We start from the raw sequence: 72,089 nt of genomic DNA, 5'->3' as shown, positions 1-72,089 counted from the left end.
CCTGAAATAGCCTGTGTTTCAGCCAATTAACATTTTATTTTTTAACCAAATTCCAGAAAACCTTTTTCTCTTTCATGTGTGTTATCCTTTCTGGCTTAGCTATATTTCCCCCTTCTTTGACCTGGAAAAGCTCCTATTCATTCTCCAAGATCAGGCTCAAGTTTCACTTGTTCTACAGTCTTCTCTGACTGTCCAGACATAGTTCCTTGCTCCCTTCACTGTCCTCCATAGCACTGTTCCCATCTCTGTGATAAACCATATTTTAGTTTTATAGCCTCTCCTCACATGTTTTACTGCAGCATGAGCTGGATATGTTTTCCTGGTGTCCAGGTGTTTGGTCCATGTCAGGGTGATGAATGATTAGAGTGTGGATGGAAAACACATGGCATGTATGCCACAGTTTTCTGTTCCCTGCTCATGACAGACATCACTAATCAATAGGCTCAAGCTCAGGGTTTGTCTCAGTTGAGTGCTTCAGCAGACATTCTCAATCAATTATGTTAAAATGTGAATGGAAACATATTTGCCAGACCTGAATCAGAGGATCTTTCTAATTAATGTTTTCCAAAAACGATTCCTTTGATCACTTCCACTTCCATCAGGGACTTGAAACTTTGGAGATGGTGCCCAATAATCTGTTTGGTATTTTTTTTTACCCCTGCTTCTTTTTACTTTCTTTTTCTTTTTTTTTTTTAATTGACTTATTTATAATGTTATGTTAGTTTCAGGCATACAGCAAAGTGATTTAGTTACATATCTATATATTCTTTTTCAGATGCTTTTCTATTATAGGTTATTACAAGATATTCATTATAGTTCCCTGTGCTATACCGTAGGTCCTTGTCATTTATCTATTTTATATATAGTAGTGCATATCTAATAACCTGTTTTTGAAAATAAAAGGTCAAGGTGATTGTCTTAGACACGCTCAATTCTGAGACCCACAGATCTAGGTCACCGCCTTGAGTTATTTAATTGAGGTAAAGCTGCATAATTGGTTTTCTGTACACTCCTTTGAAAAATACCAAAAAAAGAGAAGGAGGAGGATGGCTCAGGCAGCATCTCTGCTCCTAACTCCACAGACCCCTCAGCTTGACACAGGTCATACTCCAGACTTCTGATTTTCACTGATCCCACACCCCCAAAAACTCTGTCCTGAGAATTCCTTCATTTTCTCCTTCTTCTTTATTTTGTAAAGTCACATCAAATTGCAGCAATCTCTGTCTACAAAGATACTTTTAAAATCTTGAAATTTCTCTCACTCCCCTCTTTGTTTCCCCAGAGTCATTGTGGATGTTTATTCTAATTGAGCCAAGAAAAAGTTGGCTTTGGATGGCAGCCAAACACAAAAACATTCTGTGGCAAATCTACACCTATTTGCAAAGTTGGGAAGCTGCTTTTCTGAAAGAGTGAGTCCACAAAGGATTCCACCCACTTAGCTTTCCTATCCTTCAAGGAATTCAGGGTCCTTTGCACAGAAAGTCAGAGCTTCAGTCTCAGCCCCTTACACTTGACCGGTCCTCTCTCCATTCCCCTCAAGCTCACAACAGCCTTGGCTCCTACTCCGCCTCTGCTTCTCCTCTCTCCCATACTCTAACTTTTAATCATCTCTTTGTCCAATTATCCCAAACAGGTGACAGCAAGGGGATTCCAGATGGGATTTGGGAAAAGGATTGGGAATAATGATAGGTTGGGAAGAATTTCAGGTAGGCAGTGGCATGATTAAGGGAAAATAGAAGAGGAAAGTAGATTCCTTGATATTATTCATCTTGATTTTTTTTCCTGAGTGCAATAGGCCAACTGGTCTACCTGACAAACAGAAAGGGAACTGACATTTGTTAAGCAGTGATTGTGTGATTTGGAGCATTTACCTATATCACTTCATCATTTCATTTACTCCTTTGATGAGATCAGTTACTATCCGATTTTTACAGTTGAGGAAACTGGGAATTGGAAGAGTTTATTTCTCACTCCTTCATTTCTTCAAAAAAAAAAAAAATAGAACTTCTTGAAGGTCTGCAGGGAGCTAGTCTCCAGGATGAACTTCAAAAGACACTTCCTGTGGCTTCATGGTACTTACAATCCAGCAGTGGAAGAGATATTAATCAAATAACCACAGGGATACTTGTAAAGGGACAGCTGCGACACGTCCCACGAAGGGAAGGCACATGTTAGCCGTGTGAAGTGTAATCTGCCATGTCTGGGGGAACTTCTTGGGGAATGTGAAGTCCGAGCTGAGTAGGAGGTAACCAGAGAAAGGTGGGGAAAATTTTTACAGGTGGGGGATCTCCGTATACGTAAGCCTTCTGAAGGGAGGAAACTCGGTAGGTTAAGAAGACCTAAAGGAGGCTACTTAGCAAGAGTATGGTGACACCAGAGATAGTTGCAGGACTCAGGCCATGCAAAGCCTTTTAGATCACTGTTTTAGTCATTTTTACAGTGTAAAAATGTTCTCCAGGCAAAAACATCATTGCCTAAAGCTTGGGCGTGGGGCAGAAAGCTGTCTCAGCCTCTCCAAGCAGAGTTCCAAGACTGTCAAGTCTGACCCTTAGGAGGATGGGCCCAGCCTTGGGATGGTCCTGCAGATTCAGAGAACTGGTGCTTGGTGCTGGTAGCCTACTCCCTCCCCAGCTGCTTCTGAAGTCTAGCCCTTTCCCTCTCTCCACCTTGCCCCTTTCCATTACAACTTTGCTTGGAGGGCGAGTGGCTGCAGGAAGTAGATATCTGGAAAACATAAGCGTCCTGAGCCATAGTAAGATTTTGGTCATTATCTTAAGATTACTGGGACATCGTAGAAAGGTTTTAACACGCAAGGCCATGAGTTTTGGTAAGAACATTCCACCGCAGGAGAAGGGATTGAAGACAGAGCAAGAGCGACAGCGGATCACCAGGGAGGAGGACTTTACACTTACCCAGGTGATGGGGGTGGCGACCTGGTGGTACAGGGATGGAGAAAAGTGTACTTATTTCAGATATTTTACGAGCTAAAGCTGTAAGGACTTTATGGTGAATTGGATACAGGAGCAGAGTGAGAGAGGTACCAAGGGAAACTTTCCTCAAAATCACAGTTGTGTGTGATCTTGGCCAAGGGAGGAGAAGAAGATCAAGGATGGAGTTTTGTAGAAAAGGGAGAGAAGTCTTTTGGGAAAGAAGAGCATGAAGAAGAGTCACCAGAGACATTGGGAGGTAAGGAAGGTACAGGGTCATGGAAACCATGTGCTGTAGGTAATAAGAAGTGATCTATGTAAATTGCCACAGGCGATCAACTACATGAAGTGTTCATCGTATCTGGCAACCAGGACATCCCTGATGACACCAGACTGATCTTCTTTCTACCCCTATATAAACTGAGAAAGCTCCAAATTCTCTCCAAATAGACAGTAGCTTTTTATTATGTATGTTTGGAACTATTCAAGGCCTGTATGAAACTGTTTTTCCCTCTTGAGTGGAGTAAAACCCAGACACTGTTAGTAAAAACACCCCCACCAGTCACAGATACTCTAAACCCCGCCTCTTTTCTCCAAATCATTGCTCTTCAACTCTAACTGCACCCGTAACTTACCCGAGGGACTCTAAAAAATTGCCAAAGCCAGGGCCCAGTCCCCTTACTAATGGAGTCAGAGTTTCTGGCGACACAGCCTAAGTCATTATTATTCAAAGTTAACTGATTATGGGCCTTAAATGTATTTGCAAAATCCCTTCACCTTTGTTATAGGATATAGCCTAATCATAGGAATGACATTTGCAATGAATTTAATGTATCTCCCTCAAATTCAGATGTTGAGACCCTAGTCCCAACCTGATGGCATTTGGGGATGGAGCCTTTGGGAAGTAATCAGGTCATGAGGGTGGAGCCTTAAGAGGCCAGAGAGCTGGCTAGGTGTATTTCCACCACGTGAGGACACAATAAGACAACGGCTGTCTGCAAACCAGAGAGTGGGCTCTCAGCAGACCCTGAATTTGCCAGTACCTTGATCTTGGACTTCTCAGTCTCCAGAACTCTGAGAAATAAATTTTTGTTGTTTAAGCCACCCAGTCTATGGTAATTTGCCATAGCAGCCCAAACTGACTAAGATAATATCCTATCATATTTATAGGTCCCACTCACATTTAAGGCAAAGGGATTATATAGGGTGCCTACAGCAGCATAGAGTCTTGGGGTCATCTTAAAATTCTGCCTACCACAAGTTGGTATAGTGGTTCTAAATCTTGGGCAATTTTTCTCCCCAGGGAGCATCTGACAATGGGTCTTTGGAATAGGGGTGTGTGCCACTGGTATCTAGTGAGTAGAGAACCGGGACACTGCTAAACATCCCAGCATGCACGGGACGTTCCCCCCTAGATAAAGAGTTATTTGGGTCCAAACGCTAATAGTACCAAGTTACACTGAACTAGAAGAAGAAGGATGAATTTTGAGAAGAGGCCTACGAGATTATTGGAGGATGGTCAGCTGTGTGGACTCCATTCCTTATCTGGCTCTATAAACACCTTTCGTTAGAGGAGAGATAGTCAGAAGCTAAGGGAACACTTCTTTAGAGCATTTTCAGACTGCACAGAGCTGGGTATGGCCCCAGAATTGGAGAAATGTGATTTTCTGCCTTCCAGTGGAATGGAGCAGCACTCTGTCCCCCTTCTCCTGGACCCAGAAGGATTGCAAGCCACGGGGGCTGCTGGAGAGGGAATTCTCAGCATAGACATTGAGTAGTAGCTGCAGTGAAGTCTTTCCACGTGGGTTTGTGGGCAGTGGGTGCGGACCAGTGAAATCTGCAAAAGGAGAGAAGGACTAGACGTGTTCGGCTTGGTAACTGCAGCTGATAGGCTGGTTTGTGGGCTCAGGTGGCACTACAAGAAATTCACAACTAGAAATCACTTTAAGAGGGGGTTAGTTTCCAAAAATCAGGCTGGAGGGGACACACACACCATAACTTGGTCATTAAACAAAAATGTGTTAGTTACCAGGGAAAGCCAAATTGAAACCACAGTGAGACACCGTTCCACACTCACTAGGATGGCCGTAATAAAAACGACAGACAATAATAAGTGTTGGCGAAGATGTGGAGAAATTGGAACCCTCATATGTTGCTGGTGGAAATGCGAACTGGTGCAGTTGCTCTGGAAAACTGTCTGGCAGTTCCTCAAAAGGTTAAACATAGAGCTCCCATATGATCCAACAATTCCACTCCTATGAATACACCCAAGAAAACTGAAAATGTATATTCACAAAAAAGCTTGTAGTTGAACATTCACAGCAGCATTATTCACAACAGCTAAAAGGTGGGAACAATGCAAATGTCCGTTAAGTGGAGTGGATGAACGAAATGTGGTCTGTAAACAGGATCAAGTATTATTCAGTCATAAAAAGGGATGAAGTACTGATACGTGCCACAACAGGGAGGAAGGTTGAATATACTGTGATAGATTAAAGAAGTCAAAGGAGTCAACATATTTCCTGATTCCATCTGTAGTCGCCAAATCCATAGACATAGAAAGCGTATTAGAGGCTGCCAGGGGTTGGAAGAAGGCAGGAATGGGGAATGACTATTGAAGGGTACAGGGTTTCTTTTTGAGGTGATGCAAAATGTTCTGGAATTAGATAAAGAGGACGGCAGCACAACTTTGTGAACGTACTAAAATCCACTGAATTGCAAACTTTGAAACTGTCAATTTTATGGTATGTGAATTATACCTTAATAAAAAATTATGAAAAAAGTAAATGTGATCTAATTTTGTGGTCCAAGAGAGGCTGAGATCCGAGATGGCTCCACTACATATGGATAAATCACAATTTCTAGGAGGATTCTTGACCCTTCCCATGACAGCCTGGCTGTAAGTGTGGTCATACTCCAGTGAGTGTTCCTGGATCCCACTGTTCTTTCCTCTGAGTGTCTTTCCTCCTGATCCACTCTTCCCTATCCAAATCCTTCTGTTCTATCAAGGCAGAGTGCAAACTACCTCTACTGGGGAGTCGAATATTCTCTCCATCTTCTCTTGAACTTGCATATTTATACACTGCGCGTGTGTGTCTGTGTGCATTTACCTTGGCATTGGTTGTACAATATTTTGCATTATGAACAAATGACCTCGTTGGACTGTGAGAAGCTCAAGGGCAGGGTATTCATTAAGATTCCTTTTGTTGCAAGTGGTACAAAGCCAATTTCACTCTCATGACAGAAAAAGCAAAACTAAACCAAACCAAACCAAACCAAACCAAACCAAAACGCAAAAACAAACCACCACCGCCAACAAAAAACCATCTAGAGACTGCGCAACTTTCAGATGTGGCTCCACCTAGGGTTCCGTTCTCTCTTTCCATACTTTGGATCTACTTTCTCAGTCCTTACTGCAGATTTATCCTGCATCCTTTCAGGTCAACTCCAGTGGTGAACGAGTGCATGGTCTGCTCTCCTGTTAGAACCAGCTCAGCTTCAAAGTTTAGCTCTGAAACCATCTCATGGGTGAGAGGAATGGGATGCACTGAATGGCTGGGATTAGACCTCATATCTGTCTCTTGTGCTGAGGGGATTCAGATGGATCCCACGGTTTAGGAATAGGCAAGTGGCTGGTTTTCAGAAAGAAACTGCAATGGTGTTTTGAATAGAACAGGGGATCGATATTGAATGGCAAAAATTAACAGGTGTCCACTGTGGTTCATTTCTGTATGGCCAGAACTCAGAACAGGACAGGCATTTAGCAAACATTTATTGAATTAAATAGAACCCTGAAATGCTAGCTTCCAAATCACAATCTGTAGGGAAGAATTGGCTGAACAGGGAAGACATGTGATATTAAACCCTCGGTACCTTGGGGGTTTATATCTAAAAAGCACATGCTCTGATTGCTATTTTGGATATTTCTTTTAAACCAGTGAAGGTGTTCCAGATATTCTAAAAGTCCAAATCAGTGGGTCCGAGTCTTTTTGTTTAGTGACATAGCTATGGTTACTCTTTTAAATTCAATGGGAGCCATAGAAATTTTAGAAAATTTTACAGTATGCAGTAATTCACCTGAGATTTTGGGAGTTCCTGAACCCCTAGGAGTCCGGGAATAATGAATGGCATTGGATTTTGTGTATTTCATGATTCCCCATTGTTTTCAAATTCTTTCCTCTTGGAACTACCCCGACTCAGGACTAGAGGGCAGTGTGTGCTTAGAAACCACATCAGACACAGTGTGAAAGCGCCTTAGATTTTCACACAAAAAGGCTTGTTCACTGCTCAGTTAACAAGTAAGTCCTTCCCCGCTCCCAGGAGGGAATACAGTCAGCCCCCTGTGAAGAAAGGGATGGGGAGAAAGGGAGAAGCGCTGCCTAAATGTTTCCCTCATTTGTATGTTGATGAAATGTCGGCAATCTCCCCAGAGTTCAAGTGCCTGGTTTGGATTGATTTCCCAGCAAGGATCCTGGTGTGTTGGGATGTGCAGCATATTGGGAGCATCTGAGGTTCAAAGTGCCAGCCTTGCCTCTGGCTTCCTGTGGGATCTCAAGGAGGCCATTCCCTTCTCTGTGCCTCTGTGCTCTTACTTGCAAAATGAGGGGATTAGATTAGCTGCTCCCAGATAATTACAGTATGTGATGCCTCTCAGGTTCAAATATTTCAGGAGCGGTGGAGAGATGTGAGAAGGAAGAAAATGCGGCCAAGGAAGAGTGTGGCTGCACTCAGAAATGAACATAGAAGGAGATCCCATGAGGACGCGGCGAAACAACAAATCCAGCAAGCGAGTCTGGACAGTTGAAGGAGAAGACCCCTCTACAGTACTAAATGGTTTGTATATGAAAGCAGCCTGCTTATCCAAAAGGACATCCAGTACTGCACGAGGCAGCCCCTGAGACAGCCCCAGTGAGCTCTCCCTCCTTGTGGAATCCACTCCCCTCGAGTCTGCTCACCCTAGTGACTTACTTCTAACCAATACAATAAGGAAAACGTATAGGATGCCACTTTGGAGATGAGGTAACAAGAAGATAGTCTTGAGCACTCTCTTTGCCCTCTAGCTTTCTGCTTTGACTAAGCCGGCTGCTGTGTTGAGAGCTGTCCCACGGAGAGCACTCTGTGGCAAGGAACTAAGGAAGGCTTCTGGCCAATCATCAGTGAGAAACTGAGGCTCTCAGCCCAGCAGCTCACATGAAACTGAGTCCTGCCAATAACCACACAGATGAGCATGGAAGTGGGTTCTCTCTGAGTTTAGCCTTCAGATCAGACTGCAGCCCTGGCTCACAGCTTGAGAGAACTAAAGCAGAGGCACCCAGCTGAGCCATGCCTGGATTCCTGACCTACAGAAACTGAGATAATAAATGTTTGTTGTCTTAAGATGCTAACATTTGGGGTAATTTGCTATCTAGCAATAGATAACTAATGCAAGTATTAAAGAAATGCTTTTCAAACTGTTCTTCTCCCTGGCAGTGTGACTTGGGTCTTTTCACTTCTCTAAGTCTTGGTGTTTTCACCTGTAAGTGGTACTTACATCAGAAGATTGGTGTGGGGTCTAAATTAGATCACGCATGAAAAGTGCTTGCACAGTGTTTGGCACAAGAGCAATAAATGGCAGCTCTCATCATTATCATCAAGGTAATCAAAGGAATCCAATAGTAGAGGGGTGGGAACTATGGGTATTTCCTATTCTTTGTCTACTAGCACACAGTACCATTGTGTGCAAGTGACTGGTCAATCACAGAGCCTCATCCTCTGGCAACAATGACTGGCCCAAAGGGCAGGCGTTGAAGTAGAAGGACCAATGAGAGTCATTTCCCAAGATTTACATAGGAGAGAATTGTTGGTAGAGAGGCTGGGAGAAAGTTCCTGGCGTGGGGCAGAATTTTGAGCAGCTCACATCTTAGAAATCCTCTAAACTTTCTCCAAAACAGAGGCCATCAGTAATTTCCAGCAAAGCTCTTTGATATTTATTTTATTTCCATTAGAGTTAAATTCGAGTGATTAATGAAGCCTAAAAAAAAAAAAATCCCGAAAGAAATAAATACAACAACAGAAATGGAACCGACTAACGCCCTCCTCCAAAGTCTATCTGCAAATAATCTCTCATGGTTTAATTGGCCCTTTTAGGTAAAACCTCTCACTGTTGCAAAAGAAATTGGTTCTTTTTACTTCAGAGAGTGCTCAGGGCTGATTGAGGAACGAGACCTGAGGGCAGATCGTACAGTGAGCCCTTTTATCTCTCCCTGTCCAGGAAAGCAGAAGCTTCGCCAGGGATGGGTAGGTGGGAAAATACTCGTCTCCCAGATGCCCTGGGAGTCTCCTGGAAACCTCAGTGATACTCCCAGAAGTCAGGCTCTGATGTCTTCCTCCTGGGTGGCCAGGCTGGGTAATGGCGGGTTGCCAGGAAACACACTGATTTATAGAATAATCCAACTATAAATTACCTCCTTGGAAATTAGAAAAGACTTATTTGTGAGCAGTTTTTTTTGGTCTTTTGAAGGGATAGATCAGGAGTTTGATTTAGGGCATGTTGAGCTTAAGACAGCCAAGTGGTAGTATCGAGGCAATTGACAGGATGAGTCCGTAGGTCAAGGGAGATTCTGGCTGGATGTACACATGTGGGAGTGGCCAGTGTGTGGAGGGCACATGGAGCCATGGCCCTGGATGAAATCATGGAGGGAAGGAAAATTCTGCTCCTCTTGACTTTGACATAGGCGTCTCTTTCCTTCGGCAGGTGAGCTGAGCAGAATCCCAGGATGCCCCATGGGGATTGATCAGCTTCTTTTCTTGGGTTTCCTGGGAAACAGCTTCAGTCTCCCAACCATCATTGTGCTTCTGACTCTTGTAAGGGCGTGTGTCCCATTGTCAGGGGCTAGAGAGGAAGGCAATGAGGAAGGGCTCCTCACTGGCTGTGATGGTCAAATTTATGTGTCATCTTGCTTGGCTAGGGTATACCCAGAGAGACGGTAAAACATTGTTCCTGGGTGTGTCTGTGGGGGTGTTTCTGGAAGAGATTAGCATTTGACTCAGTAGACTGAGTACACAAGATATGCCCTTACCAATACAGGTAGGCATCGTCCAATCCACTGAAGGGCTGAATAGAACAAAAAGGTGGAAAAAGGTGGAATTATCTTCTCTCTTCTTGAGTTCAACACTCATCTCTTCCTGCCCTCAGACATTGGAGCTCCTGGTTCTTGGGCCCTCAGCCTCTGAGACTTAACACTAGTGGCCTCCCCACTCTCCTGGGTCTCAGGCTTTGCCTTTGGACTAGCTGTTCAACCCACAGGTTCTCCTGGTTCTCAGGGATTGAGACTTGGACTGAATTATACCACTGGCTCTTCTGGTTCTCCAGCTTGCAGATGACTCCATAACTGTGTGAGCCAATTCCCAAAACAAATTTCCTCTTACATCTCACTCTCTATTTCTCTCCTATTGGTTGCTTCTCTGGAGAACCTTGATAAATCAGATTCTGGTACCAAAGTGGTCCTAGAGGAACAGAATTTTAAGGATGAGTTTTCTGAATTGATTCTGGGTTTTCTGGAATGGACTCTCTAATCTGATTAGATTGGAAGATGCTAATGACTCTTTTTTCCTGTAGTGAAGAGAGCAGGGATAGTCCATGGTGTGGATTGCTTATAGAGACACATGATATCTGCACTGGCTAATGCCTAATCAACCACTTAGAAGAAGTAAAGGAGGTAAGTAACTGTTCGTGATACTTTTGAACGTATTTAGAAAACTAAGGAATATAATGATGTTGGTTCGTTTCTCCTAATGTTGCTGGACAAAGTGGTGAGAGAAAAGGATGAGCTCGGGGATTCTAATTCCCAGCTCAAGCCCACATAAAATGACCTGGAGCTTCTAGGTGTGCCCTGAGGGAGAGCCTTATCTCCTGCAGCTGCAGGGCTGAAACTGCTGAAAATCAAATACAGGACCTCATCCTGTAATTGGCTGAATTATAAAGCCAGTTGAATTCCCAGCCTCCCAGGGTGTCTACTGTTAAAGTGAGGGCATTGATTGGAAAAGAATGGGATTTTATAAATTGGGACAGGGACATGTGTGAAGACTCTGATGAAGCTGGGGACATTGAGCTCTAAATTCTGGGGAAGTCCTTTTTGCCAGTGGAAGAGGTCTCCTCACCCGCATTGACAGCAGCCTCCCCACTTATGGGGATGAGCCTTTTCACCTCCAGTTGAGGGGATTAACCCTGTGTTTCCTGAGAAAATGATAATGGCCTTCCCTGAGGCAGCTGCCATTCAAGATAATGCCGATTCTCTTTAGGACCCACCTCCAGCGGCCCTTTCTGCTTCTAGACCTATAACTAGATGCATACACCAACATGGTTCCTAAAGGTGAGGTTTGAAGTGTGACCCACGAGGAGGTGCGTTACACTCCAAAGGAACAACTTGACCTTTCTCAATTCTACAAGTAGAGATATGGGGGAGTGTGTAGGAATGGGTGCTAAGGGTGAGGGAGAATGGTGAAGGGAAGATGAAATTGGATTAGGTCAAAATTACTGATATGAGCCAGGAAGCAGAGTCTGCACTTAAATGTTGTAGCTCCGAGATTTAGAAAACACTTTAACACGTTGGTTGGTTGGTTGGTTGAAATGTGGATCAAAGGATGGTCCACGACGAGAGAACTGGAAATGCCCCATCTCTTTTGGATCCAGAGGCTTAGGGAGCCTGGAATGTTGGGTGGATTTGTCATGTAATACCTGCTCACCCACACTGAGAGGGCTGGAGGATAGACCTTTTACCAGTACTTTAAGGACTACATTTGTGAGGGGAGTCCCAGCAATCTTGAAGAGCCACTCAATTGAAAAAGCTTGATGCAATGGCACTAGTTGGATCTTGGCGTGGCCGGAGCCAGATGGCAGCACTCAATCACCAAAGACAACGTGGGCACGGTCAACTGAATGGACAGCAGAGTCGAAGTAGAAAACAGGAGAGTCTGACTGACACAGACCTGTGGTGTCGGCTGCTTAATCGTGGTGTTCCTGGAAGTCATACGGATAGGAAGCCAACTAAATTCTTACTTGATCTGTATAAGCAGAAAAGTTCCAGGTCAAGTGAACAAAAATTCAATTCAAATCATAAAAACAGAGTCACATTCATGTTCCCTCAGTCAATTAATTCCTAGACTTGAGCCAGTTTACAGACCCAGAGCCCCTCAAATGAAGGGAAGCTCAGGTCCTCTTGAGGGAGGACCCAGCATACTCCTGAAAATTGACACTGTGAATCATTCACCCAGCCTGCCTCCCAAAGACCTGTGGCCTTTCCCCAAGTCACTGTGCATTGGGGGAAAGGAAAAATTAGACCTTTTGGGGACTACTGGACAATGGCTCTGAAATGACACTATTCTAGGAGAGCTCAAATGCCACTGTGGCCCTCCAGTCACAGTAGGAGACTATAGATGTCAGATGATTGAGGAGTTTTAGCTCAGGTCTGTCTCACAGTGGGCCCAGTGGGTCCCCAGGCCCACCCTGAGGTTATTTCCCCGCTCCTGAATGTGTAGTTAGGACAGACGTACTTAGCAGCTGGAAGAAACCCCGTGTAGGTTCTCTGACCCATGCAGAGAGGGCTACTACGGTGGGAAAGGCCCTCTGGGGTAAGTCACTTCATCCCTGTGAGCTTCAGTTTCCTATCTATACAATGATAAGCTGGACCAAGTGATTCTCATGGACCCACATCACTGTGCTTTTTGTTCTCTATCAATTCCAGCAGGTTAAAACCCAGCAAGTTGCTGCATGTGCTTGAGCTCTGGCCAAGTCCTAAAAAATTATGGCAGATACCATCTGGCTCCAATCTTTAGGAAGTCTACAGAGGCTTCTAGAGCAACCTCCCCCCCATCCCCGCCCCGCTTTTGCTCTGTACCCCGGAGGCAAGGGAGGCACTGAATTCTGTCATCTCCACTCACAAACCCTTTATGGTGGATCATTAGGATGAATTTGTCATGAATAAGAAAGAGAAGGGATACATTCAGATGTTAATGGAATCCTGCATTAGGAATCTTGTAAATTCCGCTGGAATATTTCATGTCAGGCGATATAGTATAATACGAGGGCTGCTGAGAGTGGGGGTTGGTTGAGAAAAGACTGATCCCTTTGGGGACACCAGATCCAACCCTCTATACAGCTGTCCTGGGTAATAGAAGAAAGGAAGGCTTATTCAACAAATATTTAATGAGCACCTACTACGTCCCACACTCTATCTTCACGATGCCAGATGTCTCAAGCAAGAAAATCACTTTGGAGAAGAACTAGGTCCCCAGACCCAGTTCTGCTACTCAGCAGGGACAATGTGGAGCAAATTTCTTATTTTATTATTTTTTGGGGGTGGGAGGGAGGTAAATTAGGTTTACTTATTCATTTATTTTTAGAGGAGGTAGTGGGGATTGAACCCAGGACCTCATGCATGCTAAGCATGCGCTCTACCACTTGAGCTGTACCCTCCTCCTGGAGCACGTTCCTTAAACTTGACAATCCTGTTTGCACATCTGTAAAGTGGGCATAACAGTATTATCTCCCTCTTAGGGTCATAATGGGGTCTAGAGAAGACAGTGTTTGCCAAGCAGTTGGCCCAGCTCTCAGTGCATAGAAAGCGCTCCAAAACTGGCTGTTACTATTACTTATCGCCACATGCCAGGCAGAATGTTTTATGCTTTGCTTACGCAGCTGCGTTATGTTTTCTTATGTCATCTTGAGGCCAGAGGATTCAGCTCCACAGTTTGATAGTAGAGAAAGTGGTCTTGCTGAGTGGTAGGCGCTGCTAGTCTCTCCACCCTAGGATAAGGAAACCGAGGCATTCAAAAGTCGTGTGATCTCGCCTTTGTTTCTATCATTTTGAATTCTCTCAACAGCCCCGTTGTAGCTGATTTTCATTTTCCATACTGAGAAGCTGAGGCTTGGAGAGATTATGGTACCCCAAAAGTCAAGGTAGAGTTGGGAATGAAAGCACAGCTCTGATTCTCAAACCCACGGTCTTCCCCCTAAACAATGTAGCAGAGTGATTAAGAGTTCCAGCTTTGGAGACAGATGCCCTGCGTTCTAATGTATAAAAAATGACAACCTCTAAAACTGAAGCATCCCTGCTCACCTCCACCCCTGCTTCCCATTCTCGGCTTTATTTTTCTCCTAAACACTCGTCACCTTCCTACAGGTTGCACATGGCACTACTTATTTTGTTTATTGTCTTTGTCCCCTCTACTAGAATATAAGCTCTGTGAGTACAGGAATTTTTCCCCCTGTTTTATCCATTGCTGTATCTCCACTCCTGGAATTTGCCTGGACCAAGGTAGGCCTATCCGTAATAATTTCGTCCACGAGTAATCTCAGCTCCACCACTCTACCGTTTAGTAGCTGATGACTCGCTTTGGTAGGTTCCTCATTCTCTCCACAGTTCATTTTCCTCAGTAGCAAAATGAAGAAAATGCTAACACCCACCTCACACAGTGGATGCGAGGATTAATGGGGTTAATGCATATAAAGGGCTTAAAACAGGTCAGGAACACAGTAGGTGCTCAATGTACTACTGTATACCCATTGCAAGCCAGTACTGTAATGACACGAAGTATCTCTTGGTGACATCTACGGTGTCAGTGTTTGTTTTACATATATTATCTAATTGACTACTTTAAATCATTATTATGCTCATTTTACAGATGAGGACATGGAGGGATTAAAATGTGATGCCTTTTGCCATCATGTCCTTAATCAGCTTCCAGGGAAGGCATCTTTATGGTACCCCAAAGTCAACCATTCCAATTTTTCTTCTATGGAAGCTAGCTAGCTGCACTGCCACCCTGGCATTTCAAGTTTCCATTCATTAAACTTAAAAGCTTTACAGAATCCGTGTTGGTTTGGAAAATGCCTCAGCGACATCCTCCCTTAATTAATGCCAGTCTTAATGTAAAGCCACATTAATAGGACCATTGTATCTTGAGGTCCTGGGTGATGCAATGCCCAGGAAAATCTATTTATATCCAAAGTATTTTAAATAGTTTTCCTACTCCCACCCTAAAAAAAAATCAATTTATACTAAATGCTGTTGTAAAATCAGATTTATCACCTAGGGGATTAAGAAAAACGAAGGGCCAATTTAATGACAGGATTTAGTTCATTATTTATCTTCTAGCATGTAAATTATAGATTGTTATAAATTTTTCATTCTTTGGGTGCCCACTACCTAATTCCAGAAAAAAAAAATGCAGAAGCCTGCATTACAAAGAGCAAGTGTCTCCTCTCTGGGCACAGGAGCCATCTCCTCTGCCTTCTGACAGACGATAATCTGTCAAAATGAAAAATTAATGGCCGCTCCCTTAATTCATCATCGCCTGCCTCTGTTCTATTAATGCCTCCCCCCCTCTTCCTTCCCTCCTTCCTCCCTCTGCCTCCCACTCTCCCCTCCGCCTCCACCCACCCCCATGGCATGACTCTGTTCACCAGCAGTGAACTGGAGGGAGAGAACTGGACCAGCAGTGGGAACAGAAAAAAGAAAATCAAATCCATTGACTTCTGGACCCAAGGTGCATCTGTGACAAGGGGAAAGGAACAGTTCTACTTTACTCATTAAATACAGCAGGGCCCCATGATGCAAATACTGATACAGCATGTGGGTACCACCAGGGGCATCTTGGACACTCTAGCCCTCAAGAAGACCTGTTGTGGCCATTGGGTGGGGCAGTTATACCGTGTAGAATTTGAATATCAGCAGCTTCACTGTGCAAACGATGAACCTTGGAATTTGGCAGGGAAGCTTAAAAGCCATTTGATCCAACTCTCCTGTTTTACAGATCAAAAGACAGAGATTCAGAGAGGAGATGGGTTTTGCTAAAGGTCATGCAACTAGTGAGATTGGCACCACTACAAATTATAGACGTCAAACTCAGCTGGGCTATCAAGGTAAGCTATCGATCTGTTCATTTGTTGTAAATCATCTCTCGTCTAATTCCCTTAAAGACTCTTCCAAATCTCATTCAACTTCCCTAGCTCTTTGTAGAAATCACACCTCATCGTAATAACTGCGCCATTTACCAAATATTTCTAGCTCTCCACTTTGTGGACAGATGCTAGGGTTGTGCGTCTCTGTTCACCTTGAGGTTAGGTTTGCTCATGTGGCTCGCTTTTGGCCAATGAAATGTGAGTAGCAGCTTTAAGAACAGGTGCAGAATGAACACATTCCCTTCTCACTGCAGTGGCAATCATTTCGGTATGGTAGATTTGAGACATTATCAGCCTGTGGTCCTCAAGTGACTATGATGAGAATATCCCACTGACCCAATCACCATATGCAGTAGGAGTGAGAGAGAAGTTTGGTTGTGTTAAGCCACTGAGATACTGGGGTCATTTATTTTTCCTACAGCAAAATTTAGCTTATTCTGGCTCTGGAATTCATGGGAAAAGATTGAGGTCACCAGGCTTTCCCTTCCCCAGCTTCCTGCAAGTGCATTTACATCTGAACCCTTCCTGCAGGCGCATTTACATCGGAACCGTCTTCCTCTCATTTCCTCCAGGCTGAGTAAATGAGGGATCTCTTTCATAAGACACATCACCTTCTCCTAGATCCTCAGCATCTCCCTTCCTTTTGTTAGTGCCTCGTCAGTGTCTCCTTTCATTGGCTTCTCCCTGCTTACGTTTTCATCCAATCTCCTTTCCATTTCTCATTTAATATCTTTGAAGGTTGTCTACTCATCCCAACCCCCCCCACCCCCCCGTTTCTCTCCTCTGTTCCCTCTCACTCCACTGTAACCAGGCTTCTCCTCTCAGGGCTCCAGTGACGCTCTTGGTGATGCTCAATGACAGCTTTGTAGGTGCAGTTTATTTACCATGCTTGACCTTGTCAATGGGTCTGATGCTGTTGATTCTATTTCTCTTTGAAATACCATGACCCTTGGCCTCTATGACATCTAATTCTCTTGGATCTTTGCATGTCTCTTGGCTTTTTCCTTTCTGACTCCTTGGGTATTTTTTTTCCTTCAGCCTCTACATGTATTGTTAGTGTTTCTCAGAGTTCTAGCCTCCTCATGGGTCCTCTCTTACTGCATACTTTATCCTTCTCAAAGTTTCAACTTTTTAGGACACTTATATCGTATGTCCAGTGTGTATGTCTTCCGCAAGACTTATATAACATAGCTAACTACCTACTGGCCATTTCCAGCTGATGCCTATAGATTTGTCAACTTTAACATGTCCAAAACAGCATGCATCCTTTTTCCCCCCAAACTTGGTTTTCCTTTCTTTTTCTTCATTCTAGTTGGTGACATGATTATCTTTCTAAAAAATCCATCCATTCCCTCCTTGTTTTCAGAATCTCAAAGCATAAATCAGGTTATTTCTCTTATAGTCCTTTTTCCCCAAGAGGATGAACTAGAGAGAGGGGTCAAGTTGAACTTCAGCTATCTGGAATGTCAAGTTGCTTTTACTTCCTTTTCCAAAGAGGGGAAAAGAGATATTGATCAAGGGAAGAGAATCTACCTTGAGAAAGGAGAGGTGGTGTGTGTTTAGTTGTTACTCTCTGGGGTGACTCTGGGAAAATCCATTCACCCATCCAGGCCTCTCCCCCTTGATAATTGATGGAATTGGATCCAGGGATCTCTGTGGGATGTTTTCCTGTTCTGGTATCATATATCAGATGGTGTTTAAACAGGCTCTGAATCCTAGACTCCTTCACCCTCTCAAAGATGCAGATACTGTTTTTGGGTTCAAGGTGGAAGTTATAAGGTGGCATTTTCATGGGACTGGAGTGGATAATGGGATTCAAAAGGCCTAAGGCCCATGGAGCATAACTTAGCCACCCTTCCCAGAAGATAAGAGAAGAGGCAGAGAGAATGTGCTGGGACAGCTGAATGAGGGATTAATCAGTCTCAACAGCCTAGTGGCTATAGGATAATCATAAAAAATCACAGCCAGGATTGAAATTGTCTACAAAATCTCTCGTGTCCTTTAACATGCGGTCTCTGGGCAGCCAGCTATTCCTCACCTTAATGAGCTGACCACACTGGCTGGCTGCACTTATTGGTGATTTTCAGGATCACCTTGGAAGGCAGTTTTTAAGCTCTTCGATGATAACCTTTCAATCATGCTCCGTCAACCTACCAGTCCTACGTCAGTCTGGCATTTCAAGCTCCTCATGACTGGTCCCCGGCCTTGCCTTCTGCTACTCCCCCTGCTGTATCCAGTGTATCAGTCTCCATGGGGAAGAGCCCTGTGACCAGATGAGGAGACAGAGAATTGATGGGGTAGATGGTGGGGTTTGCTGTGAGTACAGCCACAGGCATGCCCCCCTCTAAACCTCTCTTTCCTATAATATCCCTATCTCCTTCCTGCTTTCCACCTTAGTACATAGAACCTCAGGCAGCCAACTGAGAGACAATGTACCATAATACTCAAGAATAAAGGTTTTGGAGGTATGCGTGGTCTGGATTTATATTGCTGTCCCATCACATACTAGCTGTGTGACTCTGGGAGAGTTGCTTTACCTCTCTGAGTCACACTGTCTTCATCACAGCTCTTCAGCTCAACATAAGTTCTAGTCTCCATCATCTACGAAATCATCTGTCCTCCAGAACGAATTTTCATATCTTCCTTTAAGGCCACTCAACCTTTCCGGCAGCCTGTGTATCAACCGCTCCTTCCCCAATTGTATCTGTTATCTGTGACACTCCTTTCTGAATGCTGCTCCAATAGCAGTGCCCTTCTTTTATACTTTAAAAGACAACATGGACATATGAAGGTAGAAAAATGGGAATAGAATGTGGAATTGAGACTTGCCTCTGTTATTAGCGAAATGATGCTGGACAGATCATGGAACCTAGCTGAAACTGAATCTGAACCTCCCTTACTTTAAATTAAAATTAAAATTTAAATTAGAAATCAATGATACTTTTTTCTCAGGTTTTTCTAAGTATTAAGTGGGATAATTTTGGGCTTCATCCATCTGTGGGTACTGAATGAAATCACATTAAAATTAAAATTTGAGTTCTTGACTATGGCAGACCTGCCCTCCCAAAATAAATTCACGAATCCTCATGGTATCCATATGTGTCCCCAAATCTGGTCTGTTTTTTCCCTATGCCTATCCATGTCGGGTGTGACAGGATGCTGCTTCAAATGGCCCATGTTCTCAGTGATAACTTTCCAATGTCTAGGCTTCAGAAGGGTTGGCACTCTCACTCCTCAAAGCTACTGGAACCGGAAATGCTGCTTCTGAATCCGGATGCCAAAGACCCAAGACGTAAATCCTGAAAAGCGGGAGGGGGATGATCCTTCTGTGCCGGGCTAAGACAGGCAGCCCTACCACTTGCTTGCTTGAGCTCCAGGTGTCACAAGATTTGGTCAGAAAACTTTTCCACTCTCTTCCATGCCTCACTAGGCTAGGAATCCACCCATTGTTTCTGGCAAGAGTTCACAGCAGTGCCAGCCTGAGGCTGGGGTGCTGTTTCCCCCCCCCCCCCATCACTGGTGCTCAGGTCCAGTGACACTAGAGCCCAGACACACCCGATGCTGGTGGATTGGAAGTGCCAGTGCTGTGCCTCATTCCTGCCTCAGGGAGTGTGACAAAGGCTTCTCTTGTGTAACGCTCGGTTGGGGTGTCACACTGTTAAGTGCTTAAGACTCAACGTATTACAGCAGTGAGTGATGCCCACGTTATAAGTCACTTTCCTGAAGCCACAGAAAGCGCGTATCTTCTTCTCCTCAGCAGCTAGAATGCTCCTTCCTTTTGATGCTCATGCCATGCTGTTGAATCTGACTTGCAGAGCTAGCCTCTGTCTTCTCTTCAGCGTATCTTCTCAGGACTCCCTGTTCCTGATACAGCCTCTGGTGGGACACCCTCCCCCATCAGATAAGTCTGAAACATTCCGGAATGCCTCTGTTGACTGGGACCCTCTTCCAACTTGCTCCTGAGCATCTGTGGAGTCCCAAATGGGTAGGACTGTCTTCTCCTTCCACCCACCAGAAGCACTCTGAAGCCCAGCTTCTGCCCAGCTAAGTCCCCTCTTTCAAAGCTCAGAGCACCATGTGGGCACTCAGAGGTTAATTCCTTTTCTTCCTACCCCGTTCTATCATGACCTTGAAGACAGAACTTCTGGACTTGAGAACATCACATTCTTTCCCATTTCCATCCATCTCACCAGTAATTTCCCCCCTCACTTGAATAAAACAGCATCAAAAAATAGATTGGCTTGATTTCCCAATAAATTGCCGTTGCATAAGTGTCTGTTATTTTGCATTGCTGGAATATTCAGGGGGAATTAATGATATTGTTGAGTGGCTACTATGAAGATTTATGCGTGGATCCAGGGAGATTTGCTTTCTTGCTTTCTATTTTTCCCTCCTCTTAAAGTAATAATAAAGATTACAAAAGAGAAATAAGCAGGGAAAGTTAATTTGAAATGAATCTTTAATCAGGTTTCATCTGTTCAAAGCGAACGTCTCCTTTGTTTGAGCACCGCTGCGGAGGCGGAGCCCGGAGACACCATTTTGTAGCTGGATCCGCAAAGTCAAAGCCATTCTGACAGAAATCAAACGAGAAATAATTTCTCCCTGAAGGAGTTCTGTTTCAGCTTAATGACGGCTCGAGTGTTCCTGTCGAAATGGCATAATGGGGGTTTTTAATTACGATTCATACTGTCCGGTTTCATGGCAAGACTTTTACTTATTTGTTTTTTTTCCCTGAGCTCAGTCAGAAGCTCATTTGTTGAGTGTGTACTGCCAAACGCGGAGTTTACCCCAAGGTGAAGGAGTGAATTAGCTACGGAAAGCTGACCCGTGCCCCGATTTCCCCTTTATGGAGGAGGAGAGGGAGACTGCCTTGGCCGGTGGGACTCCATAGGGTCAAGCTGGAGCTGGAAATTTCTTTCTCAAGACCAGCAGAGAGGCACTAATTAGAAGAATGAGTTGAGCCAATGCAGTAAGAGCCCCAAGATCAAGAATCCAAAAATCAATCTAAAACAGCCACAAGGATCATGGTCCATGCCAGGCACCTAGCCATTCCAACAATTAAGGCTGCTCTGGTGTTGTGTAGTGGAAAAAGTGCCTGCTATCATGTCACTGGACCTGTGTTCCAGCTTTACAGAACACTGGGGTCACTGAACCTCCCTGAACCTCAGCCTCCAGTGCCGCAGACGGAGACTCAAGTGAAGGGAGAAACGCATCACAGCAAAAAGAGACTTGTAGTCTTGAGCTGAGACCCACTCCTTGCCTCTTGTTGGTCTGCAGAGTTCCTTAAGCTCTCTGCGTGTCCACTGCAACATGGAGAAGACACGGATACAGAAAATATTTGGAACCATGTAATGTTCTCATACTAAATTAGAGGGAGCTCAGTTTCTTCAAACCCAGTTCTGTTCCCCATTTGCTGCTAGAGAGAGAGCTGACATTATCTTTGGGTTTCTCGGCTTTGAATGGCTGCATATCTACATAATGACTTTCCTTTGTTTCTTGGCTGCCTAATTAGTTGAGTTACAGTATTCTTGTTAACTAATGGGCCTCTAGACCCTGGGTCTGGGCACAGGTATTTTACAGCGGGACTATAGGTGGCCCGGGTGAAGAATCTCTGTGTTTTCCAATTGGTATACAAGATAGAATTCAGAATGATTCTGGCTTATTTGGATGTTTGAAGAACAGGATAGGGCCTCCCAGGAAAGTAGGAGGAGGAATTAGCTGCCCTTTTCCCCTTCTACATTGCTAAAATTTCTTTCCTTTCCCCCACCATGTAATTCTGCATGGATGCAGGTGGTTACAGGGGAGGGTGAGAAAGCTTGTTGAATTAATGTAGGAAATTACTGTAAATTGTGGAGGTGACAGAATCTTTGTGAAAACCACCCTCTCTGCATCACGCCTGGCTTAGAATATTATCTGCCTTCAGTGCATTGGTCAGCTGGACAAGAACAGCACCTAAATTTCACTGCCAAGTCATCTCTGTCCTAATGTGCAGGCCCTTAGGACCACAGCAAAGGAGGGCGAGGAACTTGAAACAGTAACAAATATTACCTTGATTTTGATCCATAGAGTAGATGCTCAATTAAGTATATATTGGATGAAAACAAAAATCTATCAACCAACACAATGCTGTGGATCTAATGGGCATTCAATATTTATTGAATATCAAAGTTCTACAGCCTTGGATGACTTGATTAACGTCTCTGAATTCTGTTTGTGATGTCTCTTCCATCTCACATTTTACGAATTCATGATTGGTAATTAGAATTCATAACTTCCTATTTTATGAGTTTAGGCATATTCATCTTAAATCTTTTCTGGAATGAGGCAGAGGAAATGAAGAAAGAAAAAGAAAGGTGGAGAGGGTAAGTCTGTTTAACTATGCTGTATTTTCCGTGGAGCAGTATTTGAGAAGAGGAGACGGGATTTGACCATATGATTGTTCATTGGATAAAGTGCCACAGAAGTGACTGCAGCCATGGCCACCTCAATCTCCATGGTGCCGAAGGTCACAGACTGGGATCCAGGCCTGTGGATGTTCACCTTTCATCCTGAAGGCAGTGGCTTACGCCTCTTTTGTAAGAGCCTGACGTTAGGAGATAGTTCGGACTCCAGGAGTAACAGGAATTTGCATTTCTGTTCCAGAGGGAAGTAGCTCCCTTCAGATTCTTGAAAATGACATAGAGACCATCCCAAGTCACTTCCCCCACCCCTGGAACAGCCTGGTTATATTAATGAATTTTAGGATCACTGAAATGTAATCTTTGATTTACATAATCTCTTGACCACAGTAAATGTTGCTGCATTCCTAATTTCCACCCCCCCCTCCCCGTTTACTCTTTTAAAGTAACAGCTCTTTCCTGTTTATATCTGCCTGGAAAGGAGAGTACATAGGTATACAGCTGGGGCTCTGCCCTGCTTGCTGGTCTGAGTTTCCAGAACACAGACTATCCCATCTCAACCACTTAAGGTTATCCTTAGTCCTCTTCTCCCGAAGTCATTATCCATTCTCCAATGTGCCTAGAACACCTTTGGATTAAAGTCTTCAATTATAAACCTGCATTCAAGGCAGTGCAAGAGTCCTGGTCATTTGCTTGACTATCAGTTCCATTCCTTTTCTGGGCAATGATTCCATCCACTCTGCACATTTTAATTTTTACTGCACTAGGCTGGGCTGCAGGTCAACTCACAAAGCATTTTGTAACAGAGGTCCTTCAAAGTTGTGTGAACTCCAGTTGGCTTCTGGAAAGCAGTGATAAAATGAAATCAACAAAGAGTTCTGAGCCTTGGGGGACAGCTGTGCCAGAACAAAAAGATCCATTGTCTGGCTGCATCAGTGGCCAGCCAGAGACGAGGTGACGGCAGAAATGCAGAATTCTGTGTGAGATGATAGGCCCTGTCTCCACTGTAATCAGCTAAAAGGAAGCAGCCATGGGGCAGATTTTGGGGTGGGAGGTAGGGAAGAGGGTGTAATCAGAGATGGGAGGCCTGTGTGGAGATTGCTTTGGCTGGGGTGGTGGACAGGAGGATGCTCTTCAGTTAGCGATGAGCCCCTTGTTACCAGCTCGCTTAGTTCTCCTAAGAGCTTTGAGAGGAAGGAATTCTTCCTGGTAGGTGAGGAAACAAACACATGGAGGTTAAAATAACTGCCAAACAGTGTTACTTGGAGTAAGTTAAGCTGGTTTAACAGAGACCCCTCCCCCAATTCAGAGGCTTAAAGAACAAGGAAGTCTCATTCTCTCTGCTGACCTAGTCCGGGAGGAATGTTCCAGAGCAGGTAGGTGGCTTGGCTCCAAACGGTCATTCATGGTCTCAAATTCTTTACACTTACTAGTGGCTGTGCCATCCCCTGGGGCCATGCTGTCATTCCCGGTAACTAATCAATCATAACTACAGGAAGGTCACACATGCTAGAGTTTATGCAAACACACACACACATGCACACGTCCAATTCCATCATTTTGGTGAGATCTTCCACCCGTTTTCAGAAGGGCTATCAAATGTAGCGTGTGAGTCCCAGGCTGGGCAGCCGCATCTCGGCTAGAACTCCACTGCTAGTGCAGATTGAGACGGCGGGTTTTGGTAGACACCCAGACCCTCATCTCTTTACATTGATTACTCTTTTCCCAGTCTTTGAATGACAGTTTCTATCCTTCAGTCTCAGGTCACGTGTCACCTCATAGAGCTGGCCCCTCCCTCGCCTTCATCTGGAGTTTTCTGTCTTCGATCTCAGCCACGTAGGATTCATCAATCTGAACCGGGAGCTTTCTGAGACGGTTTCCTGGTTTGATTTTCTCCCTGGGCTTGGGGAGGCCATGGAAGGAGAGAGAGAGTGCAACCAACCCTCTTGCAAATATTGTTAAAGAAGAGAAAGCAAAGCAAGAGGCCGCTGGCTGGGAGCAGCACTACAGCATCGATCGGGTAATTGGAAGCCCTCGGGTGTGAGTCCTCATTAAGGCGGAGGGATATGGATCATTTTCTAATGACACCTCTTTGATCCCAGCAGCTCAGCATGCAACCTGCCTCCACGGTTGGGCTGCAAGTCAGGAGAGCTGGCGGGGTCTGCAGCCAGGCTGCCTGCCCTATGTTGTTTCTTATAATTAGCAGGTGCTGGGGGTGTGGGCTGGGCACCCAGAGGGCAAGGTGGCTGCCTGTGCCAGGGAAGTTCCCATGAGCCAGCCCCAGAACTTGGGAAGAGAAAGAGGGTGGCTAGGGGGTGACGGATGGTCCCTGGGGCTCTATGATGTGGTGGTCAGGGCGGAAACCTCTGTCTGGGGATAGTTTTATTCCTCAATTTATGGCTTCCTGCTGCAAACTGATAAATTTTCATTCCTGGAATTGGAGTCATTCTGATAGGTCTGTGGAGGGAGATATTTTGGGATGGTTCTTTTGATGTGTATTATCACACCATGGAAAGAACCATAAAAATAGTAGTCATTCTCTGAATAGTCAGTCATTAATGGTATTGATTATATTTTCCCCAGTGTTTTGGTTTGCAGATTTTTCTTTGGGTTCAAAATTTTCAAACAATGAAATGCATCAATCTTAAATGTACATTAGGCAAACCTTGATAAATGCACACACCTGTGTGTAACCCAAACCCTTATCATACTATAGAATATTTTCATTACTCCAGAGAGTTCCCTTCCCAGTCGGTTCCCCTTTACCTTCAAGAGGCAAACACTGTTCTGATTTTTCTGTCATCCATAACTCTTTCTGTTCTCAGATTTCACAGGAATGGAATCATGCACTGTATACTGTTTTGTTTATGATGTGTTCACTCAGTGCGATGCTCTTAAGAGCTGTCCATGCTGTTGCATGTATCAGCAGGTTATTCCTTTGTCTTGCTGAGTAGTATTCCATTGTATTGATATACCACAGTCTGCTGATACATTCTCCTATTGAGACACATCTGGTTATGTGTCTAGTTATAAGCTATTATGAATAAAGCTGTTATGAAAAATTTTTGAACCAGTCCTTTTGTGAATGTATGTTTTCTTTATCCTGAGTAAATATTTTGAGGGTGGAATTGTTGGATCATAGGGTCAATATATGTTTAGATTTCTAAAAAACTGCTAGACTTTTTTTCCCCCACAGGAGCTGTACAAGCAATGTATTTGCAAAGTAACATGTAAGAGTTTCTGTTGCTTCACAATCTCTTTAACGTGTTGTTGTCAGTTTCTTGTTTGTTTGTTTGTTTGTTTTAAATTTAGCCATTCTGGTGGATGTGAAGTGGTGTTTCATTTAGTTTTAATGTGTTTTCCCTGATGACTTTGGAGGTTGAACCATTTTCCTATGCTTATTGGCCATTTGGATATATGGAGTGTTTAAAAAAAAATCACTGGCCCATTTAGAAAACGGGGTTCTTTGTTTTTTATTCTGGATAAGAGCATGGACTCAATTCAGTGAGATCAGCAGTCATTTCTGGCTCCTCCACTTACCTGTGTGGCCTTGGGAAAGTCACTTTAATTCTTTGGGGTATAATTTTCTCATCTATAAAATGGGACTAAATAACAGCTGAACACAGTTGATACAGGGGACAATGTATTGAAAGTATGAGGCACAGTGCCTGGAACACTTCAGGATATCGGTACGTGGGAAGTTGACTATTGCTCTTGTTTGTGGTCAGTACGGCAAAGCCAGAGCTAGGAATTCTGCAGGGACCAACTGTTACATACTTGCTGAACCAAAGTGAATTGAAACTACCTCCAAGACTCCTAAAAGCCTTTGCGCTGATGCAGTAGTGATAAAAAAAAAAAAGATTTGGAGGAGGACATTGAGAGGATGTGGCCATGGGCTGACCCGTGAACCGGGCAATTGGAGGCTCCCCACCAACTCCTCTGTCCTTGGAATATACATTCTGCCCACCATTCCCACCGTGGGAGTTCCCGCATTTGAGGATGCGGCCTTGGGATAGTAAGTGTTGAGACCATCTGGATGGGATAGTGACTGAACCCCTCTGAGGTCTCTCTATAAACTGTTAAGATTCTGGAGGGCAGGTGTGGAGATCTGCTCGTTCTGTGGCTGCCCAAGTTAAGCCTCGTATGTTAAGTCCCCTTACGTACTAAGCCTGCCTCCTCCCAATCTGGGGTGGTCTGCCTCTCTCTTTGGTTTTTCCTTGCCCTCAGTGTATGGCGGCCAGCTAGTGAGCCAACAGACTTTAGGGGTTTCAAATACTTCCTCAGACTTCACTCCACTTCATGCTTACTGCCATCCTTTCAGGTAGGCACTGTCACCCCCATTTTATAGATTAGGAACCTGAGGCTCAGAGAAGTGAAGTGATTTGCCCAAACCACACAGCATCTCAGCACTATAGCCAAGGTCTGTAGCCATGTGCTCAGACGTCTAACCCAGGCTCCTTCTACCATCCTGCCTCACGTGGCTCTGAACCAGGCCTCACTCAAGTGCCTCATCTGTAACGTGAAGGGGCTCAGGAAAGTGAATTCTGAGGCTCCTTCTTGGGTTTGTATGTCTGGAAGAGAATGGGTTTCATGATGGAAGGAATTCCTCAGGGCAAGTAAATCTTCAGCCAAGGCAGCGGAGAAGGAGAAGTTCCCCAAATCCCTGTGGATCACATCCAGGCCAGGGCGCGGTGTCTTCTGAAGTTTGTTTCGCTGAAAGTAGTGGGATTTGCCATTGATCCGGTGGCTAGTATCTTATAATCCATCCCTCCACCCATTCAGTATATTTTTTGCACACTACTGAGTACCAGCTCTGGTGCTGGGCACGGGGGGTCAGGACAATGAAAAAGAGAAGGAAAGGGCCTGATGTCATGAAGCTTCCCTCCTAATGGGGAGGGACTGGGTAGAATCAGGAGAGAAAGCTACTCCCATGGGACTCTGCAGTTGTCGGCACCTCCTGCCAAGAGAGGATCATTGGTGAGGAAGTGGAAGTTAGAGCTGCCTCTCCCTGAGCTGAAGGCTCAGAGGAGGAGGCTCACTGATGTCGCGGTGGCTCAGGGCTGCCGGTGCCCGGGTGTGTTATATCACTTGGCGCCTTTTTGTTCTGACTCCTCATGATGGGCTGTCTCATCTTCCCTCCTCTCATGGGGCTAGGCACTGGGGACTTAACAATGAAGAGAACACCTGAGGCCCTGCCCTCCTGGAGCTTATGGTCTTTGGGAGAGAGGAGCAACCCCTTGGTCACTCCATCTGTGTGCAATTACAGTTGGGACAGGAGCCATCAGAACACATGGCAGGTGCTGCCTCAGCTTCCTGGAGGAGGTAGGCACGTGTGCTAAGCTCAGAGGGGATGATGGCTTCCTGTGGGTCAACAGGGTGAAGAGAGGAGAGAACATTCCAGGCAGAGGGCTCATGGCATATTCAAAGATCATATTTGAGACCCCAGGTTACTCTTCTATGTCCAGGGTGGATGCACACCTGGCCCTTGGTAGACACCTAATGGTAGTTCGCTGAACTGAATTAAATCCAGCTCTTTTCTGTTCTCCTGATGGGAAACTGAGGGCGCTAGGCAGTATTTGGAAGGAAGAGGTGACCTCATCTTGGTTAAGTCCATGGAATCTTCTCTCATTCAATTTATTCTAATTAAAAATACTGATTAGTGTCATTTATTGGCACCAACTCTGTGCCAAAGACCATGTCAAATATTTGCCATACATTTCAAACCCTAAAGCAATGCTCCAAAGAGGATTGTGCTGCCCCATTTTGCTAATTAGGAAGCTGAGTCCCCAAGATGTGAAAGGGTGCATTCAGTGCAATAGGACTGGCTCGGGGCTATGCCAGGATTCACGTGTACATGTTTACAAAGCCCACATTTTCCTCTCCTGTCCCTTGCGGACTGCACCTTTGCTGGAGGTAGGGGGTGGTCCCAGTTAATCTGCTCAAGTTAAATTTGGTTCAAATTGCTTTCTAATGAAAGCTGTCCAGCCAGGATCTCAGCAAGATCCCTTATGGAGAAACTGACAGCCAGAGATTGCCAATACAAAGTAATTAATATGGAGTAATGATGAGTGATAAGAGATGAAGATCTAAAGTGAACTATTAAATGACAATATCATTTTCTTGTCTTCTTCCCTTATGCACACTGACAGGAAGAGGGTTGACATGGTAATTTTATAAAACTCTCTGACACTTCCTGTTAACTCCTCTCCATTAGCTTAGTATGATAATTGGCAAGAACAGACACACGAGAAAAGGAAACACACACTTGAAAGATGGAGAGGTGCTTCACTACAGGACATGGTACCCTTGTGTCTCTGAGGGCCCAGGATTCCAAATACACTCAAAACAGTAAGTATTTCCTTGGGCACATCTAGGAGTGGAGAATGTGCACAGCAGAATCTCAAAAGCAGAGGAAAAAATGGACTTTCTACCTCCAATCTTTTGTTTATGTTCTAGCTCCTTCTGGTACACATCTCTACCTCCCCTCCACTCATCTAAACTTTACCCATCCTTCAAAGCCCAGCTAATTCTCATGTAGCCAAGATTCCTCCATCACATTCTCACCTCTCCTGACTTCAAACATATAATTGGAGGCAGGAGACCAGACTTTGGAATTTGCCCAGGACTGTGGGTAACGTGTGAGCCAGGGTCTGGAGTCTCCACTTCCCAGAGAAATCCTATAACCCAAACTCCTTACTTTTATATGAGGAAATTTGAGCCTAGAGAGGCCCAGGGATTCAAACAAATAAAGCTGAAGTTTGTTGAGCCGTTGGAATTGTCTCTTAGAACTTGATTTTAAAAATTTTGCCTTAGCGACTCAGATTGCAAATAGAAACATCAGTGTTATATGGGATGAACCAAATTGTGTCCCCCTTCCCCATTCATATGTTGAAGTCCCACACCCCTCCCCACTTCCAGTTATGCAGATATGGGTTCTGTTTGGAGATAGGGTCTTAACAGATAGTGATTAAATTACAAGGAGGTCATTTCAGTGGGCCCTTATCTAAAATGACTGGTGTCCTTATGAGAGGAAATTTGGACACAGACACAGGGAAGACACAGGGAGAAGACAGACATCTACAAGCCAAGGAGAGAGGCCTGGAACAAATCCCTCCTTCACGGCCTTCAGAAGGAACCAACTTTGCTGACAACTTGCTCTCACACTTCTAGCCTCCAGAACTGTGAGAAAATAGATTTTTGTGGTTTAAGTCACACGGTCTGTGGCACTTTGTTATAGCAGCCCTAGCAAACTAATACAATTAGCCAAAATAAATAGTAACACAATTTCAATAAATACAAACCCTTCTGCTGCTCTGAATAGCAGTATCTTTTATTGAGGGCTGGCTCTGTTGTACACATTAACTCATTTTTTTGGGAGTCTTTCCTTTGATCACAGCCCAGGTTTCTCTGGTCCTAAAAGTAGAATATTACTGTGGGCCAGCCATGGTAGGATGAGTGACAAGTGGCAAATTAGATGAGTCATGGGGCAAGGCTGAGCCCCGGCATCTGTTTGGGGGAGAAGAGGATAGGAGAAAAGGACTGTTTTTAATCAGGTGGCTTGACATTTGAAGAGATTGGATTCCAACTCAGAGCACTACGATTGTATTTCTGCCAAGCCTGGGAACATATGGGTGAGTGAGACAGTCTTTTTGTGTTTTTCCAGACCCCAAACCATCTCTAAGAAGCCCTGGAGGCCACTATGTGCGTGACTGGATAGTTCTGTCCTTCACGCATTCATTCCCTGAAATAAACATTTCGAACAGCGTTGCCACAGAACTGAAAGAGCATGTCTTTGGATTAAACTTGGCCCTGCCACGTGCCTGCCACGTGCCAGCCACGTGCCTGCCACGTGCTTGCCATGTGCTTGCCATGTGCTAGCCATGTGACCTTGGTCACACCACTTAACCTCTCTGAGCCTCCTTTGGGTTGAATTAAGGAGGCCTGTTCCCATTACTGCCAGTGACTCTGACCTGGGATTTAAGGTAGGGCTAAGAAGATAGAAACCCATATGACTTGCCAACATCAAATCCCTTAATGATCTACTTGGTGGAAATAGATGTATTGTCAAAGAAGTAAATGTCCACCAAATTTTATATAAACTAAACTCACTTCTATGCTGCAATTTCTTCTTTCCTTCCTCCCTCCCTCTCTCTCTTTATCCCTCCCTCCCTTCCTCTCTTCACTTCTTTCTTTTTCTGCAACCAGCCTTTTTTTTCTCCACTGTAACAATCTACTTTCTGTTGTGGGTTGAATTACGTCTTCTCCAGAAGCTATGATGAAGTCTAACCCTGGTACCTGTGAATGTGACCTCCTTTGGAAATGGGGTCTTTGCAGATGTAATTAAGTTATAAGTTAGGATGACGTCAGATTGGAGTAGGGTGGACCCTTAATCCGGTATGTCTGGTGTCCTTCTAAGGAGAGGAGAAGAGACACAGAGATAGGAACACATAGAGAGGAGGGCGCCATGTGAAGATACAGACACACAGAGGGAGGATGGCCATGTGAAAATGGGGCCAAAGACTGGAGTTCTGCAGCTTCAAACCAAGGAACACCTGGGATTGCTGGAAACCACTCGAAACTAGAAAGAGAGCACAGCCCTGCTGACACCTTGGTATCAGACTTCTGGCCTCCAGAACTGTGAAATAATAAGTTTCTGTTGTTCTAAGCCACGTAGTTTGTGTGACCTTGTTATGGTTGCCTTAGGAAACGAACACACTTCCCTCGGGCAGAACTGTCCTCACACAATGCTGATGCTGGAGTTTTGGCTTGCTTGCCATCTTGGTTCCGAGGTTGGACCCTTATTCACCTGCTTCACCACCACCTCCAAAACTTCCCACCACTAAGAATATCTTCAGAATACCCAGGGGAGAACCTTCCAGTGGGCCACTATGTTCATGCCTTCCTCCAGGGCTGGATGATATTAACAAAAGATTTTCTGAACAACACTTTCCAATAAGGTGCTTGGAATACATCAGTGACCTTTAAGCAAAGAGCTATCATAAGGAAAACGCAGCCCACTGCTTCCTTATTTTTATATGGACTTGCTTGACCTCAGAGTGGAGGAAATATACTCCTAAACCTTCTGCCTCAAAAGCTCACAAAAATCATCTTTCAGCACCTGTCCTGGTTGTGGCTCCTCCTGTCCAGAGCCTGCCCCTTTTCAGGCAGGCCTGATTCCAAATCGTTTGTGGGACAAGGCAAGGTTGTACCTTGTCTCTAGTCTTATTTATTAGCACATTACGACCACTAATCACAATTAAAAATAACGATGCCATCAAGATTATTCAAATCAGGGACAACCAATTTCAACTACCATTACTTGTAGATGGAATTATGGGTCTTGCACTCACTTCAGCACTTTTAAAGGACTCCTTTCTTTCCATTATTCCTCCATCCCCCATCAGACTCTTGAATTATACCGGGAATTAACTTAATATGTAAAGTCACTTCTAAATGAACCCTGTTCTGCTCCTTTTGCTTTGCCTGCCCTTAAGTCCCTGTATCTCCCTTGGTAGCCTTCAAATGTCAAGGCAGGGCATTCTGAGTCCAACATCTGGTCTTGTTCTTGTAAACAACATTTTTTTCCCCAGGTAGATGTTTCTTGGGGTGAGTCAGTGCTTTGCTCGTCTGGGTCATTTACATGGAAATGGCATTCTGCACTTGGTACTTCTAATATGTAGGATGTTTGTTCTTAAAGCATCCAGGGTTTTCTCATAGCATCAGATGCAGGAAGGCCCCTTCCCCTGCCCTGGTTCTCTCACTCTCTCTCTCCAGGTCTCTGCAGGGGTGGTGGGGAGTGGAGGAGGGCCTTGGGGGAAACTTCTCTACGAGGTGAAATTTTAGCTGAGACCTGAATCGTGGAAAGAAAGCAGTTTGTAAGGAAACCGGAAATTGCATTTAAGGCAGAAGGAGCAGCAAGGGTAAAATCCACGAGGTGGGAATGCCCCTGCAGTGCCTGAGTAGCAGAAAGAAGGCTGGTGAGGCTGGGGAATGGCAAGAGTGGAGGAGTGGTAGAAGACCCAGCCAGAAAGGCAGCAGCGCAGATGGGGCAGGACTTTGCGGGATATTGGTTCCTGGTTTATAAAGTGATGGGGGATTGTTGTCTGAGACAGACACACACGCGTGGGTCGCCCTTCCTGGTGATGAGGCACAGTAGAGGAGAAGTGTCCCCTGGAGGAGTGGAGGATCATTCAGAGAAGGTCACTTTGACTTCTTCCCCTCACCCTCATCAGTTACTCACCACATCCTTTTGGTAGTGACAGTGGTCACCTGATGCTCCTGTTCCCATCTCTCCATACTCATCACCTCTGCCCTAGATCCGGTCCCTCAAACTGAGGCTGCCACACCTGCTCCTCCTGCCTCCCATCTCCTTCGGTCTATACCTAGAATCTATTCTTCAGTCTGCCCTAAGAGGAGAAGCGCAGGCAGTAAGTGCTCTTCCATCACTGACAACATGACAGAATCCACTCTGCCTTGGCATGTCAGACGCACTGGGATTGTCATGTATCCACATTTTTCAGACTCCTAGCTCCCTCCATACACTTCCCTCTACACACACACACTCTCCTCTCCCTCAGATTTTCAACTGCTTCTGATACCGTTTCCTCAACCTGGACTATTCAACCTCCACCTGCTCCATTTCCTGCCTACAAACTTTCATCTCATTTGTAGCGTACGACAGAAGCACAAGATTGGGAGCTAGAAAGCCTGAGGGTGAATCTTGGCTCTGACACTTACTAGTCTCTGTGAGTTTCAGGGTACTCACCCATAAAATAGGAACAATGACACTGTATCATTTGAGATGCTATTGGCTGCAGGTAATGGAAAATATATTCAATAGTGGCTTACACAAAAAAATTGGAGTCCTACAGTTGAGGGAGTAAGTAAACTTTTCCCAGAAGCTCTGCAGTGAGCTTTCCATTGTATTTTGATGGCCAGAGCTGAGTCACATGCTTGCACTTTGCCAAGTGCTTGAGCTCATGATCAGTGGCTTAGAGAAATCAAGAGTTACTCTTTAAGCTGGGAAGAGGACCGTATTTCACATGGCCAAGTGGAGGATGGTGAACAAGATGGCAGCTTTCTCAGCAAGCAGGAAGATGGTGGTTGGCTTTTGGACAGGAAACCAAATGTCTAACACAAGAAATTGCCTTGGAGGGTTGTTGTAAGGATGAAATGAGATGATGTGTTAAAGCCAGTACAGCATTAGGCTTATAACAGGAGCTCATTGGATGGCAGGGACTTATTATGACCAATCTTAAGTGTTTCCTCGTCTTTGAAGACTTCTCCAGTCCTTCTGGATGGAATGACTGAAGCCTCCTTTGAGATTCACACAGAACACTGAGCTCATCTTTATGTTGGGAGGACTGAATGCAGTATTGGAGTTCAAGCCATACATTGGCCTCGAACCTAACTTCCAAATCATTCTGGAACTTGATGATTAGCTACACTTTTCTCTGATTTCCCAGGACCTGGCACGCAGTTGGTGCCCAGTTAATAGATCTGAATAGAACTGTGTTGAGTGTAGAAAGGTGCAGTGGAGGAGAAGGGGAAGAATACTCTACACAGAGTAAAGGCCCAGTCACAGAGTCATTATAATAGCGTCGGACTCTCTGGCAGTGACCTAACCAACGTCATTGTCTTTCACTTTGTCTTCGTCCTTCTCTTGGCCCAGCGTTTCTGGTGTTTATTGCCCCTATAAAGAGTGTAAAGATGAGACAAGGCTGCCACTTGGCCACAATATAGAGAGAAGGCTATGCCCTCTCTTAGTTACCCTTCTTTCTCTGTCCCACTTGCTGGCTTTTTAGTTTTTGCTTTAATGTGCTCAACATCATAAAATTTGATAAAAGAAATTAAAAAAAAAAAAAGCAGGAATTGATTTTAAAAAAGGTGACACATGACAAAATACCAGGAAAGGAAGGGGGTGGATAGGGACTTTGAGCTACATCTCTCATCACACCACCTCCTGCCTCCACAGGGATTTATCTGGCTGGAAATGAGGTTTCCAGGGACCTCTTCAGTGGCAGATACATGGGGAAGGAGCTGCTATGATGCTGCCATATTTTCTGTCTTCTACCATGTGGAGTAACCGTTCTGTTCACAGCAGACTGGGAGTCCCCTTCTCCTTCCAGAGTATCAAACTGAGGTCCACAAAGCACCCATTTACTTATTTTTAAAAACATTACATGAATGATAAAAATAAACCTTCTGGGTATAATCCAAGCACTTCAACTCAGCATGAGAGGAACTCTTTCTCCAGCCTTAGCACCTACCGATCTTGTATACTCAGTGTGTGCACCAGCCCTAATGGACATTTTCTGCCCTTTCTCGCCTCTGTGTCCTGACACCTCCACCTGGAACGAATTTCTCAACATCTCCCAAGTGTGTGCATGTACACACACACACACACACACACACACACACAGGTCCAGCCAATTTCATCTCATTCTACAAGTTTCTTTCTTTTTTCTTTTTTTCCTTCCTCCCTCCCTCCCTTCCTTCCTTCCTTCTTTCCTTCCTTTCATATATTAAGCAGTTTATTTACAAATAAAGTGAGCACAAGCTTTTCCATTCTACAAGTTTCTGATGTCACTTTCTCTACGAAGCTACCCTTGATCTCCCATGTATGATCACGAATCCCACCCCATGCTCCCCAAGCCCTCGCCCCTAGTTTACCCCTACGATACTATAGTTAGGACAGTGATTTGTAATTTCCTTTTGCTCTCCTGCCTGCTAAGCCCCTCAAGGGCAGGAACTTGGTTTTATTCTTTATTTTATTTTTTTTTATTGAGTTTTAGTCAGTTTACAATGTTGTGTCAATTTTCAGAATAGAAAACAATTTTTCAGTTATACATGACCATACTTATATTCATTGTCACATTCTTTTTTGCTGTGAGCTACCACAGATCTTGTGTATATTTCCCTGTGCTATACAGTATAATCTTGTTTATCTATTCTACATATGCTTGTCAGTATCTACAAATTTCGAACTCCCCGTCTGTCCCTTCCCATCCCCCTCCCCCCTGGCAACCACAAGTTTGTATTCTATGTCTATGAATTTGTTTCTATTTTGTATTTATGTTATTATTATTATTATCATTTTAGATTCTACATATGAGCAATCTCATATGGTATTTTTCTTTTTCTTTCTGGCTTACTTCACTTGGAATGACATTCTCCAGGGATATCCATGTTCCTGCAAATGGTGTTATGTTGTGATTTTTTATGGCTGACTAGCATTCCATTGTATAAATATACCACAGCTTCTTTATCCAGTCATCTGTCGATGGACATTTAGGCTGTTTCCATGTCTTGGCTATTGTAACTAGTGCTGCTATGAACATTGGGATGCAGGTGTCTTTTTGAAGTAGGGTTCCTTCTGGATATATGCCCAGGAGCGGGATTCCTGGGTCATATGGTAAGTCTATTCCCAGTCTTTTGAGGACTCTCCACACTGTTTTCCACAACGGCTGCACCAAACTGCATTCCCACCAGCAGTGTAGGAGGGTTCCCTTTTCTCCACAGCCTCTCCAGCATTTGTCGTTTGCAGACTTTTGAATGACGGCCATTCTGGCTGGTGTGAGGCGATACCTCAATGTAGTTTTGATTTCCATTTCTCTGATAATTAGTGATATTGAGCATTTTTTCATGTGCCTTGTCCTTTCTCTTGTTGATGTGATGTATTACATTGATTGATTTGTGTATGTTGAACCACTCCTGTGTTCCTGGGATGACGGGAACTGGGTTTTATTCTTCAGCATCTCTCCAGCACCTGACACAGGGCATCACGTGTAGCAGCGCAACAAGCTTTCATTGAATGAATGGTGTCATCAGTAGGAGTAATGGATGTGGCTATGGGACAATCCCTCTGAGAATCCATCTTGCTGTTATTTTTAAGGTGGAATCTCAGCAAGGAGAGGTCACCTCTCTCTGACTTTCCCTCATTCATTCGTTCATTTATTCTTTCATTTTTTTTCAATCAAATGGATTTTGGAAAAATCTCTGTAGCAAGCGCTGGGCTGGGCAGCAGGGACACAGTAAACAAGGCAGGTTTGGTGCCTTGCTTCACAGACCTTAATAATCGGGGGCTTATTCTGGGGGTTGGATTCTACTCACTATTGTATCACAAATATTTATGACGGTTTTTGGCACTCAATAAATATGCTAAATAAAATAAAAAAGGAAATGGTTTCAGGATACACACACATCAGAGTGGGGTTATACAGAAAAAGCAAATGAGTTAGGGTTTTCAAAGGAGAGACAAAGGAGGTCCAGGGACACAGATGTGGAGGCAGCAGAGCCATTGTGGCTATGCTGCTGGATGTGACTGGGTTCAAGTCCCACTTCTAGCATGATGTCATCTTTGACAGTCATTTTAATTTCTTTAAACCTCCTTTTCTGCATCAGGAAAATAGGGATGATAACTGAATAAACCTCATTGGATTCATGTGAGAATTCAATGAGTTAATCAATCCAAAGCTTCCAGCATAGAGGGAGCCATTTATTAAATGTTAGGTTATTGTAATTATGAGTATAGGCTTACAATGGTACGCTGTGTTTGGAAATGGCAGTAAGTGGTGTGTGTGCGTGTGTTGTGTGTATGCACGTTGGTTTTAGGGGGTGAGACTGGGCAGTTGCTAGGGGTCAAGCTATAATGTTTCCCATGCCAGGGGGAATGGTTGACCTTAATGGGGTGCCACTGAGGATTACATGTAGGGGAGTGGTGTGGTTATGTGTGTTCATGCAGGAGATGAGGAGTGTCCTATTCTATGCGGTAGCAATAGGGATTCTTTGCGAAGAAGGAAAGGAAAAAGAGAGGGAAGGAGGAAAAAATCAGAAAGAAAAGATGAAGGGAACTAACGGATGAGGAGGAGGAGGAGTAGAGGAAAAGTAAGAAAAATGGTGGGCGCATCTGCTCGGTGTCAGGATTTAGGGCTGGCATCTAGATTACCGAAGTGTCTCAGGGTGGGTAATGGAGCTGGAGGGCGGGGAAGGGGAGTTGTCGTGGTGATTTACGGGTCTCCATCTCGTTGTCTGGTTGAATGGGAAGAACGAACTCTCAGCGGCTCCCTCCTCCGGACCATATAGTGAGGCTCCTTGGCTGGCCTCCTTGTCTTAGGGCACACCTGAGGCTGAGCGCTGCCTGTGTTAATTATGAGGGGCCAAAGCTCCAGAGCAGCTCGCCCTGGGGTGTGCTTTGCAGCCTCTGGACATCCAGCTGATCTTGCAGGAGTGTGTCCCTGCAGTGTCACAGACAGGCTCAGCAGCACAGCCCCCATCCCCCTTCCCTTCCGGCAGTAAATCCAAGGATATTTTTCTAGCTTTAATTTATTTTTTAAAGTAGCTTTATAAGCCTGCTAATAAAAGGAAAACTTGCTCCTTGCCTGACTGTCACTCAGCCTCGGCTTGCCTCCCCGAGCCTGGGAAACTGGTTGGAAACAATGCTGGCTTCTTTCTCTCTGCACATAAAAAGATTTTATAGATCTCCAGTTCCCTACAACTCAGCCCAAAGTAGCTCTCACTTGACATTCTTCAGAAATCAACGTTGTTCCCCCTTCAACCAAGCTGCTGGCCCGTGCAAGGTCAGGCTTTGCTCCAGGAAGGAGCCAATTGTTTGAATTGCACTGGCCAGGGCTGCCTGGCCCCCTCACTGGGATGTTTCTCCTTCAGATGACACCTCCATCTTGGAGAGGCTTTGAAACCGTTCACAGCACTGACAAGAAGCTTACACTTGTCAAACAGACTCTGTTCCTTGCTGAGCTGCAGCTGGGGGCTCGGATGTGAGACAAAGGTCTGGGATGTTGGTTCTCCCACCCCACTCCCCATTTTATTCAATGAAGGATTATGGGAAGGATGACTATTTTGTGTCCATGCTGGCTGCCTGGTGATCATTCCCTGAGTCCCTGACCCCAGTGACCATGACAAGGAGCCATGGGACATGCACATCCTCTGTGCGGGTTCCATGTTTACGATGTGGGTCTGTGACTGGAGGTCAGGTATTTTAACACACCATTTAATATCAAACAAATGGAGCACAAATTGGCCTGAGGCTGGGGTTTTGCAGCCTCCATAGTATTTGCGTTCGGAACCAGAGCACTCTGTTTTGCAGGCCTGTCCTGTGTACTGCATGATGTTTAGCTGCATCCCTGGCCTCTGCCAACTAGATGCCAGAGAGCCCCCCACCTCCAATTGTGACAACCAAAAGTGTCTCCAGACGCTGCCAAATGGCCCCTGAGAGGGGGCAGATCACCCTCAGTTGAGAACCACTGGTTTAAATTATACATTCTTGACGGGGCTGATATGGAGCCCAACGGGACACAGAATGGTCTTTGTGTGGTGAAAAATCTTATTCTTTATATGCATAAAGCACAGATATTCATAAGGTACATACCCAGATACACAGCATATCTGTGGTGTTAACATTTCATGGAGGGTGTTGATTAGGAAAAAAAAGTCTAAAAAAGACTCTTTAGGAGAGTGATAATGAAAGAAAAAGCATCAGAAACACTGGCCTAAAGACGTACAAATTGAGGCAAGTGTGGGTTTATTTTTCTACCTCTCAAGGGAGCTGAATCCTTCCTGTTCATCTTTGAACTCAAGGAAGTTATACTGATTTTTACCCCAAATGTCATCATCAGAAGCTACAGTCCACAACCCGCACATAAAAAGGTTTGGAAATAGGGTCCACAACTCAAGGCTTCTGATGTCACTAAACCTTTCATCGGTCAGAACTCGTCTCCTTTTAGGTCCAGTCTGCTCATCCCTGGCATCACTGTTGGTGGAGAGGGAAGAAGCGATAACACACTGAGTGTCTGCAATGTGCCAGGCTCTGAGCAGGGGACTTTACATCAGTCCCCATACTGACACTCTTAGGAATGAGTTATCACCATCCTTATCCTGTGAGAGAGAGGCCAGGAGAGATTTGCAGCTAGCAAGTGATGGAGGTAAGATTTGGCTTTGGAGATGAAGTCAACTGTAGAGGTCATAGTCCTTGGCTCTGAATAGATGATCCATAAATACTAATGCATTAGTTTTCTTGGGTTTTCTCTTTTTTCAGTATACCAACTGAATTGGCTATAATTTAAAAAAGAAGAGCAAGCAAAGTTATGATAGGTTGGTTTAAATCTGTCGCCTTCTTTCTTCCAGTCCCCAAGTATTTATTGAGCACCTACTATATTTTATGCTCTCTGCTGGGTGAATAAGACAAATAGGTCCCTGCCTATGTGATGCTCATCGTCTAGATCTGCTCTGTCCATTATGGTAGCCACTAGCCACACGTGGCTCCTGAGCATTTAAACCGTGGTCAGTGCGACTGAGGAACGGAATCTTTAATTTTACCTAATTTAAATTTAAAACCTGATACTTGATTCAGTTAAAAAAAACTTTCAAGTGTGCTTGCCACATCTTGTGACTCTATCATTTCAATGGTAAAGTTTATCAAATCTAACTACAGACTGATTATTTCCAGTGAACATTTAGTGTCTACATTGAGAGGTTCTGTAAGTGCAAAATAATACACTGCATTTCAAAGACTTACTAAAAAATGTTATAAACTACTAATGTTTAGAATACTGACTATATGTCAAAATGATAATATTTTGGGTTAAGTAAAATGTATTGATCTGAATCTCACCAATTTCTTTTAAATTTTTAAAGTGTGGCTAAGAGAAAGTTTGAAATTAGAACTTTGGCCCACATTCTGTTTCTATGTCCTGACGCTAGCCTACAAAGTCATGGGTTAATTCTCCCTTTTCTCCCAACCTGCCTGCATTGACTTGGGTAAGCTACTTCCACTCTAAGCTTTCATTTCCACGTCTGTGAAATACAAGCAGTAGTAAGATAGTATAGAAACATTCTGTAAATTAAATGAGAACGTGCATTCAAACTTCTTGGCAAACTGGCAAGTAGTAGGAGCTCCGTAAATGCTTGTTAGACAAATAAATTAAGTCCTGTCTGACTGAATGGGGCCAAACAATACTTAATTTCTTTCTGATTGAATAGATAGTTCATACTTATCAAATATTTAAATAATACACGAAAGTCCGTGAGGAAAGTAAAAACTGCCTGGAGTCCCACCAACCCCCTTTTATACAGACAGCAGACACTGTGCTTGTGAGTGTGTCGAATTTCAGCTTTCCCACTTACGGGGCTCGCCCGAGTAATTACTTAATTCTCTGTTCCTCAGTTTTCTCATCTATAGAGTGGGGATAGTAAAAGAAAATATGTCAGGTAGTTGTCAGGGGATCAGATGAGTTAATTCTTAAAAAACACTTAAAATCATGCCTGGTGCATGATAAGCATTATGTAAACATGAACTGAATCTTAAAAAAATACCTTTCTGCTCCCCTGCTCACCCCCACACTCTCCCAGTGTTAGCAAATATTAGCATCTGTTGTGGATCCTTCACGCGTTTTCCCCCGGCCCATAAATCACGTGTGGCTGTTGTAATTGTTTGCTTTATGAAAATATGTTCTTATGACATACACCTCTCTGGAACATGACTTTTTTTTTTGCTTACAATACCTAGATGGTGGAATCTGCTCTACCAAGTTAATTGGTGTCAATGAATGACTACATAATAATTCCATGGCAGAGACGTAAATCCTTTTATATAACCATTCCCCTATTCTTGGCCATTTTCTTTGTTTGCTGGAAATTTCTGAGCATTAAAACGTGATGCTGGAAAAGCAGGGGAGAGGCCTGCCTGATTAATTATACTTCCAAACTTGAGTAAGCTTTGGGGGTTGAGCTATGGATTTGATGCATGTGACAAGAGGTTCATTTTGAGTTAAGTAACTATCTGAAATCACCCAACAGTTAGATAATTGACCCAATTTAATTTTCCTATAGAAAGACTACCGCTGATTTGTCTGCTTGATCTATAGGTATGTCACCATGCATATTACAAACCAGTTGGCTAAGTATGAAGCTATTATTACTAATTAAAATCACTTTCCTGCAGAGCCCTCACCTCCTCTGCCTCACCAGCCCACCTGCCCACATTACCCAGGATTCACTTCTTCAGGAACGGTTAACGTGAGCCAAAATCAATAGCTCAATTAACAATCAGGATTGGGGCTTCCAGGCAACAGAGATGAGGATCAATAACTTATGTTCAGAGAAATTAAAGGAAGTTGTTAAGTCAAGTGTTTAAAAGCTGCAGACACAGACTATGGGGATATCCATCAAAACCCGCTAGGTTCGTTCTCTGGAGAGATTGGGAAGTACATCTTTCTTTGGCCCATCTTCCACATGGATGAGCACCTAATGAAGCAGGTACGTCCTCACCAATTCTTTTCTGAAATAAATCCCTGGGCCCCGGGACGGGCATGAGCATCTGCGCTGACTTGAGGGAGACTCTTCTTTCATCAAAGACAGTAACGGCGAAAGCAGAGATTCAGAGTCATCTCTCAATATCCTCTCCTGGGAGGGCAGAGGGAGTGAAGTTGGCCTTCATCTTTGATTCTGTTTGATCTGCTCAGCATCATAACCATTTAATCATTCAATCAACATTTAATAAGCACTCACTCTGTTCCCCTAAGCTTGACTTTTTGAGCCTTCTTGAGTTGAACCCTATGTATATTTCACATACTGCTACTTGGATTAGTTAGGGTGGGCTGGACTGAAGTAACAAATAGCCCCAGACATGTAATGGAACAACACAACAGAAGTCTGTGCCTGTTCTGTACCAGTCCTTGGTGGGTATTCAAGTTGAAGGGCAGCTCTTCCGTAAGTGGAGGCTGAAGCTGCTTTCACCTTGTAGCTTCTCTGTCCTTCAGCACCTAATAATCATCTTCATCCAGCTGATGGAAGAGGCAGGAAAGCACGGAGAAGTTACACATCATTTCTCAAAAGCCTGTGCTCAGAAGAGCATTCAGTATTCCCGTTTCCATCACATGGCCTAGCCCTTAATCACCATTCTAGCTGAAAGAGAGGTTGGAAATATAGTCTAGCTATTATGTCCAGGAGATGAAAAACGGGAGAACAGATTTTGGGGATCAGCTAGCTATATCTGGCTCATTATCCTTATCTCCCGTTGTGGATATCTGTCATTTTGCTTGCCCATCATGTCTTCCCTTTTCTTTTTGCACTAGAATTCCTCTTTCCTTTAGAGAACTCATTCCAACCCAGATGGGACAGTCCACCCTTTCTGGTACAAGGTTGTGAACATGACCAAAAGTTAGGCCAGTCATAATCCCTCTTGGGATATTTCTGTTGATCTATCAACAAGGGGCCATCTCTTTCCCCCAACCTGCCTGGAGTTACTATGAGTCTTGGGCTGCTTTGTACACTGTAACTGCAATTTGACTAACACTTGCCTAAGTCATAGGGAGAACTGTGTCCCATTATATCTTCTGTGTTTGCTGGGGAGGAAGATGGATCCCTGAGAACATTGCTTGAGCCCTTGGATCCAACTGTGCCTGAAGCCTGTTATCTCTGGACTTTTCCATAAATGTTTACAAATTCTTTGGCCCCTATGGGCATCCAAGCTAACTGGAGACAGACTTGCTTGGGATCACTTACACACCAAGTGGTAGAACTGGGATTTGAACCCATGCAGTCTGTCTACAAGGCTCTTGCTCTTAACCATTGCGGATGAGTGCCCCTAAGAATGCTGATGCGGACATGTGTGTTGTGTAACACTTGTGTTATATAAATGAGCCAGTGGGCGACCAAGGCTCTGAGAAGCTAAGGGAAGAGCTTTGAACCCAGGCAGGATGAATTCTCTGAATGGGTAATTTTGGTAGAGGTCTCCTAGTCTCCGATCATCTAAAGCCTTTCCCCTACCTGTTAGCTGAGCCTGGAGTTTCTTATCCAGGGACCAAAGCCATTCAGGTCCCAGACTAAAATCACACTGTCAAAACCACTGTCCCTGTAAGAAGACACAGTAATGCCAAAAAAGGTAACAGCAATGGTTTGAAAGCCTCAAATGAGTCCAAGTTTTTCTTCTTCCACTAAAAAAGAGTCAAAAGACCCCATAAGCTACATGTTCATTAAACATAAGATGGCAAGAGAGAAATGCATAGCAAGTAAGATCAAAATCATTTATAACCAATAGATAACTATTGGCAATACTTGGTTGTATTTTTCTTTAATGATTTCCCTTATTACTAACAAAATTGAGAGATGTCTTTTCTGCAAAATTTTGGCTTAAACACATGCCATAAACATTTCTGTCCACCATTAAAAGCCTACTGCAAACACTGTTTCCAGTGGCTGCATAATATCCTCTTACGCAGGTAACATCTGTGCAGGTAGTTTGACCGATCTGCAATTGAATATTTATGTTGTTTTCAGCTTTTCACAGTTATAGATAATGCTGGTATTAACCAGTTTTTACTTCCATATATCTTTTCATTACCAAAGTGACAAACTGCTGTACATAAAATTTTGAAAAAGGAACAAAAAACCCCACAACCACCCACCACCATCATAACCACTGCTAATATTTTTCTATATTTTCTTCTAGTTTTTTCTCCCACACATAATTTTGGGCTTACCTTTTCCTGACTATAAAAGTAATGTATGATGACTTTCTAAGGATTTGAAAGCATAAGCAAGAGAAAAGCAGGAACAAAAATCATCCATAAGTCACCAGCTAGAAGCAATCACTATTAGCTCTCTGCCTATTTTCTCACAGTATGATTATTGTTGTTGTTATAATTAGTATTAATTATTTCTTATTATTTTACATGACTGAGATTGTGCTAAACCTGCAATCCTTTTTCTTCTTGTTTTGCTTAATACCATATTGTGAGCATTTCTCCTTGTGATTAAAAGCTTTAAAAGATATTTTAAAAAGCAATGAATATGACAGCATGATCTTTCAGTGACTAAACACCAACCCTTCAAGTAGATGTGTCACAATTAATTCAACATCCCCCTGGCGGGGGACAACTTTAGCTATCATGTATTGCTGCAAGAAGCATCTCTGCATGTACATTTCGATCATATTTCTGGTGATTTCTTCAGCAAAGAAAGATCCTTCTTTGCTAGAAGTGGAATCACTGGCCATGGACGAAGTGTATGAACATTTCACAGACTTCTATATGCATGTATTTTTACACAGCAGAGCCAGTTAACACACAGGGCATGCCATGTTGTGTCCTGATTTTGACTTATCTTGTTAGCATAAGATTTCCTCTGAACATCGAGCTCCTTGAGGGAAGGGACAAGCTCATACATTTTATATCCCCAGCCCAAGGACTTGCACAAAACCAGGCACACCTCTACTTCAGAGGCTGTATAGATTAGCAGTGAGAGCACCAGTTGTGGATCCAGGCAGCCTGGATTTGCATCCTGGATGCATCACTTACCAGGAGGCTAATTAACCTCTCTGCCCTTTGATTTCCTCATCTGGTAAAAGGGAAGCCAAGTTAGTACCAACCTCATTGGGCCGCTGTGAGGATTTGATACATAGCTCTAGCATGTGCTAAGCACTCAGTAAGTGTAAGTGTCATTCATCCTTTTTGAATTGGAGGGTCCTGTGTATTGGTTAAAAGCATGAGCCTTCAGAAATATGCAGCCTTAAGGTTTATGCTGCTGTCTGCGGTGAGAGCTTCAGATGTCATTCTACTGCCGAGCTTTACCCTCTTCATTGACAAAATGCCTACTTTATGGTATAATTGGTATGTGAAGATGAACTAAGATGATGTAAGTTAAGCATTCAGCATGCTGTTAGGAAATCTTTAAGAAATGGGAGCTATAATAATTACTATAGAAGGAATACAGGCGTTCTGTAGCATATTCCAAACTCCATTCTCAGTGACAGCCAGCATTAGGACTTTGATGTGTCCTGGTAGACATTTTTTTTCCATTTGTAGTCATAAACACCTGTGTGTGTGTGTGTACAGTTTCCAATGCTACTATGATTCTTATTTTTCTTGTTCTCTTTTTAATCCACTGGTGGCTTAGAGGTTCTTCCTTTTATTTCTGTTCTGGAGGCAGGTCCTGGTAGTAAGATGAGAGATGTCTTCACAGGCTCTTTTCACCTGCTTGCTGGCAACACTGCCCCGGGCAAGACGGGATGTTTAGAAGCAGAAGTCTGGAATAATCACCGCAAGGAGCACACAGCTTCCTTCACATCTGTTTCATTTGTGTGCGTTCTGCACTTTCAGGCAGTGACTTTGGGGAGATTTGTTCTATCATTATTTAAAAGGTAATTGGTGGGGTATATAGTTTGGTGGTAGAGTGCATGCTTAGCATGCACAAGGTCCCGGGTTCAATCCCCAGCACCTCCATTATAAACAAATAAATAGATAGATAGATAGATAAACTTAATCATATCCCCTCTCCAAATAAATATAAAATTTTTAAAAATTTAAAAAAAACAAAAGGGGGTAATTAAGTCCCTGAATGTAATTGTGGACTTGTCCACTTCTCCTTGAAGTTCTATCATGTTTTGCTTAATGCATTTTGAAACTCTGCTATTAGGTGCATACACATTTAGGGTTGTCATGTCTTCTAGATGATTTGATGCCTTTATCATTATGAAATGACTTTCTCTTTCTCTGGTGATATCTTTTGCTTTAATATTTACTTTGTCTGATATTAATATAGCCACTCCAGCTTTCTTTGAATCAGTATTATTATGGTATATCTTTTTTCTCCATCCATTTACTTTAAACCTATTTTTGTCATTATATTTAAAGTGCTTTTTTTTTTTTTTTTTTTTTTTTTGTTAGCAGAGTATAGTGGGGTCTTGCTTTTTTTTTCATCCAATCTGGTAATCTTGGCCTTTTAATTGGTGATGTTCAGCCCATCTAAGTTTAATGTGACTTTTGATACAATTAGGCTTGAGTATTTCATTTTGCTACCATTTTCTATGTAGTATCTGTTCTTTATACCCCTTTTCTCTTTTTCTTCTTTTAGATGACTGAATTTTTATGATTTAATTTTATCTCCCTTGTTGATTGATTTGGTATGACTGTTTGTTTTGTTATTTTAGTGGCTGTTTTAGGATCTGTAGTGTATATCTTTAGCTTATTGCAATCTATTGTCAAGTGATATTATACCACTTCACATACAGTATAGGCTTCTCTGGCATTTATGCTATATTTATCGTATAATTTACTTATATGTGTATTCTAAACTTCTAAATACATGTTTGGGTTTGTTAATTATCTTTCAAAAATATTTAAATAACAAGAGAATATCTTATACACTTACTTTTAATATTTTATATTTCTTTGAGTAGATCCATGTCTCTATCTGATGTCATTTTCTTTCTTCCTGAAGGAACATCTTTTAACATTTCTTGGAGTGCAGCAATGATGGAGACAAATTATTTCAGCTTAAAAAATGTCTGAAAATATTTGCTTTCATTTTGAAAAATATTTTTGCTGTGTATAGTATTCTAACTTGACTTTATTTTTCTTTTGCTACTTGAAAGATATTGCTCCATTGTCTTTTTGCTTGCATTGTTTCTGAAGATAAATTTGCTGTCATTCTTATCTTTGTCACTATGTAACATGTCATTTTGCTCTGGTTGCTTTTAAGATTTTTCTCTTTATCACTGGTTTTGAGCCATTTAGATATGATATTTTGTGGTAGTTTACTTTCTTTTCCTTTTACTTTTTTTTGCACATCAATTTTATTGAAATTTTCAATTCTTTTACTCCATGTGTATTTTATTTTAGACATTGTAGTTCTCATCTTTAGAAGTTCTATTTGGGTCTTTTTTGTATCTTCCATGTTTTTACTTATCTTTTTTAACATATAGAATACATTTATGATAACTATTTTAATGTCTTTGCTAATTCTAACATCTGTGCCCGTTTTGGGTCAGTTTGGTTAATTTTTCTCCTCATGGGCTGTATTCTTCTTTGCATGCCTAGTAATCTTTGATGTGATGCCAGACATTGTTGGCTATTGGATATTTTTGTAGTTCTATAACTATTCTTGAGTTTTGATCTGGAATGCAGTTTTACTTGGAAACAATTAGATTTTTTTGGCTTTTGCTTTTAAGATTTGTAAGGTGAGATCAGAGAAGTGCTTAGTCTAGGGCTAATTGTTCCCTACCACTGAGGCAAAATCCTTCTGATTACTCTGAATTGTAATGTTTTTAGTCTGGCTTGGAGGAATGGGCATTATTCCTAGTCTTTGTGAACATCTGCTACCATTCTTTTTAATCCATCAAATGGTTCTTTCTTTGACTTTGGGAAGTTTCCTCATGTATATGTACCAATCAGTACTCTGCTGAATACTCAAGAAGGACCTTTTACAGATTTTCAGGGTTCTCTCACTGTGCAGGTCTCTACTCTCCAGTACTATATCCTACATATCCTAGCTGCTTTGGTCTCCCTGGAACTTAGCTCCTCAACTCAGGAAGCCCACTGGGCTACTCCTTGATTCCTCTTTTCCTGTATTTTGGCCTGGAACATCCCTTTGGCAGTATTCTTGGAAAGTCCTATGGCTCATCTCATTTGTTTCCAACCTTTGAAGGATCACTGTCCTTTTTTGCTTGATGTCCAGTATTCTGAAAATTGTTATATATATTTGTTGTTGTGATTGGGTTGTTTTTTCTGGATGGGAGAGTAAATCAAACCCCTGTTACTCCATCTTGGTTGGAAGCAGATGTCCTCTATAGGCTAAATAATTTCCCAAAGCCACACAAGTGATTTGTTTCATAGCTTGGAGTCAAATCTCTATCATATTTCAGTTCTCTTTCCTCTCTTTCTGAAGATTTCTGCTAATGTGAACTCTTTATGGTCTTTTTTATTCATATTTTTAGATAATGTGATCTACTTTTTCCTACAAGAATTTTGTTTTGAGACAAGGTTATATTCCATTCTGTTTTATATATATGAGACAATGGCAAATAGCAAAGACTGAATAAGATATCCATGTGGTAATTTTACCAGTCCCCAGGATTTGAGAGCTCTCTAAAACACTTTAGAAAATATGCTGCATTTTTAGCAGCAATATCATGTTCCATGTTGCATCATTCTTTTCATAATTGCATTCTTGAAATACATGCTTGATGCATAATCAGCTCCACCTCCCACTTTCAATTATATTTACTGTATAGCATTTCCCAAGGGAACTATTAAAAACACATACTTATTAGCTCCACCAAGTGTTTTCACAAAATAAAACTATCTCTTTTCCCTGAGATTTTGAACTTAGGGATAAGAGTCCTTCCAACAGCATGGCAAAAGGCAATAAAATAGTTTCGTGAACAATCTCAGAGTGATAAAAATTTTCCTCTTTTAATTAATTTTCTTCTTAAACAGAGACTTGAATTTGAGTTTGAATTTAAATTTTTAAACACTTTCTGCTGAAGGGTTAATTGCCCACTTTCAAAGGCATCATCTTGGGATATTTCTGCAGGAAAATTTATAGCTTTAATGATTACTTAAATTGTTTTTTTTTTTCTTAATAAGAGCCTTAGACTGCTAACTTCTAAAGTGATCCTCATCTACTGCAGTGGTTCTCAATTCTGTTTTCATATTAGAATCACCTGGGAGCATTTAAAAGACGTCAGTGCCAAGAGTCCCCACTCAGAGTAATTAAATCAGTATCTCTGGGCATAGAGCCTGGGCATCTGTATATTTTAAAACTCCCCTGGTGGTTTTAGTTTGCAGCTAGGACTGAAACTCCACCTGAAAACCTGGTGGAGTGGAAAAGCCCTCATTTTACTGATAAGAAAATGGAAGCTTAGAAGGGCTAGCTGGTTGTCTAATGTTATACTGAGAAGATACATACTCAGTGCCCTGCATGCAAGGCACTGTAATAGTGCTTCAAAGACATTTTCTTATTCAGTCCTTATAATAATCTCATGATTTTTTTTACCCCATTTTATAGTCAAGGGAACCAAGGTTCACAAATGCTGAGTAACTTTTCCAAAGTTATATTGTTAGAAGCTTGGACACACATCCATTTCCTGATCCTTAGCATAATGATTTTCTCATTAAACCTCTCTATGTATATTGTCACTGGAATTTCTTTGTAATCTTATTCACAGAGAGGCATCTTGGGATTTCATGCATTGGGTTCAGTAAGTGACATATCAATGGCTGGAGCCTCTTACAGTGCCTGTTTATATCAGATGCTTGATGTTTGTTAAATAAATAAATGCATGCATGCATGCATGCATGTGCTCATCAGACTTGTTGGTTTTAAATAAAAGAGAAACTAGATCCAATTGCTTTAGGCAAAAAAAGGGTATATTGGCTTGTATCATTTTAAAGTCTAAGCATCCTGAATCTGGGTCCTCAAATCCTATAGTAAGAAGTCTTATTTACCCCCATTTCTTCTTTTGGTTTTCTTGTGTCTTAGCTATGGGCTCAGGACTGATATTCATGGGCTTTAATTGGTTTGGTTTGAGTCATGTGTCTACTCTTGAACCAATCATTTTGTGGAAGGGAAAGTAGTAGTCTCATTGGCTAGGTTTGGCTCACCTGACTGCCCCTGTTGCCAAAGAGATGGTGGTGTTAGCTCTACTGAACCACACTGACTCAAGAAGAGGAAGAGAGGCTCATATCCAAGAAAGCAGGGGTTGAGATGCTGTCAACAAATAGATTCTGGAAAGGCAGAACAATAGGTGCTCATGACATTGGACTAGGAGGGGTCTGATTAAGCTTTGAAAATTATCTCTTGAGAGGACTGGATATCAGAGACGAGCCAAGCCATTAGTAAGCTCTCATCTTCTCCCAACTTACATTCCCAAGGCTTTGGAAATCCACTTCCCCAGGGGCCCACAGAAGCACTTCATCAGCCTCGAATGTTGTCCACATCAACCCAGAAGCCAGTCACTCCTTTCTGCGCCAAGACAGAGATAAGGAGCCAGATGGAGACTGTTTTCTGATAGGATACCAAACATTGTAAGAACCAAGTTTATTTATAGGGTGTGTGTGGTGTGTGGTGTGTGTGTGTGTTAGGTCCCCATAAAACTAGAATTAATTAAGGCATTAAGTCCCCATTAAGTAAATGAAAACAGTGAATCTTGTCCATCTCACACATGACCTACTGGGAATGTTGCTGATTCATGTGAATCTTAAAGTGAGAGAGAGAGACAGAGACAGAGACAGAGACAGAGAGACAGAGACAGAGGGGGGTACTGGCACTGACTTCTGAGGAACCATTAAGAGCTTGGGAGTACCCAATGACACAGTTACTCTGAACATGTGATGAATAACAGCAACATCATCATTTATTGCTCCAGTGATGAACATTCACAGCTGCTAGAAGTGTTTTTATGAGGTACTGTTTTAAGAGAAATGAGTGGTGTGGTGACAATGCTATTCTGAGTTGAAGCACCAGAAAGCTGGGCCTTATAGACGCTGGCTGGAGCTGGAAGAGGTTTCAGCTCAGGAGTCAGAACACAGTAATACGTGGAGACAGCGATGGAAAGCAGATGGGCAAGCAAAAAACATTGAGGATACTTAGCTATTGGTTATGAAGTGTTCCAGAAAGTGAGAAGAGCAAAGGGCAAGACATTTGGATCATCAGAAGACCAGGCATGTAACAATGCTGATGGGGTGGTTGCGATTTATGTACAAAAATGTTCAGCACAGTTACCACTAATAGTATGAAAAATGGAAATAGCTCAATTATTTCTCAATTATATAACAATAGAAGATTAAATCAATTATGACGCATTCATTTATCTACTGTTATACAGCCATCACTAATGATACTGTGAAGAATTTGCAATAAAATGGGGGAAATACTCTTGATCCGTGAAAAATGAGCAGAGTACACAAATAGAACATTGTCTCAATCACTCTTGTTTCCATTTTATGGTCCCACCATTTTCTTCATTCTCAAATTCTTAATAAAAACATATTTTGTTTTTATGCTTATAAAGCCAAGACAGCTACATTGTAGAAACTTGGAAAGCATTGAAAATTGTAAAAAATAAACTGATCCACAATTCCTTTACATAGTGATAACTTCTGCCAATGTTTTGGAGCATTTCCTTTTAGTTTTTCTTCTTTTTTCTCCCTGCATGTGTTACCCTAGACTTCTCAGTTCTTCAGAATTTTTGGAAACACTCTTGCCTTTGCAATGAATATAGCTTAAGCCTTTATCTCTTAAACTGGGGGAAGTCCAGTGCCTTACAAAGATATCTGTGGATTTAGTGAATTCACTCTATTTTCTTCCATTCCGCCTCCAGGGATCATCCCCCCAAAGAGGGCGCACTGGCCCCCTTTCATGTATCTTCTCAAAAAGGCTGTGATGTGAAAAAGCTCTGGGATAAGCTGGGGTTAATTACAAAAAGTGGTAAAATCACTCTTCTTGGAATTCATTGACTATTCTTTACCACTAGAATTTCTCATTGTCACATACTTCTGTAAGTTCTAGCCTCCCACCAGCCTAACTGCTATCTTGATCAACCAGCATTCAATTAAATAATCCTATTAGTGTATTCAGCAGTTTAATTCTCCTGTCATTTCATTCCATCTAGACATGTATAAAGAACCTTGAATTCCAAATTCAAAAATTTCTATACACTTGCTCTCCCATACTAAGGAGAAACTACTCCCTTAATATATATTTTTATGTCCCCTAGAATAACCCAATTTTACTTTTGAAATGACATATATGAATATATATACACACATACACATATATGCACATAATATATATATCTATAAAACACACACATATAAGATATACATAAAGAATATATATGTTCATGTGCATATATATGAATTTTAATGGTCAAATACTGACCCCATTCTTTTACATACCACTAAGAAATAAGAAAAAAAAAAACCTTTGCCAAAATATTATGGCTTGCCATTGATTATAAGACATATCTTGACCTCAATGATGTTACCATGTGAAAACATGTGTATCTAAGAGTGAGACAGGGTATGTATCAATCAGCTGTTGCTGGGATAAAGCTATATAAAAAACCACCCAAAACTCAACTCAGTATCATACGACAGTAAGGAACTGTTTCTCGCTCAAGCATCTGCTGGTTTGCTTAGGGGCAGGAAGGAGTCTGCTCTACTTTTGCCCTCTGGGACCCTGGCTGAAGGGGTATGGGTTTCCATGGTATGTTATTCCCATAGCATGTCACTGGAGTATAAGAGGGCATGCCAACAAACAAGCAGCTCTTGCCCCTCTGTTTATACCATGTATCACTAACATCCCATTAGCCAAAGCAAGTTACCTGGCCAACTCCAAAGCCAAGGGGTATATATGGGGATATACGTAGTCTGCCCATCATGTTAAGGATGCATATATAATTCACTATTGAAGAGTGAAGCATTGAGACCAATAATTCAGTCAACAGGGTATTTCAAAATCACTATGCCTTGTATTTTATGCCCCTTCATAACCTATCTCATACACTTGTTGGAACAAACGAGATCATACATACATAAAGTGCAAGAAGGAAAAAAGGAAGTTAATATACCAAAATGTTAGCAATGGTTGTTTCAGATAGGTGGGATAAAATATGGGTTTTGTTTTCTTCTTTGTCATTTAAAGTTCTCTAAGTTTTCTATGATAGGTAGGTGTTGCTTTTAAAAGTCAGACAATAAACTTACACCTACGTACCTCATTATTTCCTCCAAGGAAGTCCATGTAGGAAGGTAGTTGTGGAGAGAAATAAGCAGTTATTTCAGAGGAAATTCAGAGGAAGGCACTGGTCTTTGGGGATGTGGCAGTGGTATACACAATTGAAGTCCCCAATATTAGAGAGATAGGGGTATGAGGCAGATGATTAAGATAAGAAACTGTGATCTGGAGGAATGACTATCGCACGGTTGTCAGAATGGGTTACCAGAACTGGGTCCGTTGACGCCAGGTCCACTCATTAGAGATGGGTACCAAGAGATCAGAACAAGTGATGAACTCCATGCTCTGAGCATTGAGCCTGAATACCTGACATCTTTCCTACCTCAGGTAAGAAGTAGATCTGGAGATGAAGTGAGGCTGAATTTAGAGGTGGAGCCAAGGGACTTTAGTTGTGAGCAGAGTTGGCAAGAGGACGCTGAGCAGGAATGATCAACATCTGTTAACAAGCAGAGTGTGGTCTAACACCAAGGACCACCAGTGGTTCTTAAACTTTATCATGTATCAGCACTGCCTGGAGAGTGTGTGAAAATTGCTCGACTCCACCTCCAGAAACTCTGAGTTACTAGGTCTCAGATGTACGGAGACTGTAGATTTCAAATAAGCACCCAGGTAATGCTGATGCTGCTGGTCCAAGGACCACACGTTGAGAACCACTGTGCTAAGGCAACTGTTCTCAGCTTGCTTGCAGTTTATACCACCTGGAGAGCTTTTAAATATCCTGATGTCTAGGCTGAACCCCAGACCAATTAAACCAGAATCTAGGGGTGGGACTCAGTCATCAGTATTTTTTTCTAAAAAAACTCCCAAGGTGAATACAATGTGCAGCCAGGGTTGAAAACTGCTGCTCTGAGGAGAATTAATTTAATCCATTTAACTACTGAGTACATTGGCAGCAGGTACTAAATTAGCACATCACCAACCACCACCCCTTTCTCTGCAGACCAAGGAGTTTGAAATTGTTCCTGTGGAAGTCTCCTGGAAGAGTGAAGCTTAAAACTTGGAACTCAACTACCTTCCTGGGTCCCAAGGAAATTAGGCAAAACTCCTGATACTGGGTTGAGGAGAAACATGGTGAATCTCGATCTGGTTATGTCCTCCTTGGAGAGGGACAAAGGTCATGGTCAGATGCAGGTTGCTTTTGTTGAAAAGGAGTGTCATGAAGATGCTGAGGTCTTAAACACAATGTGGCATGTACTTAGCAGGTGAAGAACACTGTCAGCCTTCTAAGTCATCTCCTTAAGTCTTTGATGTTGCTATGGAAGGAGTCACAGAAGATGCTTCCAGAGCTACATCTTGAAGGAGGTGGAATATGCCCCAAAGTCTTACCTCCTTTATCTCTTCTTCTGTTTCTATGAGACTTTCTTCCAACCCAGGCATCCAGCAAGACTCATTCTCTGGAGGGTTTTTTTTTTTTTTTTTTTTTTTTAAAGTCTGAGATAGTAGCCAGCTCTTTTCCAATGAGGCTTAAAGCATACCTCCTCCCATGGGAGAAGTCTTACACCCTTTCATCCTACACCTTAATAAAGTACACCTTCACCATCACCACTAAGACACCATCAAAGTGCCTTGATTCCTTTGACCATCAAAGGAATGGCTCTCTAATGGTGAGATTACAAGCGTGGGTGCAGAAGAAGCATGTCTTCAGAGACTTTGTGATGGGCTGAATTGTGTCCCCTCAAATTCATATGTTGTAGTCTTAATCCCCCAGTACCTCAGAATGTGACTGTATTTGGAAACAGAGTCCTCATAAAAAGATAATTAAGATAAAATGAGGTCATCTAGAGAGGCCCTTGTTCAATAAGACTGGTGTCCCTATGAAAAGAGGAGATTTGGACACACACATACAAAGGGAAGGTGATGTGAGGACATAGCAAGATGTCCATTAACAAGCCAAGGAGAGAGGCCTTAGAAGAAACCAACCTTGCTGACACTTTGCTCTCAGGCTACTCTCCTCTGGAACTACGAGCAAATAAAAATTTCCTGAACTATGAGAAAATAAATTGGAAAATAACTATGAGAAAAACCACTGATTTGCGGTACTTTGTTATGGCAGCCCTAGGAAACGAATACAGGTTTGAATGGATGATTTGTTCAGGAAGGATTCAATTTATCTTCCATAGGACTGAACCAAATGAGTGGAAATTAGAGGCAGATGGAACTGGCTCAAAATAAATGTAATTGAACATTCTGGACTGGCTGCTGCTAATATAAATAATATCTCCCTTAGACAGTGTTTGTCTCCACTTATGAGTATGGGAGTTTTGTTTTGTAAGTGGGAGAGTAAAATTTTTTTTTGAGTGGGGGTTTGGAAGGCCAAAGTGTGGGACAGGAGAACCAAGAGGGATGGCATGATGTTTGTTCTTCATAGAGTCCCTTAGGCTTGTTTTGAATCCCTATGGAAAGATGAGTTTAGATGCATAAATTGAAAAAATAAGAGAGAGTGGATCTAAGCTATTTTAAGTATGTCCTTGGCAAAATTTCTAATACACAGAACACTCGAAAATGTTAGGTACCAGCTTGTTTACTATCCCCTTCTCCTCCTATGTCTTTGTAGCAGACACCTTTTGGTGGGCCTTACCAGTTGACAAATGTCGTTTCTCCTCTGGAAACTTCCCATCCCCATTCAAAGAATCATGAGGGCAAATCCTAATAGCCACGGTGGTGATGCTGTGTGATCTGAACCCTCTGGCTGTGGCTGATTGGACCAGGAATGCTCACCCGACCCCAGCTGGGCCAATCATGGATCCTCCCATGGAATTTGGAGTTGGACTTAAAAAGACTCTGGGCCCTATCAGGCTGGTCCATAGACACTCAGAAGCTGAGGCATACCTATTATGATTACTGTTGTTATTTGTCTAGTGTACTGCAGGTTTGCAGGAAGAGAATGACTCTGAATACTAGAAGTAAAGGAGAGGTGGAGAGAAGTTAGACACTGGTGGATTTTCACTTTACAGCTTCTTTCTGTGGCCCCACTATATTTCTGCCCTTGGATCCCATGGCGGAACCCTGAATACTTAAAATGCAATGCACTCCTATTTGACTTAAGTCCTTCCATCATGACTCTATTGAACTTTTGTAACAATTCGCTTGATGGGTATGAGGACTATCTCTTATTCATCTTTTTAACTGCATGATGAGGTAGACCAGATTACTGTTACCTGCAGCCGACGAGTACTGACTTAGAACTCTTCTGTACCCTCCTGACCAGGCTAAGATGACCTTCACTAATTCCCAGAAGTACAGTCTTTGCTGCTTCCCCTATCAAAGACTGACCATAGTTTTGCAGAATAGCTTAATAATCACATGTTCTTTTAGCAAAGAAACAGGGGAAACTGGGGGTCCATTTTTAAAACTGGGGATATCAAGGGGAAGGTAACAGCTCAGTGGTAGAGCACATGCTTAGCATGCATCAGGTCGTGGGTTCAATCCCCAGTCCTTCCATAAAAAAACCCCTGGGGATTCTGGGTGCTGTTACAGTTATGGACTCAGTTTCCAATCTGTATTTAAACTAGAAGTCACTTGATTTGGCCTAAGAGTCTAATTAGGTGTGATTCACAATTTATTCCAATCTTTAAAGTTTTATACCCAACTTGACCCTACAACTGGATGCTCCCAAACTTTAATTCCTTGTGGTGGTCAATTAGCAATTTCTTTGTAGAAATAGCTTGTGGTTGGTTGACTTACACATCATGAATCACATGACATTAACTGGGTTGCTTCTGGTTCTGTTTTCTAAGCACAAAAATAAGGCATGGATGTTATGGGACTAGAGCTCCATGTATGGATTATGTAAACCTAGGTGAGGCCACAAAGACACCCCAGGCTGACCATCACAGATGATTCTTCCCCACTGTCTTGATGACAGGAGGAAGCATAGAGGATTGATGGATGGACCAGGTTGAAAGATTTTGTCTGTCCCCTTTCCAAAAGTTGAGGATTAACTGGACCCACAAGTTGGAATCTGACATGAGGCTTTATATCTCCTTGTCTGAGGAGGTGGCATATATTTAAGCCTTCTGGCCAAGGAATCTTTCAAGGCCAATTATTCAGCTGCTCCCTGTTGAGCTGAATCAGCGATTATTTCCCAAGAAGGGCAGACTGGCCAGGTGGATGGGTTTCTAAGAAAAGTTTGCTTGTACTTGTGTACATCTCTCTCAATTTGTTTATCTCTGTATCTATCTCGTGTGTGTGTGTGTGTGTGTGTGTGTGTGTGTGTGTGTGTGTGTGTCTGTTTTTGTTTCTCTCTTTGCTTCTCCTATTTCCATTTTGTGGGCTCATCAGCTTCTTTGAGTGTGTCCGTGCCCATGTGCGTATGTCTGTGTGTATGAGTCTTTATCTACTCATGGTGATCACAAACTTGTGAAAATTAGACTTGTATCCAAAATGGGAAACCAGTACCCTCCCTACTCCTTTTTTTTTTTTTAAAGAAACTCTTTTTTTTGGTGGGGGGCAACCCTTCTTTTTATTTATTTTTTTTTTGAAGACTAAATAAAATAGTTACCTCTTTGCTGGTGCAGAGATTTTGATAATGATTTTTGATAATCACTTTCCCTGAAGTTCTTTTAGAAGAATACTTTGAATCTGCCCATTCTAGGTTTTTCCTTATAGCTAGAGATAAAACACCTTGATCAAGCTTCCATAAAAACACACATCACATCAATTAACAGATCTTGCCAGGGGCAGGCTCCTTGTTCAACATCTGCTACTTTATTACTAACAGCACCAGCAGAATATATTATAGAGAACATGTCCATGGTTTCCGCTGGCCTCCAAGAGTGCACAGAGATTTCCACTGGGACTACTCACTGTAAGAAGCCGCAGTGACACTCCATGTTGAGCCTAGGGGGTGGCGTGAGGTGTGTGTGGTACATTTTCCTCTCCCATTCTGGCAAAACCATAAAGACTATAGTTATTATGGGGGGGGGGACTTGATCTCTATCTTCTAGGAGCTTGTCTTCACAAAAGGCATCAAGATCAAGAAATAATAATTATGAGTGATATGCGCTATATTTCTTGAGTATTTACTGAATGTCATTGTGTTAGGCTCTTTGCATGTGTTATCTCATGTAACACTAAACCAATCCTACAGGGAGGCATTATTATTCATTTTGAAGATGAGGAAGCTGGGCATAGAGTTCACTTATGTTGCTCAAGATCACATAGGTATTGAGTGGCCATAGTGGACAGTGATAGTTCTTTGTTCCCATGTCCTCTGCATTTGGAAATGACCCTCATATTTTGACCTAAGGATTGAACATGTGATATGGGCCAAACTAATCATTTTCTGGGCAAGGATGATTGATCTTTGGTGGACACTGGCCCGGCATGTCCAATGAGAATCCATCTCTGGGATTAAGGCTAAAATGTAAGGAGGAAGAAGGAATTTTTTCCCTCTAGGATTGCTAAACTAGGTGCCAGTGGTTATTTTGCTCAGCATGTGGGGATGTTCTTTTTTTCTGCCTTAGGGGAAAAAAAGAGACCAAAAGGCACAAAGAATAAGAGCAAGCAAAGATGAGAAACAGATGGAGAGTTCAGTCCCTAGTTCCAGGACTCAATTTATGTGGTTCTTCAGTCCACTGAAGCCAACAAACCCCCTTTATGGTTCAAGCATGTTTGAGGTGGGTCTGGTGGTTTAAAAATATCCACAAATTGATACTCCTCCATTCAAGAGGTAGAGTCTAATTCTGTTTCTCCTTGCCTATGGAATGGATTTAGTGACTCACTTCTAACAAACAGAATAAAATGGAAGTAATGGTGTGCTATGGAGACTGGGTTATAAAGGCACTGCTCCTTGCTCCTTGCTTTCTCTTGGACCACTCACTCTAGGGGAAACCAGCTGCCATTGTTGTAAGGACACTCAAGCAGCTCTGTGGAGAGGGTCACGTGCTAGGTAACTGAGGCCTCCAGCTAATAGCCACGGGAATGAGCCATCTTGAAAGTGTATCCTCCAGCCTTGAGATGAATGCAGACCCCTGCTGACACCCTCACTGCAACCTCACAAGAGACTATCATTTCTGACTCATAGAAACTGTGAAATAATAAATGCTTATTGCTCTAAGCTGCTAAATTTAAGGGTAACTTATTACGCAGCAATGGAAAACGAATGCAGTGGGTTTCCGTTACTTAGAATTGACAGAATCCAGACAAGTTGAGAGGGGACGTATCACTCATATTAGGTGGGTGCATATTTAGTTCATCCATATCCATTTCCCTTTCTGCCCACAGAGTCATGATTCCCCCTTGGGTAAATTAGCATCTCGCCTGTTCTCAGTTGCGCACTTTGGGTGGGACTGACTAATGTTAGGGGTTGTCCATGATTGGTTTAAGCCAATGCATTTCATTTCCTGGCTACAATGATTGGTTTCAGGATGGATACTTCATTCCAAAAGAGCCATTGAGACGCAAGGAGATAATTTTTGAGCCTTCCAGGAATTATTTTCCTCTATTCTGGAGAAGCCTTTCAGAAATTCTTTCTTTCCACCCCTGGAAGATGTGTTAGAAGGATGTGAGGGTGGATGCTGCTATAGCCATTTTGCTGCAGTGTCCAGTACAGGGTACTACAGTGTTTGAGAGAGAAGAAAGACTGACAGATACCAGATCTTTAGTGATATTACTGGTTTCACTAGCAAAAGCCTTACCTGAAGCCCTCCTGTAGGCGTTTTAGTCATGTGAATCTATGAATTCTGGCTATTTTTAAATCTACTTTAATTTGGGTTTCCTGTTCCATGAAACAAACAAACGAAATTCTAAACTGATACACAAACCCAGGTCTGTCTGAATTTAATGTTCATACCTAAACTGCCAAGAATTATATAGTAACATCCTAACATGATCAATGGATTTCTGTTTAAAAGTCATATAAGACACAGTCTTTTCTAACTTATTATTAAAAAACCCCAAGAAGACATAGAAAAATGGAAACTCATACAACCCTGAAACCCAAAGCTGATACTGAAGCTGTTGTCAAACTCTGCAAGAACATTCCACTAATCATAAGCCTTATGGAGCCAAACTGAGACCTGCATAATGAGGGGTGACACATATTTTGATGCCTAGAACAGGACAAGTTTGATATCTATAAGCAGCAAAGGAGAAATGTTCTCCTTCTACTTCGCAGCCTAATGACTACATGACGACGACTGATCTCTGCTATGTGAATTCTAAATGTTATGACAAAACACTGCTGAAAAAAATTCTTTTTTTTACACTTTTATGTTCAGGTAATCGGTTATTTTAGGTGATGCGATGGCTTAGAAAAAATAAATCTATTTCTTTAAAACAATACTTCAAGATACACCCTAGCCAATTGGGAGAGAACTTAAAACAGAAAACTCAAGAATGGGAATGTTCTGGCATAAAAGAACTGGCCATAAAATTGATCATAAATGTTGATACACATTTTGAAAGGCAAGCTATGTATTGGAGAAATCAAAAAGAAGAATAATGGGAAAGAAAAGCATGCTAAGTTTCCTTACACAGAGGAGTGTCAACACATACCAGGTCATGTTAGTCTTTGACAAATAATATTAATGATAATAATAGCAATTTACAAATAAAAGTTATTAAGTCCTTATTGTGTTCTTGGGTCAATGCTAAATATTTCACAAGAAACATCTTATTTAAGAAATACATGTTAAAGTATGTTTTTAACTAACTTAAACGTAACGTATCACATCATTAAATCAAGTAAATACTATGGTAGATCCAAGTTGACCGAGAGGCATATTTGAAAGAATAAATCTTTGTTTTTTTAAATGAGAACATTAAATCTTATCAAGGTGTCAATTATTTGAAAACGTATATACAGGTTCACAACTCAATCAAAATCCTTTTGGGACTTTCAAGGATCTTTCAAAAATCATTCTAAAGTCTATCTGAAAGAAAAATGAAAAAATGACATTTTGAAAACAAAGCTGTTTGCCTGACCAGATCACAAGATGTTTTATAAGACTGTAATAATTGAAACATTGTGGTTTTGGTACCAGGAACAATCAGTGGAATAAAAAATACTACTGACTAAAACCTGAGCATATGTGTCATATAAAAATAAGACAAAGAAAGCTTCACAAGCCAGTGGGAAACAAGTGAATTCAAGAAGTCATGTTAGAAGAATTGGTTGTGCAGGGGAAAAGAAGAAAGTTAGATCTTCACAATTATATTATTCTCCAAAATATATTCCAAATGAATTGAAGAGGTAAACGTGGGGGAATAAAAGGTCTGTAAAAACTTAAAAAAAAATCAAATGCAGATAAATATTAATCTCATTTTGAGATATGATTTTTCCAAGCATGAAATTCACAGAAGAAATCACAGGAAAAATACTAATAGATTCAATTTTAAAAGTTGAGAACTTGGAATAAGTTCTGGAGATCTAATGGATAGCATGGTAAAAAAAAAAAATACATGAGAACTTTGTACAACAAAGCATATTGAGTCAAATTAAAGGGCAGGTGGCAATTGGTGGTGGCAGTGGGAGTGGGGGGGACTTGTAAGAAATATGGTAGAGACAGTTTTACAATGCCAAGAAATCTCTAAAAAATTCAGAAGAAAAATGTGCAAAGGGCATGAAAAGTTGATCTCTAAAGCGAGACATATGAATGCTCTATAAGCATATAAAGAAAATGTTCATCTTTAATAGGCATCAAAAAAAATGGAAATTGGGAAGACAATGAGGCATAATTTTACCTATCAAATTGGCCAATTAAAACATTACAAGATGTGGTGCTGGCTGGGGTGTGATGAGCAGACACTTACATGCTGCTGGTCGTTATATAAATTGGTGCAAATTGACTTTAGGGTCTCCAGTTATTCCTATGTAAAATTGGGATGATTATACTTCTCTGTTATGGCAAGGGTCAGATAGGATAATAAATGCAAAATGCCTCAAACAGTGTAAATGTTAATTACTGATGTTGGAGATGATGGCTGTGAAACGGTGGGGGAAGATTTCAGAGGAGTGAAGAGCAAGGTATTAGTGTGTGAACTGGTCCACCAATTAGTGTGCGGCCATGAAGAGTTGTGCATGGAAGAGGAATGAGAAATTCCCTTCCTGTTTGCCTCCTGGATTTATGGAGTTGGAAACAGAAGCTATGTTACAGACGCTCAAGGAGAAGGGATTTATTGGGCTTTTTATATGATAGATGACACATTCCAGCTGAATCCCAGGACAGTCATCACGAATCGGTTTGCCTTTTGACAGTTGACCTCTTTCAATATCCTCTGCCCCAAACCAACAGATCTGGGCCACCTTAACCCCTCTTCCCATACTTCCTTTCCTCACCCGCTAACTTGGTTTATCCAGAAACTATGCCAGAAACACATCGATGGAGCAGACAGCGTCATTTACAAATCATACCCGATTCCAAAGATACGAGTTGAGCCCACTGGCTTAGGACTTGACTGACTCCAAATAAAAGCCCTGGTATTTCCTTCCACTCTGTTAGTGTTGGATTCCATTCAGCAGTGGCCACTATTCTGATCAGAAACATACAAAATATTCTCTAACCAGCTGTGGCTGACAATGTCTGGTCAAGAGAAGAAAGACTTGAAGCACCAACCAGTAATGTATTGGGCTTCAAAATGAGCTGGCGTTCAATACCCAAGTGAAGTGAATGTTAGTGAAGCTAATGTTACATGATCTCTGAAGTGGTCAAAGCAGCCTTGTTGCTTTTGCACACCCAGAAATTAACTAGAAATCCCACAACCTCTGTGTGGACAAACTGAAAAAGCAGCGTCCTAGACTGAGAAGGTTTCTCCAGATGTGGTGACAACCAACCATCTACAAAGATGCTTAGGGAAACGATGGAGCATATCAGCATTCTCATTAGCATGTTCTCATTAGCATATTGGTGTAGATTAGAGTAACAGGATGCCAGGTGAAGTCTGGAGCGTACATTTTGAGATTGGAATGGAACTACCAATTTGGAGGTGGTAATCAGTTTTTGTTTTTATTTTTGCTTTATAGACAATCCTTATATTTCTTTTGGAAGGACCGTTTTTCAGGGCCCACTAGCTGTGCAGATGCCAGGCAAATACTTGCCCAAAGTCTTGGAGAATCTCTAAGTACAGCTGAGTAACCACACTGCAGATGCTTCCTACTGAGATGTTACGTTTCTTTCAGCAATATACAATGAATGTAGTGGCAGAACTGAGCCATTTTAAAGTTAATTTTGTCCCTAAATCTGAATATAGAATACTGTATACCTGAAAACTGTTATTGGGTCTTGGGCAGTGTGTGAGTTTGTGTGATCTTGTTTGACTCCTTGTTGATGGCCCATGACAGGTGAAGAGGGACAGTAGCAGTGAAGACCAGCCTGTCATTACATGAGAGAAGAGATGGACGAAGTCTGACCTACCACACTCCACTTCACTGATGCCCTGTATGGGATGTTGTGGAAGTGGAATTTGGCTTGTGTACGTTAAACAGGTAATTTGTTAGCTAGTTCAACAGTTTTCTTACTGGTCTTCTGCCTTACTCTTACAGATCCTTTCTCTGAATCCATTCTCTTTAGCAGCTAAAACAATCTTTAAAAATGTTAGGAAGATCACGATACCCTTCTCATTCAAATTCTCTCAAGTCTTTATCATTTTTAGAATGAAATCCAAACTCCTCACCACAACCTACAAAGCTCTCAGTAATCTGATCACCTGTTCCCATTTACAAAGTCAAGTTATACCTTCCCCTCCCTTTAACCAATTCTGTTGGGGAGGAGCATATTTAGTGAAAAAGTGAGGGAACCTGTAAATTTTATTCATACTTGTATTTGTTAAAATATTTTATAATTGGAAATCTAGTCAAATGACATGCATAATTAAAGTTAAATGAGAAAGAGAAGGTGTTATTGAATTTTGTAGTTTCATGCTGATGAGACCAGTGGGATATATATGTATTCAATTAGCTTCACTAACCATTTGCATCAGAATTCCCAGGGTTGGTGGTGGGTGAGGGGAGTGCTGGACCTGTGGAGATTCTTGACCATATACATCAGTCTCTGGAATAGGACCCTGGGAATCTACAGGTCTGTCTATTAGATTTCTAGAGTCATATGGTCCTGAGATCACATTTTGGGAAACACTAACATAGTGAAAACCCAGATGCCTGACCATTCCTGTATTTATTTATTTTTTATTTTATTTTATTTTTTACTGAAGTATAGTTGACTAGTAATGTTTCAGGTGTACAGCAAAATGATTCATTCATATATATGTGTATATATATATATATTCTTTTTCAGATTCTTTTCCATTATAAGTTATTATAAACTATTGAATATAGTTCTCTGTGCCGTACAGTAGGTTCATGTTGTTTATCTATTTTATATATAGTAGTGTGTATCTGTTAATCCCAAACTCCTAATTTGTCCCTCCTCCCCTCTTTCCCCTTTGGTAACCAAAAGTTTGTTTTCTATATCTGTAAATCTGTTTCTGCTTTGTAAATAAGTTCATCTGTGTCATTTTTAGATTCCACGTACAAATATCATATGACTTTTTTTTTTTGTTGTTATATGATATTTCGGATCTTTGTTTGTAACTGGGTCCAAGCTCAGACACGTGTTTGTATAATAAAGTATTCTTACCTAAGTAACAGGCCATGAATAAAACAAAGAGAAGCCATTATGTAGATGTACAACGATTCAAAATAATTTTGTTTGGAAAGGAATGGTGTTCTATCTGAGCTCCTCCTAGATTTTATTAGGATCATTAATATTTTACCTCAAACCTCACTTGAAGAAATAGGTCATGATGGGACAATGAATGAGCCCATCTCAGCATGGGGCACCTGCATCATCATATGCATGTATCAAATCCACTTGCTGAGTTTAAGTCAGAGAACAGCAAACGCTGCAGTGGTATATCATCTTGGGGATGTAGATATTGCTGCAATGATCCTGTGGTCACCCAGGTTATTCTTGTGTCCAGACGGTCAGGTGAACCTTTTGCTTTACCCTGAAAATCTCCTACGCTAGAGTTTCTCAAAGTGTGCTCCACACACCACTCATTGGTGTGACCTGGGGGCACTTACTAAGAAAGCAGATTTGGGGTCTTACTGATGATCTATTGAACCAGAATGTCTAAGAAAGGGCCCCAGGAATTTGCATTTTAAATAAGGTTCTCAGTTTATTCTGATGCACACTGAATTCCGTCCCATAGCTGTGCTGTCCACTACAGTACCCACCACAACAGCCTCTAGCCACATGTGGCTTTTGAGCCCTCGAAATGTGGTTAGTGCCACATATTGAGATGATAACATTTTGGACCTACTGGACTGAATAAAATATAATTTAAAATGCACATCACCTGTCTCTTTTTACTTGTATAAGTGGTTATGAGAAAATTAACAATGACGTATGTGGCTCACACTCTTGTTCTAGCAGACAGAGCTGCTGAAGAGCATCGGTATCTTAAAAACCCTCAGAGTAGTTTTGGAAGGAGGTTCTGGAAACTTCCGAGAATGAGGTGCTGAGTGAATGAGAGGAGTCACCTTCAGAACTCGGGGAGGGGAAGCCTGGTTCATTTCCCAGTTGTAAGGCTCCAGTTCAGCTGGGATAGCAGCCAAAGGTCTCTGCAAACTGAGATGATCTGGATGGCATTCAAAAGCCTGGAGTTTCCTTTTCACAGGTCATGTTTAAACACTTCCCCACGGTGTGGCTTTGGCCAAGATGCCTCTCTTCTCTGATTTCAGAGCTCTCATCCTTAAAATGAATGCTTCCAATAATGACAGAAGTAATAGCAACACACTGGTATAGGATTAAAATGAGATAACTGATCTGATACAGAGTTTGGGGGCCTATCAGCAGCCACGAATAGGTGTTTGTGGTGTTCAATTTTTGTCATTACTGAACTGAGGTCCAGTCAAGCTCTTTCCCTGTTTCCTGTTCTTTCCTGGCTATCCCTCAGGTTTTTGGGTTGTGAGTCAGTGGAACTGGAGATTCCAGCTGACCTGCTGGTCATTACGTTGAACGAACGGACTGGCCAGTTCACAATCATGAGGACGAAAGGATTTCACAGTATCGGGATCTTTCCTTTAGGGAAGAGGCTGCTAAGAAAGGCTAGAGGAATAAGATAACTAGAAAAATAAAACAAAACTCAGCCCCCAGCTATAATCCCTTTTCTTCCTGGAGTCCTAATTTTGGCTAAACACACCCCAACCCACCCCTGCACTTGTCATAGTGACAGGCAAGATCTGGGTGCTTGTTGAGATGGAAGGGAGACAATTCATGAGCTTTGGTTGACCTTCCCCCGCCGGCATTCTTCTCAGCTTTCAAGTCTCCCTCCTGCACATCGGAGTGGCCTCATGACAGAGAAAACAAAAGAAGGGAGTGATATAATCAGCAAAGGAAAATAACTTGGAAGCCGGAGAGACTGCACTGACACTGTGGCAGTGGGGCCAGACTTCAGTGTTCAAATCCTAGCTCCACTATTCAGTTCTGTGAGCGATTCAACTTACCAAATCTCCATTATCATGCTGGATCCAATACTGTGCCTGTCACAATGCAAGCTGTTATCTTGGTGCTTAGCACACAGTCAGCCTTTAATGAAATGCTAATTGTAATTATTTTGCTAACTGCAAAATTTCTGGAACACTTTTTAGCCTTTCTGAGTCTCAGGTTCTTCATCGGCAAAACAGGGGGAAAATCCACCCACTTTGCAGATTCAAGTAAGGATCATGTGAGATAATGCAGACAGCACCTGACACATTGTAGGAGGTAATACATGTTCCCTCCTCCCTCCCTGTGCTCCTTTCTCCTGCATTACTCACTTTTTCCCTTTGTCATTCCCCGTGTACTGGGCAAAATGGGAAGAGTGGAGTGTTCTCAAGTTTTGTTTGTTTGCTTTTTAATAATGCAAGACCGCTGGCTTTAGGATTAAATTACCCAGGTTACTGTTAGACATTGAATGCTTGTGTCTCCCTTGCAAATGCATATGTTCAAATCCCCAATGTGATGTTATTAGGAGATGGGGCCTTTGGGATATGATGAGGGCATGAGGGTGAGGCCTCCATGAGTGGGATTAGTGCCCTTATAAAAGAGGCCCCACAGGGCTCTCTAGTTCTCTTTCCACTGCATGAAGATAAAGAAGCTGGCAGCCTGCAACCTGGAGAGAGGCTCTCACCAGAACCCAACCCTGCTGGCACCTTGATCTTGGGGTTCCAGCCTCCAGAACCGTGAGAAATGTTAGTTGTTTAAGTCATCCAGTCTACGGTGTTCTATTACAGAAGGCAGAGTAGAAGCCAGAATTCACACAGTTGAATTCTGCTCACTGGAGTTAAGAGGGTAAGTCACTAAGGCCCTCCAGCTTCAGTTTCTCCAAATTACAAAGGCCACGGTCATTAATAATGGCTTCTGATTCCGAGGCTCACCTGTTGCACAACTCAGGGTGCACTGTTCCCTCTCTTGGAGACACACTGTAATACTATTACCTCTAGACAATGGACTCTTCCGGTCATTAGGAAGTCACATTTTCAGGGAATGTTTATTGGCATGGGGGAAATGCTTATGGTCAAGAACTAAGTGTAGAAGAGTAGTTTGAAAACTTACACGTGGTATGATTCCTATTTTGTTTAAAAAATACTTGAGATTAGAAGGAAGTGCATTGAAATGTTAACAGTGATTGCCACTGATTGGTGAGATGATGGGTATCTTTTCTGCTTTTCTGCATTTTCCATGTTTTCAACAGTAAACGTGTGGAAAGAGAGGGTCCTGAGTTCCTCCCCATTCTCTACTGGTGGGTGGGCTCTCTGGTGTAACGGCCCATTGACATTATCCTATGAGAGGTGGTCACTATTACCAAGAGACAGCCTCATTGGTGGTATTTGCTTCATTCTGGATAGGAGACATATGTAAGTGACCTCAGACAGAGAGGCAAATGAGTCTCCCAGGACAGAGGAGGAGGAGACGAGAGAAGGAGGAGCTTTAAAAGATCCAGGAAAAGCGCGTTTTGCTGGCTTTGGCTTCCAGGAACAAAACCTATTTCAGTGCCACAGAGAAGGTGGGATGCAAACCCAACTGGGAGAAATGGCAGCGTCATACAAGAGGAAGGGGAGCAAGAAGACAGCAGCTCCATTAGCGGTGGATGCTTAAGGCTGAAGGAGACTTGATGGGAGAAGAAAAGGCCTATTTTGCACCGCCCTCCGGGTCCTGGGTGTGTTTGTAATGGCCTGAGGGTCAGACCCTGTTCTGGTCTGTCTGTGTCTACACTCCCTTCTGGACGGCCCGGTGCAGCGTGGCGGCAGTGGCTACCTGCTGCCTTGCACGAAGAAACAAATAAAATTGTTGTACAAATAATGATCCCTTGCTCTACCCACCTGACAGGGTTGTGGAGAAACCAAATGAGATAATCACATGCAGGTGTTTTGTAAAATGCAAACAGAAGGAACTGTCAGCTGCGCGATCCTGGCCGGGTCTGTGCAGCATTCCAGTCAGGCAGCTTGACCCAGGGTGGCAGAATGTCTCTTGTCTTAGCAGAGCCAGGTCCCTCGTTAGTGTTTTCTGGTGCCGAAAGGGCTGCACTCATTCTTGGCTGTTGACCTGGGGGTCAATCCTTTGTCACTCTGAGTGCTGCCGCCTCAGGGAGATGGAAACTCACTTCTTGGAGAAGCTGTGCAAAATTCTCCAAGTCAAACAGAGCCTGCGTGCCACAGGACTGAGCAGCTAGTTGGGAGCGGGGCTCTCTGATATCCAATCTGTGCTGCAGGCAGCAAATGTCTGATTAAGGAGACTCTGGGTTGGAATCAGTGGGGTCAGGCTCTGTCTGAATACACTCTTGGAAACAGAATCTGATTCCAATACTGGCGTTTCTTCTGTAGCCTTGACATAAGATTCCAATTCATCTGAATTTAGTACATTTTGAGGGTTTTTTCGATAGCAACCATGTGAAAGAACGGGTTGACCTTTAATTTGTAATCTTCGTGTCACAGAGTTTAGCAGAGCTTAACCTACGTCGGTTGTGATTCAAAACCGTCTGCCTTGCTTTGGAAAAGGCAGGCCGTGCTCTCAGTGTCAGTTTGAAAAGAAATTAAAAAAAAAAAAAAAGGAAACAAGTAATAGATTTCCATTGCAAAACGCAGACGAAGGCTAGACAGAGAAAGCAGAACTGTCCAGAAAGAAGGAAACCTGGGACGTGGGGGAAGTTCTGAAAAATGAGCAGGAAGCTGGTAAATAAAAGTGTTTATGGCACTTGGTAACTTGAGAGCTGCCAAGAAGAGCCACAGTGATGTCAAGGACTACAAACTGAAATGAAAAGGCTGATGAGAGGCCGAGAGGTCTCATCGAGGAGAGATTCAGTACAATGTTCTGCATTCCGCAGTAATTAAGATGCATCTTGTCCTTCTGAGGTACGTGCAGATGCTGTGATGCAGAGCTCAGACGCCCTCTCTGGGATGAAGCCTTGTTCTCCTGGGCACTGGGATGCTGCCCAGGGTGACCCTCAGCTGTCAGCCTTCTTTCAGGATTGTCTCAGCTGAAAAGACCTGCCTTGTCCAAGGTGACACTCTCTCTCTGTGGCACCCTCGTCCAGGGACTGACCAGGGCATGGATGTAAAGGCTTTCTTCCTTCTCCCAGCTTGGCATCCCAGTTCCAGAGTGGAGTTGCCCGAGGAGGCCTTTGTTGGGTCTGTATCATAGCTTCGTTTCCCTCTGCCAGACCCTGCCTTCTCCCCCACCTTTCAGCAGGTGTAGGTCCCTGGAGCACCCCCTGACAGATGTCCTGCCCACTTATCTCCATCCTTGACTCTGCTACTCAGGACTCTACCTGTGAAAGGTGCTATTTGGTACCTAGTTTCCTAAAGTGATGCTAACAAAGATGCTGAGGAGCTTTTGAATGCATCCCACTTGTACTCTTATAGATGGAAGTCACAAGTGGTGTGGTAGGCATAATAGCGGTCCTGTCAATGTGTTACCTTCCATGGCAAAGGGGAATTAAGGTTGGAGGTGAAGTTACAGTTGCAAACCAACCGAACATAAAATGGACAGATGATCCTGGGTTATCTGTGTGGGCCCAATGTAATCATATACATCCTTAAAGTTGTAAGAGAGAGGTAGAAGAGGAGAGTCAGAGAAAGAGATGTGAGAACAGAAGCAGAGTTACAGAGATGCGACCTTGCTGGGTGGCCTTGAGAAGCTGAAAAAAGCAAGACAAGAGATTCTCTCCTAGAGCCTCCAGAAGGAATACAGCCCTACCAACACCTTGATTTTGGTCCACTGAGACCTACGTAGGACTTCTAACCTATAAAAATATAAGATACTAAACATGCATTGTTGTAAGTCCCTGAGTTTGCGGTAATTTGTTACAACAGTGATAGAAAATTACTACAAGTGGTATGACTCTCTTTGGAAAGGTAAAGGACGGCATACATCAAAAGTCATAAAAATATTTCTTAACTTTTTACTCCCTAAGTAAGTATCCAAGTAAGACCTACCCCTGACATCTATTCCAAGGAAACAACAGAAGAAAAAGCTACATACTTGATATTGATTGCAGTATTACTTTTATACTGACTCTAGATAAAATATCCTATAGCCAAATTTTGTTAATTATGAACGCCAATTGAATCTGATGTTGTTGTGAATTTCAGAGCCAGCAGGGTGGGGAGCACTGTGGGTGGGGAATATTCTCCAGGACTTCTCAAATTATACCATGAATGCACCTGTACAGGTCTGGAGGAGATCCTGGGGGATAGTGAAGCGATTGAAAAAGACAGACTTCTTCCTCTTAAAATTTTCAGGACTCTCTGGCTCATCCTGAGGAGTTTTCATTAACTTTCTGTCTTGTGGTTTCCTTCCCTAATTCTGCCTGCTCCTGAAGTAGGTCCTTATATGTGCAAATTCAGGGTACCTTTTGGCCTTAGAGCAACATAAATAATAACTGAAATGATGTATAATTAACTACTTTGCACATCAATATCAATCTGCAATATTGATTGCTTAAATATTTTAGAACCAATGTTTTTATTTATACATAGTGTTGTGTGTGTACATATATAAAACTATGTATTAAAATAGTATTTTTACTGTATGATATCACTGTATGTGGAATCTAAAAAAATACAACAAACTAGTGACTGTAACAAAAAAGAAGCAGGCTCACAGACATAGAGAACAATCTAGTGGTTGCCAGTGGGGAGATGGAAGAGGGAAAGGGCAATAAAGGGGTAAGGTATTAAGAAGTACAAACTATTATGCATAAAATAAGCTATAAGGATATATTGTACAACACGGGGAATATAGCCAACATTTTATAATAACTATAAATGGAGTATAACCTTTAAAAATTGTGAATCACCATACTGTACAAGTGTAATTTATATAATATTGTACTTCAACTATACTTCAATAAAAAAATTTAAAATATGTATTAAAATACAAACCATTAAATCTTCCCTTTTTGTCTGGCGTCTAACTTTTGAGAAGGCCAACTAAGCTTCCACAAAGTGGAAAAGTTCTTTCAAAATCCACTCTCAAGGCATAGGATCTGGAGTGTAATGAAGACAAGGAAGAAAAAAGGGTAAATTAAACGCAAAGGGTATCCATGTGAGAGGAAAGAAATGTCTTCATGTCTGCCTCTGGTGCTGTAACCCAACTGTCTGAAGAACACCAAGTATTTCCTTTTTTTAAAATTTCACCCCAAAAATATCTACATTGGGGTTTCCTCCTTCCTCACCCCTCCCACCCCCAGCATCTTAACTTATTAATGCATGTGAAAGTTTGAGAAAAAATACGTACTGTTAAAATTAAGGCTCTTAAGGGAACACTCCTACACTGTTAGTGAGAAAATAATTTGGTACAGCCACTATGGAAAACAGTATGGACATTCCTAAGATTCTAAAAAAAAAGTTACCATATGATCCAGCAATCCTACTCTGAGGCATATATCCAGAGAAAACTCTAATTCAAAAAGATACATGCATCCCAGTGTTCACAGCAGCACTATTTACAATAGCGAAGACATAGAAGCAACCTAAATGTCCACTGACAGATGAATGGATAAAGCAGATGTGGCACACACACACACACACATATACACACAATGGAATACTACTCAGCCATAAAAAGGAATGAAACAATGTCATTTGCAGCAACATGGATGGACCTAGAGATCAACGTACTAAGTGAAAGTAAGTCAGACAAAGACAAATATATATCACTTATATATGGAATCTAAAAAATGACACAAGTGAACTTATTTACAAAATAGAAATAGACTAACAGACACAGAAAACAAACTATGGTTACTAAAGGGGAAAGGTGTTGGGGGTGTAGGGATAAATTAGGAGTTTGGGATTAGCAGATACAAGCC

This window comes from Camelus bactrianus, chromosome 18, assembly GCF_048773025.1.
Source record: "Camelus bactrianus isolate YW-2024 breed Bactrian camel chromosome 18, ASM4877302v1, whole genome shotgun sequence".
Taxonomy (NCBI): Eukaryota; Metazoa; Chordata; class Mammalia; order Artiodactyla; family Camelidae; genus Camelus; species Camelus bactrianus.
The sequence above is the reverse complement of the archived record's forward strand: the minus strand, read 5'-3'. Positions refer to the sequence as shown.